This window comes from Patagioenas fasciata, chromosome W (assembly GCF_037038585.1).
Source record: "Patagioenas fasciata isolate bPatFas1 chromosome W, bPatFas1.hap1, whole genome shotgun sequence".
NCBI classification, from domain to species: Eukaryota; Metazoa; Chordata; class Aves; order Columbiformes; family Columbidae; genus Patagioenas; species Patagioenas fasciata.
This window is the reverse complement of record NC_092559.1, coordinates 49,919,623-49,991,711: the sequence shown is the minus strand read 5'-3', so window position 1 is coordinate 49,991,711 and position 72,089 is coordinate 49,919,623. Positions and strand designations below refer to the sequence as shown.

Below are 72,089 nucleotides of genomic sequence, written 5' to 3'. Positions count from 1 at the left end.
AATGCAGCTGCGAAGGCTGCAGCCAGACAACCTCTGAGACAGCGTATGATCACAATTTCATTGGCAAACCAGAGCAAATGCCAAGCTTAATGCACCTCAAAGTCATGTATGAGAAAGACTGTTCAATGGAAGAAAAGAGACAATGGGAAAAGTAGGAAGCAAAACAAGATGACGAAGGAATATGGACAATTGGGGGGAAAATCAATACTACCAAAGAAATATTTAATTTCTGTGACTAGGTGGTTTCATGACAAAGCTCATGAAGGAGCAGAGGAAGTAGCTGACCAGGTACAGAGCATATGGACAGCTACTGGGGGTTTACACTGCCACAAAAAAGAATCACCAGTAGCTGCCCAACCTGCCAAAAGTTCTCAAATCCCAAATCAAATTCAGATTTAGGAGGATGACCATAGGCCTATTTTTCTTTTCAACAACTGCAAATAGATTACACAGATATGATGGCTACAAATGGATACAAACATCTGTTAGTGAAAGTAGATCAGCTATCAGGAGGGGTAGAAGCCTTCCCAACAAGAAAAGCAGATACAGGAGGAGTCATTAAGGTCTTACTGGAATAAATTAATACCCAGGTATGGGGTTCCAGACTCAATTGAGTCAGACAGGGGTACCCATTTTGCAGCAAGCGTAATCAAACAACTATATAAATATTTGGGAACAGAGAAGAACCTGCATACTCCAAATCACCCACAGTCTTCAAGACAGGTGGAAAGAATTAACAGCACTTTAAAAGGAAAAGTAGCTAGATTATGCATACACACTGAATTAAAGTGGCCAGAAGCATTGAATTTAGCTCTATGGGATGTTTGGCAACCCATAGGACTAACCCTGACAGAAATACTCTCTGGGAGACATTTAGCTATACCAGGGACTCGTATCCCACTTAAGACCAGACTATTAGATGGAGATGAATGTGAAGAGAAGCTTCTAAATTAATGCATACTGTGATTAAGTTACAAAAGAAATATCTGTCATTAACCAACTGACATGATAAATGCTTTCCAACCACCTGCAAAATGAGGGGATATTTTTCAAGTTTTAGATCCTTCCGCATGACAAGAGAGAGACAGAAGATTAAGTAATACATTGTTTAGAAGCAGAGTGCTTAGCTTATATTTGACTAGTAATTAACAGATGTATTGTAAGTAAGAAACTAATAAATTATAACTAACTTTATCAATTATTTCTTAGTATAGATATATTTTATGTTAAAAATTTCTAAAAATTCTAATGTATATGCAATAATCAGGTGAATATAAGCAATGCAAGAGCATCCAGTCATTGGAGCACTTATGGAGGATGATCCCCAGTGTTCCCCATCACTGTTAATCAAGAATGCGGCTTAACAGTATAATTGACTCTGCTGTTAAGTTTATTTCTTTGTTTCAGTTGGTGAGCCAGGCAGGAGAACCAATTCTGTCCAACTGCAGGACCCGTTGAGTCAGGGACTCTCTTGGCGTGCCCTGGAGATTTCTCTGGAGAGACTCCTCATCTCAATCGTATCACTGTGGGAGCTGACAAGGACCTCTGGTAAGAAGGTATTCTTTTCTGAAATTTGGGACCAGTCATTTGGTGTTGGGTTATTCATAAGTCATGATACAGAATTCTTGCACAGGATAGTGTATACTGGGTTGCCAGCAGCTTAAAGGTATACTTGGGTTACTTGGATTTATGGAATCTGACGGTTTTGATATTTTGTGGATTTGTTTGTGTGGAAAAACTTCAGGTATTGGTTATTCTATTATTTTGTGGTGTAAAGCCAGCTCTGTATATAGTTGTAATGTATACTGTAGTTTTGTTTAATTTTTGGATACACCTAGGTTTTGGTTATGCACTTCAATGCCTAAAGACACAGTAGAAACTGCTGTGGCTTTAACTTGTGAAAGTGTGGGTGTTGTGAACCAATCTATCTTGTAAAACGTCTTAATTGTGGTGCTGAGTGTTATATAGATTTGAGCTTTGTGCCTGAATTGTTTTGTGTCAATTGTAAGTTCAGGAGAGAGTGGGATGAACTTGGAATACAAATTGTGAGGACTGCATGTCGGGGGTAGCTTTTAGTATTATCTTTGGATTATTGATTTATGCAATAATACTCCTAGTTTGTATTTGTTATGAGATTAGCTGTGTTGTTCTGTATAAAGCATGATGTGAGGACAGCATAGTAGTAGTATTCTGAAAAGAGCCTGTTAAGGTGTATTTTAGCTCACAGGAAAGAGACTGGGGAATCACCTGGCGATAATGTGAATAGAGAAACCTTAATGAAACATTATAATCAGTGGCCACTGTATAAATTAGATGATGAGGAAAAGTGCCCTCTTCATGAAACTTTGAGTTATGGCATTTTGAAGTTATTCTTGAAGAGAGAAGGAAAATGGAGTCAAGATATGTATGCTGATGTATTTTTCACTTTGTGAAAACACTCAGATTTACAGAGTTGGTTATATCATTACCTCCATGAACAGAGTATTAGGGTTATTAGTATTCCAGGCAACAAGATGAAATCATGGTTAAAGAAATCATGCAAAAAACAGCCAAGTATTTCTCAGATATCTTGCATTTTCAGTCTACAGATGTTTTTAAGATCATCCAACTTGGTTGTAATCAAGGCAATTTACAGTAGCTCTTTCTAGGTTATGGAATCAGTAACTTTCTAATTTCTATATAAATATCAGTTTTCATTGGTATTGTATACAAACACCAGACACAAAAATCTCTGAAAATCTGTCCACATATGTAGATATTTGCCAGAGTCTGGACAACTGAGAATTTTTTAAATTAAACATTTTTAAATTCCACAAATGCAAAGAAAATAAGTAAAAGGTTAGCTTCTTTTTAAAAGTAACTCAAAAACAGTTTCTCAATTTAGAATTGATAATTCTTAAAAGTTATTCAAAATTGTTGCAAAATTACAAATAATAGTTTTTGGATTTATTTAGGACTTGTATATATCCTCACTTCTCCTTTCTTTTCATCTGTAGCTGGAATTCAATAATTTTGCTCTATTATCTGAATGCTTCAATGCTGAACAAAAAGGGGAAACATAAGCTTTCCATGTTGTCAGACCAGAAATACAGACATACCAGCAAATTCAGTCATGCTACTGTACCCATAAAGAAAAAAGTAGTAATCTTAGTTTTGCTGTCACTGAGATGCTGTCAGTCTTTTAGACTTCTTTAAGCTCAAAGGCATAATTCGCCTGTTCAGCAATATTCAGGATTTTAGCACAATATTTAAATTTCTCTGTTAATAAATATTTTGGCAATTTCTTCTTAAAATTTCTTTAAAGTCATCTAGAATCTGAGTAATTGAAATAAATATATGTTTTGGGAAAAAGCAATACCAAGGTAATTGTCGCAGTTGAGATGGACAAACAACACAGACAAAGTTCTTCTTACGCACAAACAGCAGTCTCCATTTATTGCCACAAATGCTTTTTTAGGAGTCTTTACCAGTTCAAGTGTCTTTTTGCTATTGGTTACAGGCTGAAATAGTAACATATCATTGGCTAATTTTGCTATCATCAATGTTACTCTTTTACTCCCTTCTTTCTCATGAGTACACCTTAATATCTTCAAGGACAATCTCTGTTCCCATACCCTCTGTCAGGGAATACATGGACTCACCGTAGTCCCTCACAACTCCCCCCTTTTTTTTTTTTTTCAACTAGCCATAGACCTTTCATAGATTTTTCTACAGTACATTGTAAGGTACAAGGGACAAGCATTAATATTACTAATGCAACCATCAATAGAACTAGACCATTTTTTATTGAATACTTAATCCATCCTGTAATACCCCAACCATTCATCCATTCATCTAAACCCCAGTCTTCATAGGTTACTTTCTTGGTCATATCATCTAACCTTCTAATTGCTTTGTGAATTAATTCAGAATGATCAGACAAGTTCATGCAACACATAACATCAAAATCTTTACACCCATGTCCTTGAGCTAATAACGAAAAGTCTATTGTGGCTCTATTCTGCAGTGTAGCATGTCTTACAGAATCTACATCTAACAGAAGTCCACTTAAAGCCTTAGAAGTTCTGTTAGTTTGCTTAGCTAGCCAGCATCCTAATTTTTCTAAAGTATTTAAAGCTTTAGCTGTGCCAACACCAGATACAAGAGATCCTAAAACTCTTAACCCTGATCCCCAAAAATCTACATTATCATCACATTCTGACTCATATATATGCAAAAAAGCATTTTTCCCGTCTTGCTCTTCTGTGATCTATTATCATAGATACATTGGGTGTCAAGAGAGTTAATCATCCCAGACTATACGGTCCTCCAACAGCATTAGAAGGAATTCCTGGCCAGGCTCCATCTCCACAGATCAAGAATACACCATACAGGAGGTTTTGGGGTCACTGTCCCACATTATCAATGGCACCCCTTGGATTCTTCCACGAGGCATTACACCATCAAGTTTCATTCTGATAGTCACTGAGGGCAGCATTAACATTTTGCAGTTTTATCCATTCATGCTCTTGCATATTGTTCTGACACTTTTCACATGTTAGTCTTTGTCTGTGCAGGCATCTAAAATGCAGTAGCTGTAGCAATCATCGTTAGGAAGGCAACACAGGTTTCACATTTTGCATTTTTATCCATTCATGCTCTTGCATATTGTTCTGACACTTTTCACATGTTAGTCTTTGTCTGTGCAGGCATCTAAAATGCAGTAGCTGTAGCAATCATCGTTAGGAAGGCAACACAGGTTTCACATTTTGCATTTTTATCCATTCATGCTCTTGCATATTGTTCTGACACTTTTCACATGTTAGTCTTTGTCTGTGCAGGCATCTAAAATGCAGTAGCTGTAGCAATCATCGTTAGGAAGGCAACACAGGTTTCACATTTTGCATTTTTATCCATTCATGCTCTTGCATATTGTTCTGACACTTTTCACATGTTAGTCTTTGTCTGTGCAGGCATCTAAAATGCAGTAGCTGTAGCAATCATCGTTAGGAAGGCAACACAGGTTTCACATTTTGCATTTTTATCCATTCATGCTCTTGCATATTGTTCTGACACTTTTCACATGTTAGTCTTTGTCTGTGCAGGCATCTAAAATGCAGTAGCTGTAGCAATCATCGTTAGGAAGGCAACACAGGTTTCACATTTTGCACAGGCAACCATTGCGGCCCTTGATCTATAAAGACACAAGCATAGCCTCTCCCCCAGGTTATCAATTGATGTGGCCATTCCCATTGATCATTAACTAGTTATCTGACCATAACTAATGTAGGTTCTTTCTGATTTAGCATGTTTTTGGGTCATATGTGCAAAGTGTTTCATCGCAGGGGGAATTTGGGCTCCACCACTTAGATATAAGTGATTCATCACATAAAATGCTTTTGACAATCGTTTTTGTGGTGTTTCCCCTACTTCTCCTCCTTTTTTTTTTTTTTAAAAAAAAAACCAGTTCGGAATCAAATCCATGCGTTGGACCTTGACATGCTAAAAGCTATACTGTTAAGAAAATCAGCTAGTGCAATTTACAAGGACATAGCTTGCAAATAAAAAAAATCAAAATTAGATTTCACAAATGGTACATATATAACAAAAGGATCATAGCCTATTAAGACTCAAATTCATTCCCTGCATTTCTTGATCACAGTAACAATCGGTATATCAGTCTGTTAGCATTCTCATCGTACTGTCCCACAATAGCCACAGGTTGTTTCTACGTTGTAGCTATAAACAGACAAATCTGCAAGTCCAATCAAATGCAGTCAGCCTGTAAGGCTGTCATAAATTTATTCATCAAAGTCTCCGACTGCATTTTGGCTGTCATATTTATTGGATATTGTTTTCCCTTACCGGATCAAAAAGTCCTATTTCAGTTCTATCAGTGTAGTGTTGGCTTTACTGATACTTCAGCTGCCAATACTAGTGGAAATAGAACATGCAAAATTTCCTTGGAGATTTCCTGCTTGCAGTAAGCAGATCTGCACCTTCCAAGCATCTTTTCGTGGGACATGCAACTAAACAGAATTCTCAGAAAATGTTATTTGAGCTTAAAATTTACTTAACAAATCCTGACCCAAGAGAGGGTATAGGGCTTTCTGGCAAATACAAGTATCCATCCATCATAACCCTGCTCCAAATTTGACATTCCACTGATTTAAAGAAAACGGCCTTTCTTACTTTCTTATGATCTCAAAAACTAGCACGGTGAATTTACTAAGAAGTCTCTTACAAGTTACCAGAGAATAACTCTATTAAATTTCACGCTCAGACTCCTTCATTCAGTATTACAGTTCTCCAGCAGCAACATTGCTGAGGGGGGACCAATAAAGCCCACCTTTTGCCACTTTAGCAGCAGGCAGCCAGATTTTCCCATTATTTTTCTTCTTTCTCGCTGCAGTTTAGACACAGTCAAGGCCACACAGGTGGTGTAATTGCTGGTGGAAGCTGCCAAGCCCTGGCAGACGCCTCGGTTACAATGAGCTGAGTTCATCTTGCAACTTAACACAGGCTCAAAATTTATGTTCAAACTGTACAACATGGACCTGGGATATTTTGCTTTTTTGTTTTTCCATTTCATTCCAACCATAATACACCCCATATGCAATTCCAATTAGCCCAACAATAGTTACATACCTTAGCTCCATTTACCTTTTGCAATTTCTTACAGATGTCAAAAACCAGCATATTAACCATCAATCCATTATTTCCATTTTCCTAGATCCGAATCAGTTCATATTCTAGCAACTTTTAAATACAACCTCTCCCAAGTTCACATCCATCATAGCATTTAGGTTTCTTTGCCATACCTCCAATGCAAATCAGAATTGAACAACTGAAAATCTTTTCTGGTCTCAAAATTCTTAGATAACAATAAGAGCAAATTAATTACAGTACCATACTTCATCCCATTTTTTTCCAAAGTTCTGCGAAACAACATTAATTGCAATACAGCACTATAACTCAGACCACAAAGTTACTCTAATGTGTAAGGATGCATCCCAAGAGGGAGCAAGGGGGTATTTTAGTAGTGGAACCAGTTGTCATTTTGTAATTATCTCCCCAAACAAAATTCTTTTGGTACCAAATATAAATATGCAAACTAAAATACTGAGCTCATATATAAAAACCAAATACCAAGTTCAAATTTGCACATGGATCACAGTTACACTTATTCAAGACAATATCTCAATTTTTGCATTGCACCTTTGAACCGCTTACTGCTCAGCCAGGTAGAGGTACCGCTGGGTCTCCCTGACAAAACAGGTCAGTGTGCACTGAAGCCCAATCGGCACCCGCCCCCCTGCTGCCCTAGCAAGCTGGACTGGGCAAGGCTTTTATTAGTGTCTCATCTGGGGTGCTACAACTATTATCCCAAAACCAGGATTCTTTACTTGGTGTGCATACAAAATGGGGGGGGGGGGGGGGGGGGAAGCACAATGCTGTTTGCAGTGCGAGTTCGAAAAGTGGAGGCAGAAGGTTTACGGCGCACTTACACAATCAATACCACAAAGAAACAACTGTAAGAACAACCAATAAAACAATTAACTCACATTCCTGACAAGTTGCTTGATTTTCAGAGAGGCGATACACAGAAGCACGTAATATGTACTGTAAAACCACAGATAACACGTTGATAGCAAACAATAGTATTCTCTACTGCTAATTTCAACATTAGTGCTTCCTTAGCTTCTAACTTTACAACTTGTTTATTGATGGCCTCTTGAAGATGGTCAATAAACTGCACACAATTCTCATCAGTACCCGGTTTAATAGTCGTTAATGATTTGGCTGCTTTGTCTGTTTCAGGCACCTTTATCACAGCTTGATATGCAAGGTCTGATGACTGCCTCAGGATTTCAGGAGCTAATCACACCTGTAATTGTGGTGTGCCAATTAGTGTCTCTTCCAAGAGTTGGGGGATACTCACCCCTTTCAACGAATCCCCATCATTTCATCCTAAATGATCTATAGCTGTTATATTGCATAGGTCTAATTTTGCTTGAGTCTTCCATGGTTTTTACCTGATCTCAGGGAAACACATACACATACTCCTTTTCCTTTTAACTTTTCAAGAGAATGTTGCGGACCCTCGTCCAAGTCATTAGATAACATGGACTTGAACAGTGCTGGAGAATCATTAGTAACAGGGGGGTTTGGAACAGTGCACATTTTTGGTTTTTTTTCTTCCAAATCTAGCCCAGGGAAGTCATCCCCCTCCGCTTTCTCTGCCTGTTCCCGTTGCTCTTTTAATCCTCTCAAAGTCTCTAGCAACAAGTGCCATGTCATAAACAGTTCAGTTGTTTCTTTGGATCCTTGGGTAGTGGTTTGCCCCATAGTAACATATTTCGTAAAGTCAATTCTGGAAGTGTAATGCACCACTTCTTCAGAAGCAATTTCCATGTAGATAATATAACATCCTCTTCTTCAGAGAGGTTCCCTCCCATGTTCCCAGTGGCTCACCTATCACTCCAGATGTTGGTGTCTTCTCCACAATCCAGATCAACGGCAGCTCTCCCCGCCACTCTTTCAGCTGCACCGAGCTCTGTCCCCATGGCTCAACTCCGGCCATCACGGCTCTTCCGCTGTCTTTTTTTTCATGCGATATCACGTCAGGGTCATCATATTTCACAGTTGAGACAAACAAACAACATAAAGTTCTTTTCACATACAAACAGTAGTCTCCATTTGTTGCCACAAACACTTTTTTATATAGTCTTTACCAGATCATGTCTTTTTGCTATTGGTTACAGGCTGCAATAGTAACATATCATTGGCTAATTTTGCTATCATCAAGTGTTATTCTTTTACTCCCTACTTTCCCATGGGTACACCTTAATATCTTCAAGGTCTATCTCTGTTCCCATACCCTCAATCAGAGAATTCACAGACTCACCATAGTCCCCCACATAGACTGTGTGTGCTTACCTGTGTTTCCCACCCAGCAGATGTCAGGATGATTGAAGTCTTCCATGAGAACCAGGGCATGTGATTGTGAGGCTACTTCCAGCTGTCTGTAGAAGACCTCATCAACTTCCTGCTTCTGATCAGGTAGCCTGTAGTAAACACCCACAACAGTGTCCCCCTTGTTAGTTTGTCCCTTAGTTTTTACCCATAAGGACTCAAGTCCCTCATCTTCCCCCCCCCCCAGGCAAAGTTCAAGACATTAGAGTTGCTCTATCACATAAAATGCAACTCTTCCACCTCACCTTGCTATGCACATTGGTGTATAGACACTTGAGGGAAGTACTCAAGTACACAGTTTTCCCATGAAGGGTGCAGAAAGATCTACCACAGCCACACATACCATTAAAGTGATTAACCGTGCAGTTCTCATCTTGGGAGGCAGCTAAGGAATATTTGTCACTGTTCCGACTGGTCTGGCATGTTCCCCAGTTGGACATGATTGCATGATCATCACCACTTTGGACCACACCCCCAAGCTCATCAGTTTAGAGCCTGCTTCACCTTGCCCCTCTATGCTTACTGTCTCATCCCACAACATGTCACAGGTGTGCCCAATTACATCCCCCTCCCCCATCATATCTAGTTTAAAGCCCTGTCAATGAACCTCACTAGCTTGCATGCAATGACCTTCTTCCCCTTATTTGTAAGGTGAACTCCATCTGATGCCAGCAAACTCAGTGCTGTATAAGCCATCCCATTATCAAAAAAGCCAAAATTGTGGCAGTGACACAGAGCCAGGTATTAATAGAGTGCACCCTTCTGTTTCTTCTAATATCACTGCCCATGACTAGAAGAATAGAGAAGAAAATAACCCATGCACCTGATTCCCTCACCAACCATCCCAAGGTCTTGAAGTCTCTTTTAATTGCCCTTGGGTTATGGGTCACAACCATATTGCAACCTACATGGAAAACCAGTAATCAGTAGTAGTCCAAGGGCAGTACTAGGCTAGGAAGTTTCCTGGCCCTGTCCTTAACCTGGGCCCCAGGAAGGCGGCAGACCTCCCTAAGAGGGGAGTCCTTCCAGCATATTGGACCCTACATACCCCCCAGAAGGGAGTCACCTACAACTATAACCCTCCTTTTCTTTCTTGTTGATGTCATCATAAAACAGAGGGTAGGCCTTTCAGATCATGTGAGCACATGCGGTGTAGATGGTCCTTCATTTTCATCTGCTATTGATTGTCCTTCCACTTCCAGAGCCTTGTACCTGTTGTCTGCCCCGGTCTAGCGCTCAGCCGTGGGAAATAGCCGCTGCCGCTACTGAGTTCCTTGCTGACTGCTGCTGCTTCTGGTATCATCACGTTTAAATCTCCCGCAGAGACCCTATAAGGGTCTCATGTACAGAATGACTTGCTCCATATATCAGCATAGCTAGGAGCATCAGGAAATTATATTTAGACACTCACCTCTATGCAACAGTGTGCACATAATGACTTAGGACTAATAAATATGAAAACATTCAACCAGATGAAAGACAAGCAGAATACTGCCAGAATTCATGAAGAATCTACAGTTTCTGTACCACTCAAAAGGTACAATAGGGTTCACAATCTTCATAATAGAGTGTATTCACCTCTCATGTACCTTCATTAATTCACATTAATTCACATATCTACATGTGGGGGACTACAGTGAGTCCGTGGATTCCCTGACAGAGGGCATGGGGAACAGAAATTAGCCTTGAAGATATGAAGGCCTACCCGTGAGAAAGATGGGAGTAAAGGAGTATCTGGAGATATTAAGGTGTACCCATGAGAGAGAAGGGAGTAAAAGAGTAACATTGAGGATAGCAAAATTAGCCAATGAGATGTTACTACTGCAACATTGTCGAGGATTAAGATTGCGGGGTGACAATAAAACCCTGGCAGATGTATTGTTAATCTCCTCTCCCCCCCACTTCCCCCTTTTGCCCCACCCTCTCCCCACTTCCCGCTCAGGACAGGCAATTGCGAGGGAAAGAAGGACAGAGAGAAGAGAGTTGGAAAAATTAAAGATGTTTTACTAATGCTACTAATAAGAATAGAGAAAATAATACACAGGAGTAATTAATCAGTGGACCATCCTTTGAAAAGTTCATTAAGTTCATTTTGTCACAACAGTCTCCCAGGGCAGGAAAAATGGTACAAGTGCATCTCATGACCACTGTTTGTGGGTTAAAGACATCAACTTCAAAGAAGTTGTCAGGCGCCACTTAAAGAAGCTAGCTCTAGTTTCATCACCATTGTCTTGATCTGAAAGACACTTATTAAACATTGTTAGTGCAGCAATTCACATCATACAGTTCAGCATTGCATATTTTCACCTAAAATCAAATCCCCTTGAGGTACACACCGGATTTCTCCATCCTTAAGCATCACCCACCAGGTGCTGCCAGGTCCCTGGGCAAAAACAATCCCATGAATGGGCTTGCCTTTGCCTGAGGCAGGAGTAACCCAGACTGCCTTTCCTAAGATATTTTTCATGTGTACGACAGGGACTTGATGTCCTTCTACAGTACGAAGAATTTCTGATTGGGCAGGCCCGGCTCGATTGGTTGATCCCCTAGTGTTGACCAACCAAGTGGCTTTTGCTAAATGTGAATCCCAGTTTTTAAAGGTTCCACCACCAAGTGCCTTTAGTGTAGTTTTTAACAAACCATTGTACCTTTCAGTTTTCCCAGAGGCTGGTGCATGATATCGAATATGATATACCCACTCAATACCATGTTCTTTGGCCCAATTATCTATAATACTGTTTTTGAAATGAGTACCATTGTCTGATTCAATTCTTTCTGGTGTACCGTGTCGCCAAAGGACTTGCTTTTCCAGGCCCAAGATAGTATTTCGGGCTGTAGCATGAGGTACGGTATATGTTTCCAACCATCCACTGGTTGCTTCCACCATTGTAAGTACATAATGCTTACCTTGACGTGTTTGTGGAAGTGTAATATAATCAATCTGCCAAGCTTCTCCATACTTATACTTTAACCATCGCCCCCCATACCATACAGGTTTTAACCGTTTGGCTTGTTTGATTTCAGCGCAAGTTTCACATTCATGAATAACCTGTGAAATAGTGTCCATAGTTAAATCCACCCCTCGATCGTGAGCCCATTTATATGTTGCATCTCTACCTTGATGCCCTGAAGCATCATGGGCCCACTGAGCTAGGAAAAGTTCACCTTTATGTTGCCAGTCCAAGTCCACCTCAGCTACTTTAATCTTAGCAGCTTGATCCGCTTGTTGGTTGTTTAGATGTTCCTCAGTGGCTCGACTTTTAGGTACATGAGCATCTACATGACGAACTTTCACAGGCAGGCTCTCTAGCCGAGCAGCAATGTCTTGCCACAGTGTGGCAGCCCAAATGGGTTTACCTCTGCGCTGCCAGTTGCTTTTCTTCCATTGCTGTAGCCACCCCCACAAGGCATTTGCTACCATCCATGAGTCAGTATAGAGATAAAGTATTGGCCACTTCTCTCGTTCAGCAATGTCCAAAGCCAGCTGGATGGCTTTCACTTCTGCAAATTGACTAGATTCACCTTGTCCTTCAGTGGCTTCTGTAACTTGTCGTGTGGGACTCCACACAGCAGCTTTCCACTTTCGATGTTTTCCTACAAGACGACAGGATCCATCTGTGAACAGTGCATACTGCTTATCAGTCTCTGAAAGAGTATTATATGGTGGTGCTTCTTCAGCACGTTTTGCTTCCTCCTCATCTGGAGACATCCCAAAGTCTTTGCTTTCTGGCCAGTCTGTAATCACTTCTAATGTCCCTGGGCGATTGAGACTTCCAATTCAAGCTCGTTGCGTGATCAATGCAATCCATTTACTCCACGTAACCTCTGTTGCATGATGTGGAGAGGGAACTGTTCCCTTGAACATCCAGCTCAGTAACAGCAGTCGAGGTGTCAGGAGAAGCTGTGCTTCAGTGCTGATCACTTCTGAAGCAGCTCAAACTCCTTCATATGCTGCTAGTATCTCTTTTTCAGTTGGGGTATAGTTGGCCTCAGATCCTTTGTATCCGTGACTCCAAAAACCTAAGGGTCGACCTCGGGTTTCTCCTGGTGCTTTCTGCCAGAGGCTCCAGGTAAGTCCATTATCTCCGGCTGCGGTGTAGAACACATTTTTAACATCTAGTCCAGTCTGAACTGGTCCAAGGGCCACCGCATGAGTTATCTCATGCTTAATTTGTTCAAAGGCTTGTCGTTGTTCAGGGCCCCACTCAAATTGGTTCTTTTTACGAGTCACATGATAGAGAGGGCTCACAATCTGGCTGTAGTCAGGAATATGCATTCTCCAAAAACCTACAATGCTCAAGAAAGTCTGTGTCTCCTTTTTATTAGTAGGTGGAGACATTGCTGCAATTTTGTTGATCACATCCATTGGGATCTGACGACGGCCATCTTGCCATTTTATTCCTAAAAACTGTATCTCTCGTGCAGGTCCCTTGACCTTGCTTTGTTTTATGGCAAAACCAGCATCCAAAAGAATATGAATTATTCTCTCACCTTTCTCAAAGACTTCTTTCGCTGTGTCGCCCCATACGATGATGTCATCAATATATTGTAAGTGTTCTGGAGCTTTACCTTGCTCCAGCGTGGTCTGGATCAGTCCATGGCAGATGGTAGGACTGTGTTTCCACCCCTGGGGCAAGCGATTCCACGTGTACTGGATGTCCCTCCAGGTGAAAGCAAACTGCGGCCTGCACTCTGCTGCTAAAGGAATAGAGAAAAATGCATTAGCAATGTCAATTGTAGCATACCACTTGGCTGCTTTTGACTCCAGTTCAAATTGCAGTTCTAGCATGTCAGGCACAGCAGCACTTAGTGGTGGTGTAACTTCATTCAGGCCACGATAGTCTACAGTTAGTCTCCACTCGTCATTAGACTTACGCACTTGCCAAATTGGGCTGTTAAAAGGCGAGCGAGTCTTACTGATCACACCCTGGCTTTCCAATTGATGGATCAGCTTCTGGATAGGAATCAAAGAGTCTCGATTGGTGCGATATTGTCGGCGATGCACCGTCGTGGTAGAAATTGGCACCTGCTGATCATCAACCATCAGCAGTCCTACAACAGAAGGATCATCTGAAAGACCAGGCAAATCAGACAGCTGTTCAATTTTCTCAGTGTCCACAGCTGCTATACCAAATGCCCACCTATACCCTTTTGGGTCCTTAAAATACCCTCTCCTGAGGTAGTCTATGCCAAGGATGCACGGGGCATCTGGACCAGTCACAATGGGATGTTTTTGGCAGTTTTTTCCAGTTAGGCTCATTTCAGCCTCTACAAGAGTCAGTTCCTGGGATCCCCCAGTCACTCCAACAATATTGATGGATTGTGTCCCTTTATAATTAGAAGGAATTATTGTGCACTGAGCACCAGTGTCCACTAAAGCTTTGTACTCCTGGGGGTGTGTTGTACCAGGCCATTGTATTTGTACAGTCCAATAAACTCTGTTATCCCTTTCCTCCACCTGGTTGGAGGCAGGGCCCTTCTAATTCCTGTTTTGCACAGTCTCTGGGTGTGAATTAGAGGTTCCTTCAAGAGCATCAGAATCTCTTCTGCTCCTTTTGTAAACTGGAGCAGCCACCTTCCTAGGAGTTTTTCCTTTTATCTCACGTACCCGTTCTTGAAGTTCTGAGGTAGGCCTTCCATGCCACTTATTCATGTTTTCTCCCTGCTCATGTAGGAAGAACCACAGTGACCCTCTTTTTGTGGGCTGCCTCTGTCCTCTCTCTCGAGACTGGAAACGCCTTCTCCTAATAGCTGAAACACAGGTTTGTGCAGGTCGTGAACGGTACGTGTCTTCTCTGAGCTCTTTGATTTCTTGCAACAGCTTTTCAAACCGGTCATCAGATTTTTCACACAGTTTCTCCACAGCGGAGACACAAGCCCATAGAGAACCAGCAAGGCTGTCCTCAAAGTACCGGAGCTGCTCAATCACTTCATTAATTTCTTGTACACCTCCAGATGACCAGACCATTCCTGCCAATGACTTAGGATATGCAGGTGGTGCACTTTGTACAAATCTGTGCCACACAGATCGTGTACAATTGATTCTATCTGGGTCTGTCCCCTCTTGGTTGTCTGATCCAAAATAGATGATCTCTCGCACAGCTAGTTCTCTCAGGAACTGGATACCTCTCTCCATAGTATTCCATTTCCCTAACTTGGATATACAAATTTCTTTGTAGGGAAATTTTACTTTCATAGCTGCCAGGAGAGCCCAGAGAGTAGTGGCATTAGACTCTCTTGAAATTGCCCTATCAGTGGTGGAATCTTTTGACAGAGATCCCAGCTGCCTGGCTTCACCACCTTCCAATTCAATTGTTTCTGCCCCATTGTCCCAGCATCGGAGCAGCCAGATTAAAATATTCTCACCTTCACGACGACTAAAGTCTTTTCACAGGTCTCTCAGCTCACCTGGAGAAAAGGACCGAGTGGTGGTCACTTCATCTCCACCCTGTCCTGATGATGCCCCTTGGGTTGATGTTGGCCCTGTGCCATCATCTGCTGCACGGGTAGTCTTTCTAGTGACTTTCTTAGAACTGGCAACTGATGCTGATATGGGTTCACCATCATTTGATTCATTTTCAGAGTCTGAATGACTGTCACAGTGATTGCTGTGGTTACAGCAGCAACAGTGAGCAGTATGTGAAGAAGGGGGGGCTGCCTTCTTAGCCTTTGAGGCTGGAGAAGTAACGTTATCTGCAGCGACCTTGGCAGAGGAGCTCTGCGGAGGAGCTGTAGCTTCAGCCTGTGAAGCCGCGGTTGGGGGGTAGTGGCTGCAGCGGCAGCTTTGGCTGTTTTGCCTTTTCTCGAGCGGCTAGGAGTGCTTTTTTGCTAAAGCTTCCGAAGGCGCACCACAAATCTCAGGACTAAAAAGAGACGCAAACCTCCTATTGAACCTCATTTCTCTTAACAGTAACACAAACTGACACACATTCAGCAAACCAGATAACACCATCACAGTTCTATCAAAGCTCCAAGGATATTCAAAGCTCTCTAAAACATTTGCAAACTGTCCTAGCGAAAACACAAAAGTATTGTTAGTCAGCCTTTCTAAAGATTCGCTTGACCAATTAGCAAATACAGAGCCATTCTGCTCTTTAATCTCTCCTGGAGGTTTTTCAAGGTAAAGCAAAATCGAGTAGAAATTCATTAACGGCTGCAGTATAATGAAATAAACCAGTGCCAAACCACACAGTATCATCATGACCGCTGTCCAGTTTCTTGTTGTTATATAATGAATACTTCGATTTAGAAAGAAACACCAACACAGATATGGGATCAGCGAGCACAATGTAGAAAATAACTGATACAACTTTTGCCATAACATCTTTAAATCAATGTAATTCACTTTAACTTAATACCACTAAATAATATCCGAAGCAAACAGACGCGCGAGTATCACAACTCTTTGAGTTGGCACCGTGCCAAGAAAATTGAAAGGTACGTCAGAGCAGTAGAAAAGCCAAAAATCTCCAAATTTACCCCTTTCTCTTTTGCCCCACGTTGGGCGCCAGTTATCTGTCGAGGGTTAAGATTGTGGGATGACAATAAAACCCTGGCAGATGTATTGTTAACCTCCTCTCCCCCCCACTTCCCCCTTTTGCCCCTCCCTCTCCCCTCTTCCCACTCAGGACAGGCAATCAGGAGGGAAAGAAGGACAGAGAGAAGAGAGTTGGAAAAATTAAAGATGTTTTACTAATGCTACTAATAAGAAAAGAGAAAATAATACAAAATATACAAAACCAATCTTGTAAGTCTCAGCAACTGCAGAGCCAGCACCCAAAGTCCTGGATTGGACTCTGCAGCCAACTGGAGCTGGATTCAGTCTCTCACTAGGCCTCAGTTTGCAGGGATGACTAGCAAGGTCCTCTCCTAATGTCGGCCATAAGCAGAAGGGAAGGAAAAGGGATGAGATCCTCGTGATCTCCCACTTTTATATGAAGTATTCACGTGAATGGAATCTTATACACCGTTGGTCAGTCTCTCGGTCACCAGTTTCTCGTTGACCCTCTCGTGAGATGTCCATCCATGCTTATCGATAAGTTTGCATTCCATTGCTAGGTTTAACCAAAACATGTGTCGGGTTCTCCAGGAAAATGCAGTTAATATGAAGGCTTTAGCTGACAGGCAAAAATTCACTAAAAGAGAAACTTGTTTTTTAACAAAACCAGGACAAACATGTAACCAATAGCAAAAAGACACATAAACTGCTAAAGACTATATAAAAAGATGTTTGTGGCAATGAATGGAGACTGCTGTTTGTACATAAAAGTAACTTGGTCTATGTCGTTTGTCCGTCTCAACCGTGACATCTACAGCTGACTAGGCTAGAAAATATTCCTCAGGATTTCTGGAAATAAAAAAAAAAAAAAAAAAGCAAAATCCCACAACAAAACCAAACCCAAACAAACAAACAAACAAACCCTGAAACAAACTTTTAATTAAAAAAGGAGTGTCTGTCTTGGAAAGCATTATGCATACTTTCCTGTTGGAACGATAAAGGACTCAGCACTCCGATTCAATGTGAATCACGCAAAAGCCATTTATTACAGAAACATGTCTCCTTATATACGCAACTATTCTCTAATCACGAATCCATGCTCCAAGCATGGATTCGCTAAATGAGTATCGTGGGCAGTCCACACGCTGGAGCCCCACTGATGATAGGTCCGACGACTCACGCCATGCTGAGGCCCTGTTAATGAAGAAACGCCCCTCTTTCTCACAGCAGATTCTGTTCTCAGCTTCTCAAAGTGGCCTTGAGATTCCTTTGGGCCTGACTAATTCAACAACATATCTCTTTCTAGTGAAACCCCTTCACACTTTCCTGGTTATCCAGATATCCAGACCCTTAGAAATAAAACCATTATTTTTTTAATTGTTACCTTATAATTTTCAGGTACTAATACCAACTTTTATTAATAATAAAGTAGAACACACTTTTAGACACATTTTACATTATAGTTCAGCATTCGTCAGTAACACTTTTTTCATGTTACCATCATGCATTCTTAAATATGAATTCAGATTTCATATATTATCATCTATTTAGCTATCTGAATTAGCTGTAAGAAAACAATTGTATTCTACTTCTTAAATTCAGTAGCTGAGACTAACACTGTCAATGATGTGAGTTAATGCTTCAGGGCTAGAAAGAAAACATTTGTAGCACTTGAAAACATGAGTTACTTTTCTTAATATTGCTGCTTGTAGGCAATTTTTATTTTCACAGTTTTTTGTTGTTGGCCTCATTGTTTATGGAACAACTATGTCAAATACAGAAATTACATCAAAGACTATTTTTGAAAATTTAATTGATTTGCAAGTGCACGGCGGTAATGCAGTGTCCCTTGCACAGGTCTGTATTTCCAAAGGGCATCTAGTATAAGTGGAAATCGCGCTGCCTTGGAATTGTTTAGAGAACAGCTTCAGCCCCAGCATGACTTGGTACAACTTTCTAAAGCTGGATGAATAAGATTTGGGTTTCTGTCAAAGCAAGGGGCCACGTTTTCCCTTACGCCTGCCAGAATGCTGCTCTGTTTCCTCCTCTTCCTGCATGAGTGACGTCAGTTTTGCATATCAAATAAATAATACATCTGTAAACTTGTCTCCAGGTCACAGTCATTCATGGCATTATGCAGGCTGTTGATCTTAAGACCTATGTCTTCCTACAGAGACAACCTGCCAAGTCAAGGATGTATTTGGGCTGGCCCATCTCACAGGTCCCCAGGAAGGTTTGCTGGGGTCATGTTCATTCTCCTCTGCAAAAAAGACACAAGTCCGTGAATTACACCTGGCCGCTCGAGGGACAGTCGCAGCCCCGCCCAGGCTATTGCACGTTCGCGAGGCAGCCCGCACCCGGCCTAGCCCAGCCCGGCCCTCGCTGGTCACTATGGGACGCCTTCACCGGGCGAAGGGGGGGGTGAGTGGAGACCTGCCCCTGCCCAGGTTGGCGGCTTGACGCATGCGCAGGATTGGGCTGCGCAGTATCTTACGGTCCTGCGTCGCTGTATCTCAGATCGCGCTGTTATTTCTCTAGTCTCGTTATGGCTGATCTGCGTTTGAGGCAGATTAAGATCAAGACCGGCGTAGTGAGGCGGTGAGTGCGTGTGCGAGGCGGGGAAGAGCTGTTGGGAGAGGCTGAAGGTAGTTACGCCGCTCCCGAGGGGGCGAGCGGGCTTGGTTCAGCTGCGAGCTCTGAGGGCGGTACCCGTCGCTCTGAGCGGGGATGGAGCCCTGCCGCGGCCTCCTGGGGCTCCGCTGAGCCGAGCGGAGGAGCTACCTGCGATCAGGGTTTTGTACGCGGCCGGCCGTGTCTGTTGCAGGGTTTGGGAGTTGCGATGGGCCCTTTTGAGGTGGGGTGGGGCTGCTGTGATGTGCTGGAGGGTGGCCGTGGCACAAGTTCTGCCATGACTGCCGATTTCTTCACCTTGTGTACGGTCGTCGGGAAAAGGCCTTTCTTCCCCGAGAACGCAATTAAACGGGAGGTTTTGTCGTGCTGCTCCGTCATTGTTTAGAGCAGTCTCGCCCTATACCTTGCAGAGGCAGGAAGTCTTGCCTGTTTTACTGAAACAAATGATGAATGGGATATTTGTGATTTGATAGTTCACTCCACAAAAATGATGGAAAGTTCAGCATTTAAGTCTTGGTTTTATCTAGATATAACACAGTCTTCATTTTTAAGAAAAGTCCCTCTTATTATGAGTGTAAGCACAAGGCTTTGACATTAAATATTTGATCACATTGGAGTTTACTAAGGCTGCATCCTACTAAGACTGCACTGGCTTAAGGAGAGAAAGCAGTTAGTGTGTGTGCTGGATCAGGATGTTAAGTAGTCCAGCTTCATACAATCAACTTTGCATTATTACTTATTTTAATTCAGCTAGTAAAAGACTAACAGTAAAATGAGTACACTTTGTAACATCTCATTAGCTTTTAAGGGTTGGACTTAAAGACTAAAGAAGTAAAATGGTGTATGGGAATTGTGGAAGATTGGGCGAGGAGGAGAAAGGTAAACATGCTAAAGTGACCCGCAGCTGGGGTATAAAGAAGGCACATACATCGCACTAATTGTTTTACTGACCTTGTGTGCTTGACAAGTAGAACCTCTGTGTCAGATAGGCCTGAGAGAAACCCTACGGTACCTTATCATGTCTGAGATTCCTGCTTTGTTTTGAGAAAGAGCAGAGCACAGCAAGAGGCTGTGTCTGCTCTAAGCCTTGAAATATAGGCCAGCACAGCCGGCCTAGAGATCTTCCAGCAAGGCGAAACTTACCAGCACCTGCGTCCCCACTTAGATCGCCTCTGCCTCGGAGCTTAGGTGCGGCTTTAGAGGTCCTCCAGTAGAGAGGTAACTAAAATAAAACTTGCTCTTTGCAATTGCATTTGTGGCCTCTGGCTCTTCTTGTGATGTGCTTGTGCACACAAATGTGTACAGGATAATTATGTTTATGCCAGATAAAGACACTTTGAGTTGGCAAAAAAAACCAAACAAACCCCACCCCCCAAAAACAAAACAAAACACAACACAACCCAAAAACCCCCAAACAACAACAAAAAAAACCACACAAAAAACCCCCTGTCAGAATGGGGAGCAATTCTCAAGTACTGCTATAAGCAAGAAATTTGTTATGTGATTGTAATGTCCCATATCCTGTCACTGTGCAGCTTGTGTGTTACTTTTAAGCTGGAAAGTTTTAGTGTGGTCTGATTGAGTGGCTTGGTGACTGCTTCTTGCTTTGGGTCCCTTTCATGACCTGTATTATGGTTGCTGGTCTTGCTGAACAGGGTTGTTGTAAATGTTCTCTTTGCATTTTTAAGTGGATGGTGGTTTGTGTCAGTTTTTGTAGATAAAGTATTCTGAGGTGTGGGAAAACTAGATTTACTTAGGTTAACTTTTTTTCCGGTCTCTGTATTCTTTCTGTCAGTCAGAAGTATAATTTATTGGTGTTTAAGTACTTTTGAGAAAACTGTTGTATCTATGTATTGAGTTTATGTTGCAAGGTTTTGGTAGTGAAGAAGACTCTGTGTTGGTCCATGGTATCTTAAGGTAATCTAAATCTGAGCTACTGTGTTGTGTCTTGTCCAGCAAAAGGACTTCTGTGAGCGTACATCTATATATTTCAGGGAGCTGATCCACTGAAAAATAACACAGACTTAAAAAACCAAAATTGTTATTTTGAAGGATGAGGCCTGCCTGGACCAGCTCGCCATGCTGCTGTATATGTTTCAGGGCTAGTACAAAGAAAGTGATGAAAACATCTAGGAAAATCATATGAGTGGAATCAGCGGGATTTAGATTTGCTTTTGGAGAATGGCTGTGTGAATAAGTAAATAGCTTATGCTTGTTCTGTGATAACTATATGTAAATCCACAGTTACTCTATAGCAGCTGGCATACTGTAAGTGAAGATAACATTATTATTATTTTTTTTAAAGTTATCTTACACTCCCTGTGGGGGAGATGATGCAGCAGCAGCTCCCACTTCTGTAGCAGTTGCACACAGATGCAAGAAGAGGTGTGGCTCTGCCTCACTCCACCCTTCTCCAACTAGAAGCCTAGTTCTGTACTACAGTGGATGTGCATGTGACTTGAGTCAATTTAGGAACATTAATATTGTCTTCTCATTTGGGACTAGAGCAACTATATAGGTATTTATTAGTAGTGTGTGAGAGGACTCAAGTAGAGGCTTGTTAAACATGCCATAAAGTGACTGACTTAACACTTCGATTAATTTTCCTTATTTTTTTTTCTGAATTTGCAGTTTAGAAAAGTGCATTGAATTTACTGTTTTCAAGCATGTTCAATGCTCAGGCTGTAAGAGCATGTGGCAGGATGCAAACCCCCCTCTCTCCCCCCACCTCCTTCAGTATGGAAGGAGTAGGCACATCTCCCTCTCTCTCTGCTACTTGAGGCTAACAGCTTCTTTTGTTTGGCCCCAGAGCACCCTGGCCAGGGCCATTAGGAGAAGGGAGTGCCAGTGAGCCCCTGGGTGCCTGCAGCCAGTGTGGGGGATGTTTGGAGGCTTCAGGGGCACCCCACAGCCAGTGTGGGAGTGCAGAGAAGCTTCTAGAATGCCTACAGTTAGGTCTGATCAGCCAGTATAAAAACGGGATTCTCGTCGAGACTCCGCCCATTGTTGCGGGTCTCTCGGAGCACGAGCGAGATGCTGCTGCTGAGAGCCCCTCTCCCCAGGATGGAGACTACGCTTGCCTTGCTGCCACGTGTGTGAGTAAAACTTCTCGCAGGACTGCAAGTATATTTATACTTCCGTGCACATATGCACGTGTAACTTTCTGTGCTCAATATGAACACATGTAAAATTAATCCTCGCATAATTGCGGGTGTATTTTTCTCCCGTGCTTCCACATAAGCACGTGTAACTTTCTGTGCTTAATACAAGCATGAGTAACTTTCCGTGCACGTTTGCACGCGTGCTTTCCGTGCTTAATACAAGCACGTGTACTTTCCGTGCACATTTGCACGTGTAACTTTCCATGCTCAATACGAGCACGTGTATAAATTATTTCCTCGCACAATCGCGAGTGTATTTTCCTCCCGTGCTTCCACATAAGCACGTGTAATATTCCATGCACATTTGCACGTGTAAGTAAATTAACCCTCGCAGGATTGCGAGTGTATTATAAATTTACTCTCATGGAATCGCGAGTATACTTTCCGCACTCACTACGAGTACGTGTATCTCTTTAAGAATAATCCTGCACCGTGTTCATACAAGTGTGTACTCTTCCTGGACTCAGAGACTGCTCCGGCATTGTTTTGGTGAAGCCACGTGCATGCACTCTGTGGACCGCCTGTTATATTAGTTGCTGCCCCTTAATAATTTTCCTCAACCGATATCTGAACCTGTATTTAAGTCACTTTTGGAGTGCTAAAACCCTGTTTCTCACTGGTTTAATAAAAGTTGTTTTGTCAAGAACTATTAGGATGTATTGAACTTTTTGGCACTTTGTCTTTTTTTAATCATTTGCTGTAGCCCATTCTTTTCTCTCATCAGTTACCTAACACATCACTTTTTTTCAAATTAAGATCAAAGCAGCTGTTTAATGTGGGATTTTTTAATGTATGTGGGGTTTTTTTGGTTGTTGTTGTTTGGTTGTGTGTTTTTTTTTTTTTTTTTTAAGCTATATATCATATATTCTTTGTGTACCCCTCTCAAGAGGCTATATTGTAGATTGTGGATACTTACTTTCATACTTCTTACATTGTCATGTATCAACGAAATAAATAAATTTGAACTAGGAACGGGGAGAACCTTTTGCTTTTTCTGACAAATTGGACAGCCAGGCTCTTGGTGATTGCATACTTTGGTTAGCCAGTTTTTCAACAAAGTAGATTTGATGAGCATGAATAATAATGTTTGCTCTACTTGTGGCTTATGTCCTAACATGCAATGCTTCTGTTTAATCACTTCAAAGTGAGGATCAGATATAACATTGGTGCATTACTTGATGAGGTCGGTCACCTCACAAACAGGCATGTAGAAAAGTAAAAATGTTTAATGCCTTATTTGCCTCTGTCTTTAACACTGATGATGGGCTCTGGGACTCCTCGAGCCCTGTGTTGGAAGACCATAACTGAGGGGATGATAAACTCCCAACCGATCCTGAACTTGTTCAAGACTTGTTGCTCCAGCTGGATGCACATAAATCTATGGGACCTGATGGGATTCATCCCAAGGTACTGAAAGAGCTGGCCGATGTTATCGCAGGACCTCTCTCCATTATTTTTCAATGGTCTTGGGAGTTTGGAGAGATCCTGGTCAACTGGAAGCTGGCAAATGTCCCAGTTTTCAAGAGGGGTAAGAAGGAAGACCCTTGTAAGTACAGGCCTGTCAGTCCAACTTGAGTGCCTCGTAAAATTATGGAGAAGGTTATTCTTGGAGTTTTTGAAAAACACTTGAAAGACAATGCAGTCATTGGTCATAGCCAGCACAGGTTCACAAGGGGAAAGTCCTGCTTAACCAACTTAATTTCCTTTTATGACAAGGTCACACATCTAGTTGACCAAGGGAAGCAAGTAGATGTGTGTTTTGGATTTTAGTAAAGCTTTTGATACAGTCTCTCGCAGTATCCTTCTGGACAAAATGTCTTAGCATATAGCTCGACAAGTCCATAATATGATGGGTGACCAGTTGGCTGACAGGTCATGCTGAAAGAGTTATAGTAAATGGGGTTACATTAGGCTGGCATCCAGTCACCAGTGGGGTTCCCCAGGGCTCAGTTTTAAGACTAGTGCAGTTTAATGTTTTTATAAATGATCTGGATGCAGGAATCAAATGTAATGAAGTTTGCCAAAGATATTAAGCTAGGAGGAGCTGTGGACTCTCTTGAAGGGTAGAGAAGCATCACAGAGAGATCTTGATAGACTAGAGAGCTGGGCAATCACCAACCATATGAAGTTTAACAGGACCAGGTACTGGATTCTGCACCTGGAACAGGGTAATCCTGGTTATATGTACAATTTAGGAGACAAGGCTGGACACAAGCCCTGCAGAAAGGGATCTGAGAGTTTGGGTTGATGGCAATTTGGATGAGTCAACAGTGTGTCCTGGCAGCCAAAAGGGCCAACCAGGTCCTGGGGTGCAACAAGCACAGCATAGCTAGCCGGTCAAGGGATGCAGTTGTCCCCCTCTATGCTGCACTGGTGTGGCCCCACCTCAAATACTGTGTGTGGTTATGGGCACCTCAGTATAAGAAGGACATCCAACTATTAAAGTGCATCCAGAGGAGAGTGACCAAGATAGTGAAAGGTCTTATAGAGCAGTGTAGGGGAAAGGGACCTGGGGGTCCTGGTGGACAGCAGGATGACCATGAGCCTGAACTGTGCCCTTGTGGCCAGGAAGGCCAATGGCATCCTGGGGTGTATTAGAAGGGGGGTGATTAGTAGGTCAAGAGAGGTTCTCCTGCCCCTCTAGTTTGCTCTGGTGAGACCACATCTGGAATGTTGTGTCCAGTTCTGGGCCCCTCAGTTCAAGAAGGACAGGGAACTGCTGGAGAGAGTCCAGCAGAGGGCAACAAAGATGATTAAGGGAAGGGAGCACCTCTCTTATGAGGAAAGGCTGAGGGAACCGGGTCTCTTTAGCTTGGAGGAGACTGAGGGGTGACCTCGTTAATGTTTACAAATATATAAAGGGTGTCACGAGGATGGAGCCAGGCTCTTCTTGGTGACAACCAATGATAGGACAAGGGGTAATGAGTTCAAACTGGAACACAAGAGGTTCCACTTAAATTTGAGAAGAAACTTCTTCTCAGTGAGGGTGACAGAACACTGGAACAGGCTGCCCAGGGAGGTTGTGGAGTCTCCTGCTCTGGAGCCATTCAAGACCTGCCTGGATGCTTTCCTGTATAACCTCATCTAGGTGTTCCTGCTCCGGCAGGGGGATTGGACTTGATGATCTTTTGAGGTCCCTTCCAATCCCTAACATTCTATGATTTCTGTGATTCTTGAGGACAAGACTTATGAGTAATGGATGAGGTCACTTGGCTTGTTCAGCTTGGAGAAGAGAAGGCTGAGGGGTGACCTCATTGCAGTGTACAACTTGCTGAAGGGGGGCAATGCAGGGAGAGGTGCTGATCTCATCTCTCTGGTGGCCAGGAGTAGGACATGAGGAAATGGAATGAAGCTGCATCAGGGGAAAGTTCAGATTGGATATTAGGAAAAGGTTCTTCATTGAGAAGGTGGTTGGTCACTGGAACAGGTTTTGCAGGGAAGTGGTCATGGCACCAAGCCTGTCAAGAGTTCAAGGAGTGTCTGGATGATGCTCTTAGTCATATGGTTTAGTTTTAGGTACTCCTGCAAGGAGCAGGGAATTTGATCCTTATGGGTTGCTTTGAACTCAAGATATTCTGTGATGTTGCGACTCAAAATAGTCTTACTCTTAATAAATCTAAACTCGGCCTGCTGGATAGTGAGGGAATTAATTGAAGTGGGTTTGTGTGTGGTTTTTTGTGTGTTTTTTTTTTTTTTCCCCCCTAAAAATATCTTGTACTCATTTCAGTTTGGCAATGGTTTAAATAACTACTTCAAACAAAGTTGCGATGTGAAAATAGCACTGGCATTTGCCTGTAGTTTCCATCTGATTAAATGGAAGTGACACCAGTAGATTAGGATGAGATTAAGACAGTTCGCATTGCAATTGTGTTAGTTTAACTTGAACAATCTTTTAACACACTTGTTTAAATGTGGCTGACATACCATAATTACAAATCTGCAAGCCTTGATTATAGAATTCTAAGTCATGAATCTATGGGGAAAGTGTATTGTGGTTTTTTTTGTCAGGCAACCCTTTTTTAAAACCTTTTTAAAACTATAGAATCTTCCTAAGATGTTATTTTACCTGTAGGACTGGTATTGATGCTGGGTTTTTTTTCTCTCTGTAAAATATCCTCACATTGCTAAGCAACTTCCATTGTGATTTCTCCCCCAGTACAGAAAGTTCTGTAAGTTACACAAAACTGTTGGTTTCTTTTAAAATATAAATGTAAACAATTATTTTAATTTTAATTATTTTACTGGTGGGTTCAGGATACATTTTGTGCAGGTGAAGTATTGCAGGGAATGCAGATATTTATTTTGCTCCATAGTGACTATTGCTAATTCAAACACAGAACTGTTTAATTTTATTGGTTACTCAAGAAAGTTTCTATTTTTGGTGTAAATCACAAATTTTCTCGATCTTCTTTCCACCATATGAATCATGGTCACTTTGTTGCTTGTTTCTGATTGGCCACAGGCACCAGTCCTGATTCTTACCCTTAATATATTGATAAGAAACTCATGTCTCCTTTCTTTATTCCCATAATAATTAGAAGATTGTATGCAACAACTGCTTTTTAGCTCAATTAATGGGAAGGACTAGGATATCCTATATTATATGAGTATTGAGGAATGATCTGCAGAGCTGCTCAGCTATACTGAGTCAGCATGATAAAGCTATTTAATGTTTACACTGCATGTCCAAGAGCACAGGGATTCAGGTGGGGTGAATATATTGCGTGCACTGTCAGATACAAGCTGTGACTCTATCCAAATTAAATAACCCATCTCAGAGTGCAGGACCATTGTGCAGCTGTTGTCTAGGGTTGTCACCAGCTCAGTCCTGGAGTCTTAACAGCTCAGCCCGTAAACTTGGGTTCAGTGCTAGCCAAAAGTGGTGGTTGTGGTCCAGAGCTACTTAGATGATACATTTTAAGTACCTTCTGTAGTGCTTCTGGCATGAGGATTAGATATAAGAAGTCCCATGTTGGCCCTGTGGTTGAAGGCTGCTTCAGTTTTTTTGACTTAATAATTTAGTCTCCATCCCATGTAAAAACTGCTTTATGTGAACTCTTTGAGAGAAGAGCGGACCTGTGTTTACACAGTGCTGTCTGAGTTAACATCTCAGGCATACATAGTTGCCAACCCAGATAATTAGTTTAAGGGTAATTGCAAGTTGACTCTAGTTTCCAGAAACAAAGCTACTTGTTTGAAGGGATTCCTACTTCCCTGTGTTCTTCAATGCATTCTTTCTTTTAAACCTCAGGAATACCACAGTACCCACACAGATTTTTTTTTTTTTAATTATTTAATTATTTTTTTAAAGCTGCGAGAAGAGCACAGTGGTTGATGTGAAAACTGCATAGTATTTTTTGTGCTTAAAAAAAAAAAAAAAAATTTCATTTGTTTTACCTTTTGAGCAGACCTGAACACTGGTTCCTTTATAGAAGCATCTCACAAATTTAAGTTAATAATGGTCAGACCTTTAAAAGATTGCCTTCTTCACATCCCTTCCTCCATCCTATTACCTCTTCTAAAAAAAAATAAAAGCCTCTAGTGAAACGCGTGATGCTGCATCTGATTGGTTTTGTGTTTACAATTATCTTCTGCCTCCTGAGGCAAAACTGTATTGTGATTGACCATAGTAATCTATTGATGTCATAATCTTAATTGATAGAACTATGTCACACATCAACTAGGTTTATCACCATAGGTGTCAGTAGTGATTCTGTGTTGAGGAAGGATTTTTTTTTTTTTTTGAGCAAGTACATATGTGAAACTGGCTTTGCCACATTACATTCTTTCAGCAACCTTTCAAAAGTTTGGAAATACTGTAGTTGCAGTTGCTTGGCAACCCTAGTTTGGTGCCATTATGCCAATGTGTAGTACTATTGTTTTGTTTTTCATTGTACATATTTTTTTTCATGGCATTCTCAGCCATGGCATGGAGCCACATATTCAAATATGTGGATAAAACAGTTGCTAATTCATGCAAAATTATTATTTACATGTGGCTCTATGGGAAAAACTAAATTATTATATTAAACTTATGGTAGCGCTTTGTATACAGAAGATACTGCACTAACAACCCTGTCTTGACATCCTGTCTTGAATTTGAATTAAGTATTATTAAATTATATGTACCATATAGGTGAAAATCTCATTCAGGATCAGGAGGCCCATTGTATTTTCTTTAAATTGTATTCAGTCTCTTTCCTGATGCATTGTGAATTGACTACACACATATTATGACTTCAGTTCTATCTAACTATGATCACTACTTTGATACTTCCAGTTGGTTAACCCCAGATTTTAGGGGAGGCGGGAGAAGTAGGTTCTATGCCTTTTCTCCAAAACAAAGGTCTTGACTGAAGATGATGACTCTCTGGGGTTATAGAAGGGAAAATGAAGCTGTCTGTGGTAACCCCAATTGCCACAACAGTGACCCTGTTTTTTGTTTTTTCTTCTCTAGAAGTGAAGTTCTCAGGTTCCTTAGCATTTATAACTTTCAACTTCTGTCCTGTTCCATTCCATATCCTCCTCTCCCAGAATTTTTGCCAGTCCAGAGCCTCTTCAGGATGGGCTGGTAGACTTTTTACTTCTCTCTAACTCTTGTCTTCAGTCTATCAGAGATGCTCTTTCAGTTTTCTTGGTTCAGTACCCAACCTCTTTTCCCCATGCCATCCAAGTTGCTTCTTTCAGTACATCAGCAAATATTTCATTTCCGGCTAGCGTCTTTCTGCTTTTCGAGTAGTCCATAAATTAAGAGCTTTCACTCTGGTTGCATCTGTTGAATCCTTCCATTCCTCGCTCCCTCTCTCCCCCTCCATGCTCCCACTGGCTGCTGACATTGAATGGTGCCCTAACCCAGCAGACTTTCTCAGCGGGGCAAAAGGGGAACTTCAGCTATTGCTATGGCAAGAATGTAAAAAAAACCTGCAAGAATATATTGCAAGAGCAGGAAAATGAGAAGTGAAGACAATGTGAAGCCCTGGAGATTCAGAGAAATCTCAAATTAAAAAATGGTATAGTTTTCCTTTTTTACTAATAAAAGAGATGCTGTAAAAATGTTAAAACCAAGTCATTTTAAAATTAAAATAATTTTCTTACTTAAAAAAGCACAACTAACTGATTTTCATAGTCTTCACGGTAGTAGTCCCTGATAAATGCCAAGCCTGCAAATTTAACCTGAAAATGTCATGGTAACTCAGTTCTGTAAGCTGTAGATGCAGGGAGGGGTATGTGTGGTAAAAGTAATGCGTATACTTGTGTGTGGTTACATCTTGACTCTTTTAGAGAAAGTTAATATTTTATGTTGATTTTGTCACTGTCAAGAAAATGAATGCATAAATTTGAGATCCTGTCCCAATCAGAAAGTAGTCAGTTACTCATGGCTAAGAAAATATGGCAGTTGGTGATAACTCTGTCAAGTATTGTATTTCTTTCTTTCTTCCTTCCTTGACTTTTCTTCTTAGGCCTTGGCCTGTAATGTGTGTGCGCTTATGTATCTTCAGTGAGACCAAGAATGTGCATAAGTTGCAAGATTTAGGACCTGATATTTTAAGCTCCGCAGGTAGTGATTTACATAGCACCAATGTTATTGCAGTTTTTGAATTACTTCTGCTATAATTGTGCATAATATTAATACAAGGTATTTATTATACTGTAACAAAAAATACCATGTACAGTTACACTAGTATGGATTTTTAGGTTTTAACTAAGTCAGAATAGCTATTTCACTATCTGCTCAATACATCCTGTCAGCTTTGGGTTTTCTGTGTGCTTAGGTTGAATCCATGGTATTGTCACGGAACAGTGATTTAGTGTCCTGTTTGCCACAGAGCACTGTTTAGATCACTTAAAGAAAAGTGTGACTTAACAGTTTGATGGCAAGGTTCACTCTATTACTTACTGCATGGAGGAAATATGCCAAACAGAATCGGGTGAGAGTTGTTTTAGAGAGATTTATATGGGGACAGGAGACGCAAAAGGGTAGAGGAAGGCCCTCCTATTGAGTCACGAGGTTCAGAATGGACCCTCTTGCTTTCTGAACTCCTTAGAGAGGAGTCTAGGTGTGGCTAGATCCAAACTTAGTCCCAGGTTTGGTCAGTGGTTCATGCCTAAGAGACATGGAGGGTAAGGGAACACAGGTAAGGGATTATATGTGTTTATGGCCAAAGGATTCTATGTGTGTACCTGATTCCTTATACTGCTTGGGTAGGATTTCAAAGTTTGATCATTTGGCATCCCAACCTGCTTAGAGGTCTGGTGCCAGGTTGCTCTAGAGTCTGGATCCTTGGTCTCTTGAAGCAAATTCTCAGGCATCAAAGTACATGGAAATAAAAAATTTAATGGAGTAGTACAGCAACAGGGCTGACTCAAGCTGGATGTCTTCACAGAGGTGCCAAACTGAGAAGTCCCTGGGTAATAATACCCTTACAGACTACCTGCTCTTCACACAACAATTCAGTCCGATAGTAATATTTGAGTCTGGGGTCGTCTTGCTTCTCACTGGATTCTTTCACTGACCTCAGGATCTTGTTTTGTTTAGCTGCAGACATTGTCCATAGCTGCTTTGCGCTGGCCTTGAAAGTGTTATTCTGTTCAAACGTATCCTGTTTTGCTCAGCAAAGTGCAAAACAGGCCTTATCTTGCAGGTGTCCATGATGGTCTGTAGCTGCTTCATTTTCATTAAGTAGATAAAAGTTTGGTGAATATGAGCAGAACTTTACAAGGTACAGCTTAAGATCTCAGCAAATTTAGCTTACTAAGTAACACGAAGCAGACAGTATATTAAAAATCATATGACCTTATAATTTGAAGAGATTCTTTCTATTTGAAATGCACTTAAGCTAAATGATTAATGTTAAATTGGGCTCATCCAGTGATCTGCGATTAGTAAATTCACAGAATCACAGAATGTTAGGGATTGGAAGGGACCTCAAAAGATCATCTAGTCCAATCCCCCTGCTGAAGCAGGAACACCTAGATGAGGTTACACAGGAAGGTGTCCAGGTGGGTTTTGAATGTCTCCAGAGTAGGAGACTCCACAACCCCCCTGGGCAGCCTGTTCCAGTGTTCTGTTACCCTCACTGAGAAGAATTTTCTTCTCAAATTTAAGTGGAACCTCTTGTGTTCCAGTTTGAACCCATTACCCCTTGTCCTATCATTGGTTGTCACCAAAAAGAGCCTGGCTCCATCCTCGTGACACTCACCCTTTACATATTTATAAACATTAATGGGGTCACCCCTCAGTCTCCTCTTCTCCAAGCTAAAGAGACGCAGCTCCCTCAGCCTTTCCTCATAAGGGAGATGCTCCACTCCCTTAATCATCTTTGTTGCCCTGCGCTGGACTCTCTCCAGCAGTTCCCTGTCCTTCTTGAACTGAGGGGCCCAGAACTGGACACAGTATTCCAGATGTGGTCTCATCAGGGCAGAGTAGAGGGGAAGGAGAACCTCTCTTGACCTACCAACCACCCCCCTTCTAATACACCCCAGGATGCCATTGGCCTTCTTGGCCAACTTGATCATTTCATGATTGCTGTGCCCAAGACAGCCTCCAACCATCACATCACCCACAAGTCCTTCTCTGTTTGCAAACAACAGGTCCAGTGGGGCACCTTCCCTTGTTGTCTCACTGACCAGCTGTGTCAGGAAGTTGTCTTCTGCACACTCCAGGAACCTCCTAGATTTTTTCTTTTCTGCTGTCTTGTATTTCCAGCAGACATCTGGTAAGTTAAATTCCCTTTTGAGAATAGGGGCTAGAGATTGTAAGACTTCTCCCAACTCACTGCAGAGTATTTCATTGGCCTCTTCATCCTGGTTGGGTGGTCTTTAACAGACTCCCACCAGGATATCTGCCTTGTTGGCCTTCCTCCTGATTCTTACCCATAAGCACTCAAGCTTATTATTAGTGTCATTAAGCTCTAGACAGTTAAAGCACCCCCAATATACAGAGCTACCCCACCACCTCTCTTTCCTTGCCTATCCTCTCTGAAAAATTTATAGCCATCAATTGCAGCACTCCAGTTATGGGAGTCATCCCACTGTGTTTCTGTGATGGCAACTATATCACAGTTTTCCTGCTGCACAATGGCTTCCAGCTCCTCCTGTTTCTTGCCCATGCTGCATGCATTGGTATAGATTTGCTTCATTTGGGTTACTGCTCCACCACCTTTTTGTGGGGAGAAGCACTAATTCCTATGAGACTGTGCTTCTGTGGTTTCTAACATCAATAACTCTTGTGTCTTTGCTACTATGTTGATCTCCATCCCCTACCTCCACTGAGATGACTGACTGAAGGACCTTGCTAGCACCCCATCCCCCAAACACTGGTGTGCTGCCACCAGATTTAACTCTAGTGAGTGTGGTTTTATCCGTTTCCCCCTTTACATGTAGTTTAAAGCTTTTTCAGTGAGCCCTGCTAACTCCTGTCCAAGGATCTTTTTCCCCCCTTTGAGACAGGTGCACTCCATTTGTTCTCCCGATTACACCAGTCTCGCAGCCAGGTATTGATCTGATGGGTCTTCCTGTATCTTCCCTCATCGTACCGTGCAACTGAGGGGACAGAGGAGAACGCTACTTGTGCTCCTGATCCCTTAACCAGTTATCCCGAGGCCCAAAGTCCCTCTTGATTGCCTTTGGATTTCCTATTGCAACCTCATTGCTGCCCACCTGAAAAATCAATAACAGATAATAATCTGAGTGCCTTACCAGGGCAGGAAGTTTTCTCTTCACATCTTTAACCCTGGCCCCAGGGAGGCAGCAGACTTCCCTAAGAAGTGGGTCCAGTCTGCATATTGGGCCTTCTGTTCCCTTCAGAAGGGAGTCTCCTATGATAACAACCTGCCTTTTTTTCTTTATAGAAGCAGTTTTGATGGAGGGTGTAGACCAACTTGACCTCTGTGACATCTTCAACTTAGTTGAGCCATCTTCCTCAGTATCGTTGTTTCCACTTGCAGAGCCTCATACTTGTTATACAAGGAAACCTGGGAAGGTGGGATAGTTACAGCGGAGATCCTCCTTCTGTGCCAGGCAGGGAGATGTTGCCATTGTCCCATATCCCTTGAGTCACTATGTTCTGCCATGTAGAGAGAGGATAAGGAGTCATGTATCATGCACCCTGTCTGCCTGCTGGGCCTGCCTTAGACTACTGAAGTTACACCCTACCTTCCCTATATGGCTCTTGCTGATACTTCTCAACCTTCCTCTATCTGGACATACCTCCCACAGGTGTGCTTACTGCTGCCACCTGGTATTGGTGTAAAGGCAGGGCACACCCTGCAGCCCGACACCTGGGTGGCAGTGTCTTCCCACTGGATCTGGGTCTGGGCAGCTGTATCACTTGAGCTGGATGCTGACCTTACAGAAGCCATGGCTTTCTGCTGTATGGATACCATTGCTCCATAATCAAGCTGGCAAAGCTTCTCCACCCTCCCTGTGTGCCCTTCTGCACAAACTGCTACACCATGCTCTGTTTGCCTGCTCTGGTCCCAGTGGTCCTGGTCACTACCACTTCTTAGGCTGCTTTTTATAGGCATGGGGGGTGGTCACTGTTTCTCTGGCAATGCCCAGTTCTTGTCAGTGTCTCCCACAAGAGAGCTGCCAGTTCCTGGTGGGTCTCTCTGCTGCCCTGGCATTTCCCTGACTCAGAAAAACTTTCACTATGCCAAGATCTGTTGCTCTGATGCAGACCAGGTCAGCTTCAGAGCAGCTCCCTTCAGCAACACGTTGTAATGTATGCCAAAATGTTTTATCTTGAGTGCATGAAGGACTAGAATTTCTGTTCTGTGAGCAGAGTTAAGATTTTTCTTTTAAAAAGGTTGAGTACTCTTCTGTCCTATTTGTGTACACCTAAGTTCTGTTTATAGAGTACTACTGAAAAACAGGCTCATTTTTACCAAAGAGAAGAAAAAGAACAGCATTTAGAATTGCGTTTAGATTCTGAACTTTGGCAATCAGATTTGAGAGAACTGGTCGCAGAACTGACAATATTTCTTAACCCAGTGTGCCTTTCAATGTACGGAGCTTTTTGGTCATTAATGTTTATTTTCAGAGCTATTACAGGATGTAGGATATTGTGTAGCTGAAATAAGGTTAACTGTAGGGTTTCAGATGGATACTAGGTGACATAATTGTTTAAAAACAAGAGAATATTTTAACTTGTGGGCTGAGAAAAAAACAGTTTAATACTTGAAATAAAATAATAAATTATAATTAAAAGGAAAATAACAGAGATATAAATAAAACCGAAGACAGACAAGTGATGTAAATGAAAGTAATTGCTTGCCACCAACTGACCAATGCTCAGCCAGTCCCTGAGCAGTGACCCCCCCCATCAACCTCCCCCTAGTTTTATTGCTGAGCAGATTGGACACTAGGAAAAAGTTCTTCACCCAGAGGGTGATGGAGTACTGGAACAGGCTCCCCAGGGAGGTAGTCATAGCCTCAGGCCTGTCAATATTCAAGAAGAGACTAGACGATGTCCTCAGACACATGGTGTGAATTTTGGTGTTGTCATATGCAGGGACAGAAGTTGGACTCGATGATCCTTATGGGTCCCTTCCAACTCAGGACATTCTGTGATATCATATGGAATGTCCCTTTGGTCAGTTGGGGTCAGCTGTCCCAGCTGTGTCCCCTGCCAACTTCTTGTGCACCCCCAGCCTACTTACTGGTTGGACGGTATGAGGAGCCAAAAAGGCCTTGACTCTGTGTAAGCACTGCTCAGCAATAATGAAAACCTCCCTGTAATATTAATACTGTTTCCAGTACAAATCCAAAACACAGTCCCATACTAGCTACCTTGAAGAAAATTAACTGTATCCCAGCCAAAACCAGCACAGGTAAGTATAACTACGATAGGTAATCTACATAGTTTCCTTTTTTAATTTTCAAGTTCTTGCAGTTAAAAGTTAGTTACTGAAGATTATATTTTATATGATACTGTAGAATGTCTGCTAAAGTTATGCCTGTAGTAGTTTTTATGGTTGTAGGTTTTTCCATCTAGAAATGAGTGATGTACTTAAGTAAAACGAGTTATGATCTGTCTTTTTCTGGTACCTACTGAGCTATTCTTAGTCTGTTCATTGTGTATGATTACACCATAGATGAAGATTTTGGTTTAGTAATCATTTTAACCTGGGAGGGGTCACACCCCCCCTCCAAAAAAAACCCACCCAAACAAACAATCCAAAACAAACAAAAAATCCACCACACAACACAAAAAAAACGCCAACAGAGAATCTTACTTCTAGATTGACAAAGGGTGAAGGCAGAAGAGAGGAACAGAAGTATCATGTGGGTATCTACTGAAAATTTTAAGGAAGAGATGGTTAAGGGATAGTATTACTCCATTATAAAATTTCACTTTCCTTTTGAAATCAACACCTTGCTTTAATTTAGCATCTCTCAAGCTATGTATTCAATAGAAGTAGTTTCATGGCATCTAGAGGAAGGACCTACTACAGAAAATGTTTTCAAATCAAAACTTCTTAATAGCTTTAATATCAGCATCCTAATCTTATGAATGATAAATGGAACATTAAATTGGACAATTCTGATTACTGAACAAAGTGCAATGGAAAAAGTGTCATAGAAAGCAGTCTCATACTTTGGGTTTCATGTAATGTTTTCAGTTTTGAAAGCAGAATATTTCAAGTTCTGCTTCTGAAATGTACAATTAATACAGAAGTAGAAGTATGTAGATAAATATGTGTGTAATTATTAAGCATCTAGATCTGAGAAAGGTGGGCAAAAAATCAAGTTAAAATTTAGTTCTAAACTAGGCTAGAACATGCAGTCCTTTACCTCTTTACAAAAGTAAGCCAACTTGAATAGTGGTCAATTTGAAAACTTAGTGTGCATAGAGGGAGATCTGAGAGTGAAAATGTAATGTGAAAACATAAGTAGTAACAAACATTGTGCCTTTTGTTCTAGCTAAAAATTAAAATAATTTAAAATACTGGGTTTAGTGATGCAAGTTGCATTTAGTTTTGATGGCATACACTGTTTAGTAAGTGAATCGACATTAAAATTGCTTTTAATTGTATTTTCCTCTCTCTTTTCTTCAAGGGAATTTTATATTTTCATTTAAGAAAAAAATCAGCTGTCTCACAGGTTGATTAAAATCAACTTTTTTGGAACCTAAAAATAGCAAAGCAAATAAGTGTCTGGAATTAAATCAAGTAACATTGTTCAGTCAACGCATCCTGTATTAAATCAATATTTGCTGATGCTAATACTGGAGCTGGTTTCCAGTAGCTGGATTTACAGCCCTGATTTAGTATCTTTATTAGTAGTAATTGGGCTATCTTTTCCCACTACTACTTTTCAAAGCCAATATTTGGCTGACTTGTAGAAACTGACCTAGATGATACCTACACTATGTGCTCTACACACTGCTTCTTTATAAGACTGAATCACACTAATGGTGTGATTCCACAGGGGTTGAAACCAGTTCAGGTGAGTGTTGCCACAGCCCAATTTAGATCAGCTGTTGTGGAACCACAGCTTAAGGCTATTTTGGCAAAACAATTTTTCATGATGTAAACTCTGTCAAAAGCAGGGAGAGGTTCTGCTGTTGCAGTATCAGCATATTCTCTTGTCCTGGTTTTGTTAAAAACAATACCAGTTCTCTTTTAGTGACTTTTGTTTCAGCTAAGTTCTTCTAGGTGGCTGTACTTTTCTGAGTTTTAGCCTGCATATTTTTCCTCGAATGCTGTACTTGGTGCTGATATGAGACCAATGGAATGCTGAAGAAGCTCATGTTTAGATTTATTACTATGGTAGCCAAGAAAGACTGAAAAGTTTTCCCACATTGCCTTGTGAGAGGAGTGTGTTTGAGGAGGGGTGGATGGAACAGGTGACTAGAACTGACCAATGGAAGTATTCCATCCCATAATCATCATACCCCCTATATAAGAGGGTGATCGCGAGGGTCAAGCTCTCTTCGACTATGGCCGGCATCTAGAGAGGACCCTGTCTGTCTGCCTGTGATTCACAGGTCTCAGGCCCTGCATCCCTGCAACCAGTTTCTGGTTTACTGTGAAGTCCCGCCCATGACTTCTGGGGGCCTGAGCTGCACCTGCTGGAGCCACAGCAGCTCTGCACACCCAGCTCTGCCGCTGCTGGAGTGATACCAACTCCACATCGAGCACTTGAGATTGGTTTTGTATATTTTGTATATATATTCTCTGTTTATTAGTACCATTAGTAAAACCCTTTAAAACTCTCCAACTTGAAGTCTAAGTCTCTCTTCCGTTCCCCTTATCTTTCCGAACTAAAAGAAAGGGGTGGTGGGAAAATGAGGGGATAACAGGGGGTGTCTGCCACGGTTTATTGCCACCTTGCCTTAAACCTTGACATATCTCTGGATTTTTTTTTCTCAAGATATTATTGCAGTGGTGCTTTTGTGGCAGCTTCAGTTCATAAAAGGTTCTTATCAACACGGTACTGTCCATCCTCAGCAGCACTTCTATTAGAGCACTTAACTGTGACAAATTAGGAATTAATTTGCTCTGATATACTAACATGGCCAAAGAAGCTCTCTACAAGACCTTTATTCTCTTTTTATTTGTATAATATTCTTTGCTTCTTGGATCTGGTTATGTTCTTTTGGCTGTTGAGTTCTCCTTAAACAATCTTATCTGATACAGGCTGATCTGATATAGGCTTGTTCTTGTTAGGGGAAGGCTTTTCTTTGGCGTGCTCTCAGGTTTGCACTAGCATCTCAATGTTTGTTTTGATCTTGAATTAGCTAATCAAGAATTACTTCATAATTCTCCAGATCCTGAAGGATGTTTTGATTTGAATCTAGCATTATGAAATTCAGCATACACATAATAAACATATGTAACTAAGTAGAAGATGTAATAGCAAAATTGCAATAACAACAAATAATTAGGCCTGATAATGGAATTGCAATGAAAAAAAAAATACTGCAGGACATCAGACTAGACTACCTTAATATTTCCTTCTGACCTTCAAAATTTCTTGCATTATTCTTGAATCTATGCTTGCTAGCAAAAAAACATCCTGCTTCCAAATATGGGTCCATTATTAGGATTTAAAGATGGATTCTTTTCGCTTTGTAAAATAAGGACATAAAGAAAATTGCAGTAATGTAAATTCTGGAACTGTTACTTTTGTCTATAACTCCTAAACCAGCATCAAAGTAAGTGGAAAAAATACTCTAAGGAACACAAGAATATGAGGCTACTATGTTATTTGGGAATTTTACTTTTTATTATTTTGTATGAAAATTAGTATGGGGAAATATTGTGTTTAATGGCATGACATGGAGTTGCAATCAGGAAAAAAAATTTGGGGACCAGAGTTTGTGAGCCTGAAAGAGCTTTTTTCTTATCCTTTACGCATGATAACTTTTTCAGAGTTGCTACTAAGAAGAATGTCGGTTTTTAAGGTAGGTGCAATGGTGTTATTTAGTAGTGAATAGTAAAGGGGAAAGGCCACATAATGATAAATGCCAGTATAGGTCATGCACAAAACTATCAGAGTCTGGATGGTAATGAGAAAGTCTGAAAAATGCTGATCTAAAAGTTGATGATTAGAGTGTTGCCATTGCAGATATCTTAATGTTAAGTTTGTTTTGGCTACCTATGATGTGAGGAATTTTTTTCAGAGAGAGAGAGAGAGCTTTTGCCTCTGTATTACTGTCATTATTAGCAGTCATCTTGATCTACAAGGCAGCTGGAACAGACTGCCCAGAGAGCTTGTGGAGTCTCCTTCTCTGGAGACATTAATAACCTGCCTGGACGCATTCCTGAGCAATCTGCTCTAGGTGAACCTGCTTTGGCAGGTGGGTTGGACTAGATGATCTCCAGAGGTCCCTTCCAACCCTAACCATTCTGTGATTCTGTGAAATGACATTACACACTACTTGAAGGTATTTTCAGAGACCAGTGACAAAAACCTTCAAAGAGAATAGTCTTGATTCATTCAGAAATTGCCTGATCCACTTTGAAATCAATCAGTTCCTCCAATGACATCTTCATTTATTTTTCTTTTAGAGCACTTTGGAAGTTGTTAATATTTTAGCTTATAAAGAACTCAGAGGCTCAGAACTAATGTGCACACTTTTCACAGGATCAAATTTCTTACGCTAAAGAAAATTATATAATACCAGGAGAGCTTGCTCAAAAAACTAAGTTCTTCAGGAAAAATATCTGTAGTTACACACTTTAAGAATTGCTTTTAATTAATAGTAGGTTGATGCAAAAGTAATTGTAGTTTTTGCATTGTTGAAATTTGCTGTTTGATATTGGAATACATTATTAAATAAATGTGGTTATGTTATACATAATTTTAATGCACTTTTCTTGCTTTGTTTTTTTGCTACTGACTTATTACTTGCCGTTTATTTTATATTTATTTTAGACTATGGAAATTATGTTAGACAAAAAGCAAACTTGAGTGATTTTCTTATTCAAGTTCAAAATGGGTCGTAAATCAGTGGAGACAACTTGCAACATCAGCAATGCATTTGGCCCGGGAACTGCTAACACACGTACAGTGCAGTGGTGGTTCAAGAAGTTTTGCAAAGGAGATGAGAGTCTTGAAGATGAGGAGGGTAGTGGTCGTCCATCAGAAGTTGACAAAGAACAATTGAGAGCAATCATTGAAGCTGATCCTCTTACAATTACACCAGAAGTTGCTGAAGAACTCCACGTTGACCATTCTACGGTCATTCGACATTTGAAGCAACTTGGAAAGGTGAAAAAGCTTGAGAAGTGGGTCCCTCAGGAACTGACCAAAAATGTTTAAAAAATCGTCATTTTCAAGTGTCATGTTCTCTTATTCTATGCAACAACAATGAAACATATTTTGATTGGATTGTGATGTGTGATGAAAAGTGGATTTTACATGACAACTGGTGATGCCCAGCTCAGCGGTTGGACTGAGAACAACCTCCAAAGCACTTCCCAAAGCCAAACTTACACCCAAAAAAAAGTCACGGTCGCTGTTTGGTGGTCTGTTGCCGGTCTGATCCATCTGAGAAGTATGCTCAGCAAATTTATGAGATGCACCGAAAACTGCAGTGCCTGCAGCTGGCATTGGTCAACAGAAAGGGCCCAGTTCTTCTCCACGACAGTGCCCGATCGCAGGTCACACAACCAGTGCTTCAGACGTGGAACAAATTGGACTATGAAGTTTTGTCTTATCCGCCACATTCACCTGACCTCTCACCAACCGACTACCATTTCTTCAATCATCTCAACGGCTTTATGCAGGGAGAATGCTTCCAGAACCAGTAGGATGCAGAAAATGCTTTCCAAGAGTTTGTTGAATCCCAAAGCATGGATTTTTATGCTACGGGAATAAACATATTTCTTGTTGGCAAAACTGTGTTGATTGCAGTGGTTCCTATTTTGATTAATAAAGATGTGTTTGAGCCTAGTTATAATGATTTAAAATTCACAGTCCGAAAACATCCATAATTACTTTTGCACCAACCTAAAATTATCTTAGAGGGCCACAGTTTTCAGAGGGTTTTTTGTTTTCAGTGGTGTAACTTTTTCATATAATAGAACCAGATTAACACAATTACTTGGTTTAATTGCAGATTGGCAAAAGAAAAAGTTATGTATGAAAAAGAAGCAAAACAGCAAGAAGAAAAGATTGAAAAAATGAAAGCTGAAGCATATGATGATTATGGAATTAAGAAGCAGGTAAACTATCCTAGAAATTGTTTTATAAAATTCTTCCTTGCTTTGATTTAATTATAATCATCCTTAAATAAAATAATCTCTTGTATGTTATTCCAGACTGTTATATAAGTACTAGGCTAAGATCCTGTCAGTTTTAAAAATCATAATATCCATTGGTAGAAACTTCCTTTTCTTCAGAACTGCTACAGTATAAGGACACTGGGTATGGATTGTTTAGCACTTGATATCAGGATGGTTATCACTCACTAACAGTGGGTATGGTTGTCACTATTACAAAAAGATTAAATTTTTTATGGAAGGTTCTCCATAAAGGATAGTCATTGCAGACAGTTGGCACATGCCCTTTTGGAAGGAGTGTCAAGTTTTCTTTTCACTGAGAGAAGGCTTGGGTTTGGGAGATTCAATTATATTCTTTACAGAAGTGTGTCATATTTGTGTTTAACTGTGGCCTTTATATTCTTTCAGCTAAATATGTTATGTTTTAACTGTGTCTTCCCAAGCATTTCTCAGATGTTTTAAGTCTTCACAGAAACTGAAACTGTAAATTAAAATGATTTTCACTTGTTTCAATAGTCTGGTGACTTTGTTATAAAACCTACTGTTCTCCCATCTTCATTTTCAAACAATGGAAGAATAGGTTAAACAAAGCCCAATATAAAAATAAATAAAAACAATCTAGGAGAAAGCCTTTTAAGTTTTGTAGTTTGTTCTAAAAATAAGTTCAGATTGCAGTTCATGTGTACATGTCCTGGCATACTTTCATTATGCCATGAGAAAGAAATACAAATCAAGAATTTGTATAAAAATAAATAATTGTATTTATAGAGCTGAGCTGTCTTCTCCCTCACCATAGACTGAGACAGAAAATATTTTTGAAGATCTGCTGTGCTAACAAAAACATATGAATGCAATTGCTGTTTTTAGTGTCCCCTGTTCATCTGATTATTTGACTGCACTGTGGTATTTCCACAGTGACCTGGCAAGATCTCAGCAAAGGCAAAAACTGCAGAGGCTGAGAACTTCTGCTGTGAAATGTTGCCAGGAGCAACCACAGGAGACTTAAATGGCCCCTAGGGAGCGTGAGTGACCAGGAGCAGGGTGAACAGGGTGTGGCGGTTTGCACAGGCAGGGTGTGCAGGAAGGGCACTGCAGGCTTGCTTGTAGGTCCACAGCCCAAGGAAGTGCTCTAGCTCTCTGCCATAATGGTGAGCACTCACCTCAGAGTTAAAACCAGTGCTCCTGCAGAGAAAGCTCTTGAGGTGTCTCGTGCTTTCACCCAAATAGAACCAGTAAAGGAGACTTCAGTACAGGCAGTAGGTTGCAATGAGTGCCCAGACCCTTCTCCTGAAGAAAAGGTAAGTGCCTGCATAAGTTGTGCACAGGTTGATGATCTGATATGTCTGGTGGATGAGTTGCAAGAAAAAGTTAAAAGGCTGCGCAGTATTAGAGGAGCGAAGATGGAAATAGGTCGGTGATTTCAGAACCATGCTTCTGTGGCAGACACCACAGTGAATGAGTCACCTTGGACCCTCATGACCCACAAAAGCAGGACTCTACTTCAGTTCCCACCCACTAGCATTGCAAACAAAAGCAGGTATGAAGTTTTAATAGATATAGCCACCCATGAGCAAGGTCTGTAATGAGAAATGGTACCAGCAACAAACAGTGGATACTGCAAAAATAAATGATGAGTGCTTGTAGTGGGTGACTCTCTGCTAAGGGGCACTGAGGTAGCCCATCTGCTGGCCTGACAGGGAGTCACGAGAGGTATGTTACCTCCTGGGAGCTCAGGTTCGAGATGTTGGCAGGAGAGTGCCACAAATTGTCAAGAGCACAGACTACTTATCCACTGCTGCTTTTCCATGTAGGCACAAATGATGTGGCAAGCCAGAACCTGGGCAGAATCAAGGAAGACTACAAGGCCCTTGGGGCACAAGCAAAAAGTATTGGTGTCCAAGTTATCTTTTTTTTCATTTTACCTGTTAGATGAAGGGGTGCAGCTAGAAATAGATGTATAATGCAAATCAACTTCTGGCTTTGTGACTGGTGTGGTCATGAGGGCTTTGGCTTTTATGACAATGGGACATTCTATGATGACTGTAGCCTGTTAGGGAGGGATAGGATTCACCTGTCTAGAAAAGGCAAGGGAATCTTTGGCAGCAGGCTGGCCAGCTTGGTAAGGTGGGCTTTAAACTGAAGGAGGTGGGGTCTGAAGTGGCAATGCTCATGGAATTGCATCCAACTGGGGAATAAGTCAAGCCAACTGGAGCAGCAACAAATATTCTTTAGCTGCCCCCCAAGATGAGAACCAGAAGGCAAACCACCTCAAAGGTATGTATGGCTCTGGTGGATACTTCTGCACCTCTCATGGGAAATCCCCATATGCTCAGTTACTTTCCTGAAGTTCCTATACACCAACACACACAGCCTGGGGAACAAAAAGGAAAAATTAGAGATCTATGTGCTGTCACAGGGCCATAACCTCATTGAAATTACAGAGACATGTAAGAAAGATAGGCCAACAAGGTGAGGTGGAGGAGTTGCATTTTATGTGACAGAGCAATGGGAATATATCAAACTCTGCCTAGGGGGAGATGAACAAGTCAAGAGCTTATGAGTAAAAATTAAGGGGCAGGCTAACAAGGGTGACACTCTTGTGGGTGTTTACTACAGGCCACCTGATGAGGAAGTTGATGGGGCTTTCTACAGACAGCTGAAAGTACTCTCACAAGCAGAAGCCCTGGTTTCCATGAGTGACTTTAATCACCCTGGCATCTGCTGGGAAGACAACACAGCTAAGCACACACAATCCGGCAGGCTCCTGCAGATCACTGATGATAGCTTCTTGATACAGGTGGTGGAGCCACCGATGAGGAGTGGTGTGCTGCTGGACCTTGTCCTAATAAACCAAGAAGGACTGGTTGGAGATGTAAAGGTTGGGGGCAGCCTCAGCTGCAGTGAGCATGAGATGGTGGAGATAAGGATCCTGTGTGGAAGAAGCAGGGCAATAAGTAGGACTACAACCATGGACTTCAGGATGGCAAACTTTGGCCTCTTCAGGGTCCTGCTTGGAAGAATCCCATGGATTACACCTCTGGAAGGTAGAAGGGTCCAAGAGAGCTGGCTAATATTCAAACATCATCTCCAAACTCAAGATCAATGCATCCCTATGAGCAAGAAATCAAGTAAAGGGAGTAGGAGGCCAGCATGGATGAGTAACGAGCTCCTGTCAAAACTCAGATGGAAGAAGGATGCTTATGCAATGTAGAAAAAAGGGACAGGCTACTTGGGAGGAACATAAGATTGCTGTTGGAGTATGCAGGGATGTGGTGATGAAGGCCAAGCTCCACTTGGAGTTAAATCTGGCCAAGGATGTCATGGACAACAAGAAGGGCTTCTTAAAGTACATCAACAGCAAAAGGAAGTTTAGAAAAAATGTAGGTCTGCTATTGAATGAGGAGTGTGTTCTGGTGGTAGAGGATATGGAGAAGACTGAGTTACTGAATGCTTGCTTTGTTTCTGTCTTTACTGCTATGACAGGCCCTCAAGAATTCCGGACCCTGGAGGTAAGAGGGAAAGTCTGGAAAAAGGAAGACTTTCCCTTTGGTTGAGGAGGATCAGGTTAGAGATCATTTAGGCAAACTGGACACCCAAAAATCCATAGGCCCTAATGGGATGGACCCACAAGTACTCAGAGAGAAGGCAGATGTTACTGATAAGCTGCTCTCCATCATCTTTGAAAGGTCATGTAGAACAGGAGAGGTACCTGATGACTGCAAGAAAGCCAATGTCACTCCAGTCTTCAAAAAGTGCAAGAAGGATGACCCAGAAAACTACAGGCCACTCAGCCTCACACCCATCTCTTGAAAGGTGATGGAACAGCTCATTCTGGATATCTTCACCAAGCATGTGGAGGAAAAGAAGGTTATCAGTAGTCATCAATATGGATTCACCATATTGGTGAATCCAATTTCCATTGATGGAAATTGAATTGAATGAAATTCAATGATGAAATTGAATTGAATGAAATAAGGGAAATCATGTTTGACCAATCTGATAGCCTTCTATGATGGTATGACTGGCTGGGTAGATGAGGGAAGAGCAGTGGGTGTTAATCTACTGTGACTTCAGCAAGGCTTTTGACAGTGTCACCCACAACATCCTCATAGGTAAGCTCAGGAAGCGTGGGTTGAATGAGTGCACAGTGAGATGGAATGAGAACTGGCTGGATGGCAGAGCTCAGAGGGTTGTCATCATCAGTGCAGTCTAGTTGGAGGCCTCTAGCTAGTGGTGTTTCCCAGGGGTCACTACTGGGTCCAGTATTGTTTAACCTGTTCATCAACGACCTGGGTGAAGAGACTGAGTGTACCCTCAGGAAGTTTGCTGGTGAGACAAAACTGGGAGGAGGGGTTGATACACCAGAAGGCTGTACTGCCATTTGGTGACATATGGACAGGCTGGAGGGATGGGCAGATAAGAACCTAATGAAATTCAGTAAAGGCAAGTGTAGTGTCCTGCACCTAGGGAGTAATAACTCCATGTACCCATACAGGTTAGAGGTTGACCTGCTGGAAAGCAGCTTTGCAGAGAATGACCTGGGCGTCCTGTTGGACAACAGCTTGATCATGAGCCAGCAATATGCTCTTGTGGCCAAGAAGGCCAATGGTATTCTGGGGTGCATTAGGGTGAGTGTGGCTAGCAGGTCAAGGGAGGTTATCCTCTCCATCTACTCTGCTCTGATGGGGCCACATCTGGTGTACTGTGTCCAGTTCTGGGTGCCTCAGTTTAAAAAGTACAAGTAATTATTTGAGAGAGTCCAGTAGAGAGCTACAAAGATGATTAGGGGTCTGGAGCATCTTTCTTAAGAGAAAAGGCTGAGAGAGCTGGGTCTTTTCATCCTGGAGAAGGCTGAGAGAGGATCTTATTTATGCTTATAAATATCTCAAGGATGGGTGTCAAGAGGATGGGACCAGAGTCTTTTCAGTGGTGCCTAACAACAGGATGAGAGGCAGTGGGCACATCACAATCCAATTGAGAAATGGTTCATTGTTGCATAGAATAAGACGACACTTTCAAAACGACAATTTTTTGGTTAGCTCATGTGGAACCCACTTCTCAAGCTTTTTCACCTTTCCAAGTTGCTTCAAATGTCGAATGACTGTAGAATGGTCAACATGGAGTTCTTTGGCAACTTCTGGTATAATTGTAAGAGGATCAGCTTTGATGATTGCTCTCAATTGTTCTTTGTCAACTTCTGATGAACGACCACTACCCTTCTCATCTTCAAGACTCTCATCTCCTTTGCAAAACTTCTTGAACCACTACTGCACTATATGTGTGTTAGCAGTTCCCAGGCCAAATGCATTGCTGATGTTGTGAGTTGTCTCCACTGATTTACGACCCATTTTGAACTTGAATAAGAAAATCACTCGAGTTTGCTTTTTGTCTAGCATCATTTCCATAGTCTAAAATAAATATAAAGTAAACGGCAAGTAATAAATCAGTAGCAAAAATAACATAAAGCGAGAAAAGTACATTAAAATTATGTATAACATAACCACATTTATTTAATAATGTATTCCAATATCAAACAGCAAATTTCAACAATGCAAAAACTACAATTACTTTTGCACCAATCTAATAATTAAACTTGTTTTCCTACAGTTTCTGTGTGTGCGGGTTTTTTTTCCCCCTCTATATTCCCCTTAATGCTGTATCTCCTGTGAACTCCTGTCTTCCCTACACCCAGCTTTTTCCTACATCACCTGTGCTGTCCTATTCCCTGTGTCTCCTTGTCACCATCCTGACCAAGCACCTTATGCATTTATAGTCCCTGATTATCAGTGAGGTGAGAAGTAATACCATGCTGTGGATTTAAGTTAGTTACAAGTATGTTGATTAGACAACCAGTAACCTTGGCATCACTATTTACTTTGTGCTACCGTCTTTTCCTTAGTAGGATTATTAATTTTGGAACCATTGGTGTTCACAATACTTAGAGACGTCCTTTTTTTCTTTTTGATCTCTGTCCTTCCATCCAATATGACTGTAACTGATCAATGGATTCCAAGTGTGTTTTACAAACTTTCTCATGAAAAGTTGTTCCAACAAGTAGCACTTCTCTTAGCAAACTGAATTATTTGCATGATTTTTGTTTTCTTCCCTACTGTCTTTGAGTAGATCATACTGTTATGATTATCCATTCTCAGTTGTGCATCAAAGGGCAAGTTCTTATGAGGCTGTGTGAGCTGACGCAGGCAGGTCACAGGAACAACCAGAAGCCACAGATGCAATGCAAAGAGCAAATTTATTCTTGTTACCTCACTACCGGGGCATCTCCAACACACCACTTAAGTTTGTGGGCAGAGGTCACACAAGCAGAGACACAGGCATTGCAGAATTCAGCCCTTGGCTGTTGTTTTTTCCATGCGAGAGACGGAACCTGATACACCAATGTGATGTTCATAGAGTTCACTTTATTGTCAGACAGAGCTAGCTTTATAGCAAAGCTGCCCTGTCCACATGCCTTGCAACAATGTGATTAGTTGTAACTCATGCTATACAATAACGTGATAGGCTGCATGTACTGTCCACACGCTCTGCATGTGAGTGTCCAGCGATTGCTCATTCATTGTTACCTTCTAATGGAGCTCCTTTGGTTTCTTTTGTCTCTGGCTTCACCTCTCAACCAGGCTGGCGACAACCCCATCCCCCCGGGGTGGGGGGGGCTCTGCCACTACATCTCCCTCTCTTTAATGTAATATTAACAATACGCTGTATCATGCTTTAAAGACTGTGCGAAATACAGGGTAAGAACATTAAGGCTAATACAATTACAATTAACAAGAACAGACCTGTTTTCAATATTCCTTTTAACCAAACAAGGCATCCAACCCAAAAAACCCAACATCTTCTGTTATTTTCTTGTTCTGCAAATATTTTACCTTTTTATCTTTTAAGTTCAAACAACACATACAATCAAACTCTTCATAAATGTGACCATGGCCAATAACAAAAAATTAATTGCTGCTCTGTTTTACAAAGTGGTATTCTCAGCATTGGCTATATCCGTTGCTAAAAGCGATAACACCTCTGAGGTTAAGGGTTGTCATCATTGTAATCGGTTTCTTCTTTGTTAGCTAGCCAAGGTCTCACCCACTTTGCTGGGATCCACGTATTTTTATGGTTACCTGTGGAAACACAAGCATATCCCCTTCCCCAGGTTATTAATGACATAGGACCTTCCCATTGTTGTGTTGTCGGATTAAACACACTAACCTTAGGTACATTTTTGGAAAAACCTTTGCCATTTTTGATATGGTGCATAACAACAGGTTCCATTTCAGTCTCACTTTTAGGATTAAGCCAGTTTAGCACGTACAATGCCTTCATCAAAACCTCTTCTGGCACTGGCATCTGGCACTGCCACAAGTTTGTCTATAATGTTGTTTCCCTCAACTAGACCACCTGGCAGGTTAGAATGGCTTTTTATATGCATTATAAATACTGGTGCTGTCCTATAATCTAACACGTTCCACAAATCTAACAATGCTTCCAACAACAAGGAATTGGAAACTCGCTGCAGAAGCGCTCTATGTATTCTTTGTACAACTCCCACAACATAAAGAGAATCTGCTACCAAATTAATTGGGAAGTTATGCCATTTTTGTAATGCTGCTATCACCGCTTGCAACTCTAAAATTTGAACTGATCCTTCAGCTACAACAATCTGTGAATGCCACTGACCATTCTCAAACCATACAAAACCTCCTTTGCGTGAGCGACTACTCGCATCCGTGAAAATGGTTATCGCATCTAACGGATACTCACTAACAATTGACATAGGCTCCAAGGGGAGGTTGGTTTTAAATATGGGATGCGGTGGATAATGATTGTCCACCTGCACTGGAATCCAGGCAAGAGCTAAGGCAAGATCATCGTGTTTGAGAAGGATCTGTTCAAACAGATTGAGAGAAATGGGGATCACAATTTTAGCAACATACAATCCAGACAAGGTCAGAAATCAGCTTAGTCCTTTCACTATCACTTGGGCAATGGCTTCCCACCTTTGAATGATGTTTTTTTGTTTTTGGCTGTTTAGAAATATCCATTCTAATACTAACAACGGATCCTTTTCTTCCATGCTCCACTGGGCCAAAAGTCCTGCCACCTCCTTATTGGTATTATAGACATAAAGAATAACAGACAATTCTGATCTTATCCGCTGAGCAGTATTCTGTGAAATTTTTCTTGAAATTTGCTCAAGCGCTTTTTCTGCTTCTGGTGTAAGGTACCGTGGTTCTTGGGGGTCTCGTCCCCTGTGGAGGAGACTAAGCAACGGTTGCAAATCTGTATTTGTAATTCCCACAACATTTCTTATCCACTGCAAGTCCCCTACCAACTTCATTGCATCGTGAAGGGTTGCTACCTTTGCTTTCACAGTAAGCTTCTGAGGTCTAATCATGGCCTGAGTTAGTTCATATCCTAAATATTTCCATGGTGCGGTTCGCTGTACCTTTTCTGGTGCCACAACCAGACCCCACTGACCTAATTGGTTTGTCAACTGAATTATTGTATCCTGACTAATTTCCTTTTCATTGCACAAAAGGATATCATCCACATAATAATAGATGATCATCTGAGGGTGTTGTTGCCTAAATGACTTTAAAGCCAAATCTACATACCATTGGCAAATAGTAGGAGAATTTTTCATTCCTTGAGGTAGTACTACCCAATGATATCTTTTTGTGGGAGCTTGATGATTAAGCACTGGAACAGTAAAGGCAAACTTTTCACAATCCTCTGGGTGTAATGGGATCGTGAAAAAGCAATCCTTCAAATCAATGACAACTATATCCCAATCTTTTGGAAGCATGGTTGGGGTAGGAAGACCTGTTTGCAGTGCCCCCATATCTTTCATTACTGCATTAATTGCCTTGAGGTCCTGTAACAAATGCCACTTCTCTGATTTCTTCTGGATAGTAAAAACAGGTGTATTCCATGGGTTGGTGGAAGGGACCAAATGTCTGAGATGGAGTTGCTCTTCAACCAGCTCCTCTAAATGCGCGAGCTTTTCTTTTGGTAATGGCCATTGATCCACCCAGACAGGATCATTTGTTTCCCAACTCAGCTTCATACACGGTCGGGTGTCGCTCACCTCAGTGACCATTATCAAAAAGGTGACTGCATGACTATTCCCCACTGAGACATCACATCCCTTCCTAATAATGCAATTGTCGTGTTCAGAACATAAGGTCGTACCTATGCCTCTAAGCCCTCGACCTCTTCTCTTATCTTAACCGTGTGTGCTGATGTGGGTAGGAGTGGCCCCCCCAATCCCCACTACCATGGTGTTTACTGCTTCTAAAGGCCAACATGGAGGCCAATCAGCATGAGGGATAATCGTCACATCTGCGCCTGAATCTAAAAGCATTCTTTTTCTCCTAATCTCACTTCCAGGCCCATATATGGAAACTAACCGAGATGGTTTGTCCAAAGTCAGTTTCTCCGTGAAAGCAACCACAGGGGCTCCGGTAGAGCCAAAACCTTTCTGACCCCTTTCCGCATCTAAAGCCTTTGGGACACATGCTCTAAAGGGTACCAATTGCGCTATAGGAGTTCCCTGTTTAATAGTCACAGGGGGTGTTAAGACTTGCAACATAATGCCTATGGGTCCAACATAATCAGAGTGTATTAATCCAAGCAAAACAAACAATCCTTGTCTTGAAGCAGAAGAGCGACCTATTAAAAGCGCACTCAATCCATACCCTAGGGGCCCCGTTGCTGTAGATGGAACTACATGTACAGACCGGTCCGTTATTGTGACATCTGTTCCCACGGCCAGATCGACACCTGCGCTTCCTGTGGTTGCTGCCCTGAGCTCGGACAAGCAACCATGGCTGTTCCCCCTCTCAGCTGGTATCGTGTTGTCATCGTGCCCCAGCCCCTGGTGCTGGCCCTCCTGTTTCCCGGCAGTGGTGTCCCATCTGTTTTAAATTTTGATCGACACTCCACTTCTCGGTGTCCATATTTGTCAAACCGACTGCACGTGCCATCGAAGCGCGAATAATCGAGGGGAGCTGGCGACTGACTAGTGCCATTACTAAGTCCCCCTCTCCAAGTGTACTGAGGGCAATTTCTTTTAAGATGTCCTGTCTGTCCGCGAGTCAAACATGCTAGGCCGTGAGAAGAAGGGCTTCGGCCTTTCATTGCAGGCTTAAGTGCTGCAGCCAAGGCCGCAGGGTGGGCTTGAGCATGTATTTTTGCCTTTTCTACCTCCTGTTGCATAATTGGTACCCGTGTACAAGCTTCCACCATCTCTGCCAGAGAAGCAGTTTTTCCCAAGCCGGCTAATATCTGTTGGCATTGGGTGTTTGCATTCATCATGGCCAAATCTTTCCCCACAGCAGCTTTTGCCTCTGGAGTCAGGTTAGGAGAAGCATCTATAGCTTCTTTTAAACGGTCCACAAACTTCATATATGGTTCCCCAGGATCCTGCTTTATTGTAGAATAGGGTGGCACAGGGTTACCTATATTTGACAATTCTTTCACTGCCGCCAGGGCAAGCCCTTTCTTTTGCTGCAATATCCTTGGATGAAGCGCTGCCTGAGTAGCACCATCCGCATATTGCCCACGACCCAGTAATTGGTCCATGCTAGCTAACCGCAATGGATCATCAGCTGGTAAATGAACATTTTCTGATACTGCCAATTCCACCTTCTCCTGCCATTTGTCCAAGAACAGCAAATACCCTGTTGGGGGAAGCAATAACTCCATCAATGCCTTAATATCTGTTGGAGTTAGTACTTGCCCCTTGAAAAATGAATTGATTAGCTGCATCACATGCTTATTATCCAGACCATACTGCATAACTGCACTTTGCAATTGCTTAACTGTTTTCCAATCAAAGGGCGCCCACTACCTTTGTCCTCTGTTATCTATGTGCACTGGCATTGCTGTAATACTACCAGGTAACGTAATCCCTTCAATGGTTGCATCCCTGATTACCCCTTGCCAGTGTTGCATTATAAGAATGATCTCGAGGAATATCTCTACCCTGAGACAGGGTAGCACCCAAATTATCATTACTATCACTGCTATACAATTCCCTTGTATTTCCCTGTGGATCAGTAAGTCGAGGCATATTTGTAAATCGATCTGTTGACCCAGTCTCCAGACCTTTTCCATATCGCGCTCTCAAATATTCATCTGCTTCTCTTACAGACCACATCCCGTCTTCAACACATTGCTTTGCCCATGTTTGTATTCGCTCCTTTTTAATCCAGAGCTCCTCGGGAGTGAGGTCCAATTCCGCCCCCTCCCGTTCCTGTTTTCCCTGTTTTTCACATTTCCTGCCAATTGTCTCCAACCCATCCTTAATTGCATCTGACACCTTTTTATATGCTATTAACTGCGAAGTTTTACCAGTACCGCCATCTAGTTGCTTCATAGCTTTTAGAACTTCTTGCATCTGGCTCTCCTGCCGTCTCAGTAAGTCCTTCAGGCTCTGCATGTGGCTCTCCTCCTGGAAGTCAGGGCGATTCTGCGGTGTTCCATCCTGGTGCTCCATCGGGTCCTCCGGCAAAGGCACGTCAGCTGGATTAACTTGTCCTGGCTTGTTGAAACTTGCTGTTACAAGGGGGGTGGTTAGTAGATCGAGAGACGTCCTTCTTCCCCTCTACTCCGCCCTGGTGAGACCCCATCTGGAATATTGTGTCCAGTTCTGGGCCCCTCAGTTCAAGGACAAGGAACTGCTGGAGAGAGCCCAGCGTAGAGCAACAAAGATGATTAAGGGAGTGGAGCTGGTTACATCTGGCTGTGGTCATTACAACATAGTCCAGAAGCTTTTCAGCTACTCTGAGCACCTCCTTTGTTAATGACCCTGTCAACTGACCGAGGGTCCCACCTCTCCTGCCACACCAGCTGATGGAGGTGAAGTCCCTTGGTACCACCCTAGGTGTGTACATGGGGACAGGCACAGTGGGGCACAAAAAGTGCTAAAGAGCCATCAACTGCCCCATTGAAGGCTCCAGATCTCAGGGGGACGTGCAACTGCCACACTGATCATCCGTTATTCCCACACGGAGGCAGTATTTAAAAACGTAAATAAATATTCGTGTGTGTATATAATTTTTATACATATATAATTCATTTGCATTTCTATTTTTTCTTAGCCTGTCTTTTGTGCTTAGAACACCATTCTTGTCATATAAAACAATACTGTCACCATATGCTGTGACCCTGTAATTTATTAGGTTGTCCTTCTTAAGATCAAGGAATGAGAGAGCATGCTATGGAGGTTTTCTTCTTGTTATTTTCAAAGTATTTTTGGGTCTGTACATCTCTAAATCTCTTGTTCAGTTGTGGGTCATCTGAAAAAAACAAAAACAACAACCAAAAAAACCCACCAAAAAAACCCCAAACAAACAAACAAAAAAACCCCATGGAAAACTAAACAATCCCCCAAAAAACACCGAACTCTGCTTCCATCTTTTTGAAGCTGATAAAACTGTTGTCACTATTATATAATACATGTCAGTTAGGCTGAGCAGGATTGTTTCCTGTTGGAGAATACTTTGTATCAAAACTCATAAACGGTAATATTTATGTGTATTCTTAAATTATCAAAAAATTTGTTTAATATAAGTGCTTGGGTGAGACAAAAAATAGAGAATCTGCATCATCTGAGCAACTCTGATCTGCCTTTGGCATTTTCAAACAATTGCTAGGGGAAATCCCATGGGCAAGACTGCTTGAAGGAAAAGGGGCCCAAGACAGCTGTATTGCATTCAGAGATTGCTTCTTCCACGCTCAGGATCAGAGCATCCCCACATGTAGTAAGTCAAGGAAGGGAGCCAGGAGGCCTGCGTGGTTGAATAGGCATCTGTTGGGTATGATCAAGCAGAAGAGGAGAGTTTACAGGTCATGGAAGAAGAAGCTGGCCACTTGGGAGGAATATAAGGCTGCTGTTAGAGGATGTAGGAAGGCAGCTAGCATAGCCAAGGCCTCCTTAGAATTATAGCTGGCAAGAGGGGTCAAGGACAGCAAAAAGAACTTTTTCAAATACATAGCAGATAAAACTAATACCAGAGGCAATGTAGGCCCACTGATGAATGGAGTGGGTGCCCTGGTGGCAGAAGATACAGAGAAGGCAGAATTACTGAATGCCTTCTTTGTCTCTGTCTACTCTGCTGGAGGCTGTCCTGGGGAGCCCTGTACCCCTGAGACCCCAGATGAAGCCAGGTCAATGGAGGAGTTTGCTTTAGTCGATGAGGACTGGGTTAGGGAGCAATTAAATAGTCTGGACATCCATAAATCCATGGGTCCAGATGGGATGCATCCGCGGGTGCTGAGGGAGCTGGCTGAAGTCATTGCTAGACCGCTCTCCATCATCTTTGCCAAGTCTTGGGAAATGGGAGAGGTGCCCGAGGATTGGAGGAAAGCAAATGTCACTCCAGTCTTCAAAAAGGGCAAGAAGGAGGACCCGGGTAATTATAGACCGGTCAACCTCACCTCTGTCCCTGGGAAAGTAATGGAACAGCTTCTCCTTGGTGCCATCTCAAGGCATATCAAGGATAAGAGCGTTATTAGGGACAGTCAGCATGGCTTTACCAAGGGTAAGTCATGCTTGACCAACCTCATAGCCTTTTATGAGAATGTAACAAGGTGGATGGATGATGGCTGAGCGGTGGATGTGGTCTACCTTGACTTCAGTAGAGCCTTTGACACAGTCTCCCACAGCATCCTCACAGCTAAGTTGAGGAGGTATGGTCTAGACAACAGAGTAGTGAGGTGGGTTGCAAACTGTCTTAAGGAGAGAAGCCAGTGGTAGTCAATGGTGCGGAGTCTAGTTGGAGGCCAGTATCTAGTGGAGTGCCTCAGGGCTCAGTACTGGGGCCAATATTATTCAATATATTCATTAACGATTTGGACAAGGGAATTGAGTGTACTATCAGCAAGTTTGCTGATGACACTAAGCTGGGTGGAGTGGCTGGCACGCCAGAAGGCTGTGCTGCCTTCCAGCGGGATCTGGACGGGCTGGAGAGTTGGGTGGGAAATAACCTGATGAAATTTAACAAGGGAAAGTGTAGAGCCCTGCATCTGGGCAGGAACAACCCCAGGTTCCAGTATAGGTTGGGAAATTACATATTAGAGAGCAGTGTAGGGGAAAGGGACCTGGGGGTCCTGATGGACAACAGGATGACCATGAACCAGCACTGTGCCCTTGTGACCAGGAAGGCCAATGGCATCCTCGGGTGTATTACAAAGGGGGTGGTTAGTAGATTGAGAGAGGTCCTCCTTCCCCTCTACTCCGCCCTGGTGAGACCCCATCTAGAATATTGTGTCCAGTTCTGGGCCCCTCAGTTCAAGAAGGACAGGGAACTGCTGGAGAGAGTCCAGCGTAGGGCAACAAAGATGATTAAGGGAGTGGAGCACCTCCCTTATGAGGAAAGGCTGAGGGAGCTGGGTCTCTTTAGTTTGGAACAGAGGAGACTGAGGGGTGACCTTATTAATGTTTATAAATATATAAAGGGTGAGTGCCATGAGGATGGAGCCAGGCTCTTTTTGGTGGCAAACAATGAGAGGACAAGGGGTAATGGGATCAAGCTGGAACACAAGAGGTTCCACTTAAATTTGAGAAAAAACTTCTTCTCAGTGAGGGTGACAGAGCACTGGAACAGGCTGCCCAGGGAGGTTGTGGAGTCTCCTTCCCTGGAGACATTGAAAACCTGCCTCGACATGTTCCTGTGCGACCTCACCTAGGCGTTCCTGCTCTGGCAGGGGAATTGGACTTGATGATCTTTTGAGGTCCCTTCCAATCCCAAACATACTGTGATACTGTGATACTGTGATACTGTGATAAGTTGAAATACTGACTTTGAATGTTTATTGTGGGACCTCCTAAAATCAAAGTTGCTTTTGTTTAAAGCCTCAGGCATTTCCTCCTCAGCTCAGCTGTTTCTCATAGAGTTGTGTTTGGCCTTTGTGCTTATTTGGAATGTGTATAATAATTGTCTGATTTTTGTTATGGTACTCTTGGACTTAAGAAGCTGGTAGGTGGATAAGTGTGTTTGCATCTATTTGGCCTGTTTCCAGTTTTGCTTTATCTGTCACCGCAATCTGGAATTTATGGAAAACAGATTGAAGGCTACTGATAGTGCATTATGCACGCTAGTTCTTTGACATCTGTACCAATTTGAAAAAAATCCACATCATGTTTAGCAAATAGGCTATCTACAACCCCAACAGTTAGAGAGCTCCATCACATATGAGCAGACTGCTTTCTCTTGAGAGATGCCAGATATCTCCTCCCTTAGTAGAAATACCTTCAGTCCTTAAGACAACTGACAAGAAATGTGGTTCTTTGAAGAGATTTGTTTAACTGGATTTTTCAGTACTCTTAAAGGAATAAGGGCATAATCCTCACTAGCCACAGTAGCTCTTCTGGTCCAACATCCACTTACTGACAACAAATTCAGTTTGTTTCTCTTTGTACGTACTTTTGTGCTTTATTGCTTTTTTCTTAACTCTTTATTTAGATGTACTTTAGTTACTCCAGTGTTTTAATACTTGTATTTGGCATTGTAATTCATAGAAACCTTGTAGATATTTATGATTCTTTACAAAGTTAGATCAGTTTCATGTACTAACTTCCTCTGTGACCTGCTTATAATTTAAACTCCTTAGAATTTAGTCACAAAGTTTCTAGAATGTGTGGGGGGAGAGGAGAGGGCTGCTGTTTAAATTTTGATAGAATTTGGAAAGCAAACACTTCTTAAAAATTCCAGTCCTAAAACTTAACTAATTATTTGAACTTTTGACTTTGCTTTATTATATACATTTGTAACAGTAAATGGTCCATCTGTGATTATTTTGGAAAAAAGTGTTTTATGTAGAAGCTATCAAAGTTCGTATAGGTAGTTCAGTAATCAATTAATAATCTTGGTTCCACAAAATTCCTGTTCTAATCTCCAACTGTTTGCAGCTACTGAATGTAGTTAAAAGAGTTATCTTCCTTCTGTTTATTATTTATTATTGCATAACTGCAGGCAAATGTAAATAAAACTCAGGTACCCCTTTGGATCTCAGTCAAATTCTGTTTTGAACAGAGTGATTAGAGTAGTTTTGTTCTTTCCTTACAGCAGCCAGGACTACAGCTTATATGCCTTCCCAGATCACTTATGGAGTGGCATATCTCAAATAAGTTACTAATTTTCATACTACTTTTAGAGCCATGAAGATGATTAAGGGAGTGGAGCATTTCCCTTATGAGGAAAGGCTGAGGGAGCTGGAACTCTTTAGCCTGAAGGAGACTAAGGGGTGACCTCATTAATGTTTATGAATATGTAACAAGTGTCACGAGGATGGAGCCAGTCTCTTCTTGGTGACAACCAATGATAGGATGAGGGGCAATGGATACAAACTGGAGCACAGGATGTTCCACTTAAATTTGAGAAGAAACTTCTTCACAGTGAGGCTGACAGAACACTGGAACAGGCTGCCCAGGGGGGTTGTGGAGTCTCCTTCTCTGCAGACATCCAAAACCCGCCTGGACACATTCCTGTGTGGTCTCATCTGGGTGTTCTTGCTCTGGCAGGGGGATTGGACTAGATGATCTTTTGAGGTCCCTTCCAATCCCTAACATTCTATGATTCTGTGATATCATTCACCAGCTTTACAACATACAGATGTTTAGCGATACTAACCCATGGAAGTCGTTACTGGATATTCTCACTCTTGTAGGTATTCTTTGTAGAACAAAGCTGTAGTACATAAAGCAGAATTCATAACCTCATGGTGTACCTTATGTCATAGAAGTTACAAACCTTTATTCATTCACTGCTGAAAGTGTAACATGCAGACCGACTAATCTTATTTTTGACACAGTCCAATGCTGAATGCTTAAAAGCAAGTGATAATACTGATGAGAACTAGAACTTTGGGGTGCTTAACTTTTTTAAACATTTGTCACCCATCTTTGTTTCATCAAAGCAGACAGGTTTTGCACTAGACTCTCTGAAAGGAAATGAAAACAAAGTTTTTAAACCCTTTCTCTCAGAAATGACTTGAACTAAGAACTTAAGCATATAACACCTAGGAATGATGATCATGTTCTACTACAAAAGGCCTTCCTGTATGCATAAATGCATTCTTAGCCATAGCTTATCTTCCCTTTTGTGATTACAGTGTTCCCTTCAGTATAGCAGCAATGATACTGAAAGAATATAACATAGGAATGACAGAATGAAGTAAGCCATTTAAAGTGAAAGCTTTCTGTTGCAGGTTATCCTAAATGCAGAAGAGGTTTCATACTTAGATATCATTTCTAAATAGATTTAACGTAATTGAACAACTCTGCACACCATTTCTTCTCAGTGGTTGGAGTTCGGATCCAGAAATGTTCCATGAAATAAATGTTCCCTTGTATAAATCTGATTTTTTCTGTAGGAGGAGGCAGGATGTTCAGATTTGGTGGGGTGCCAGTTTAGTAATTTTGCTCAAAGTGCTTGGTGAGAATAATCTTTCTCCTAAAATGAAGCACAAGGAAAACTAATGATAAGCATAAAAAATATGAGCCTGCTGGTCTTTGCTTTTCATTTTTCTTTGCCTTTCTCTTTCAGTCAGATCTTCCTGCAGTGTGCATACAATGTGATCAATAACTTTTTCCATGCAGTAATTATCTCTATGTTGTATTATCTGAACACTGTTTTTCTTTATTACTCAAAAGATGCAGGAGATATTTATATAACCAGCTGATCCCATTTTGGATGAAGCTGCTTCACAACAACACGAGAAAGCTTGTTTTAAATAGCCTTTTTAACAAATGCTGTATGGAAAGCTTACCAGGCAGTACCTTTTTCTAATGAAAAAAATATTGTAAATACTCTTTTACGCTTTATATTTAATTAAGCACAAAGTAAATGGAAGTGTCCTTTAAATTAACAGAGTTTTAAGTAATTATGCTAAGCGTGTCTTTTAATTAAAAAGCCTGTTCAGAAAATAGGTGCCACTGTTCTGAAGTTCCTAGATGATGACTGGACTACTGATTTTTCAGAGTAAAGACTTATCTTAAAAAATAACGTTCCTATCTGGAATACATTCTCATTTCATTGGCTTCTAATTTTCATAGATTGAGATCTTACAAGAGTCACGAATGATGATTCCAGACTGCCAGCGCAGATTAGAAGTTGCACATGCAGATCTTACTCAACTACTAGTAAGTATAGCACCAAAATCCACTGATCAAGAAATGCTGCTGTTCCTTGATAACTTGGATAAACGTACTCACCTGTAGTGCAATTGAAGCATAACAGAACTGAAAAATTACTTTTCATAGGTCCCAAGACTAGCATCCTATAACATACCAATATTTCATTTTAGATAACTGTCTTTGCAGATTTGATCTTTAGGCTATGAAAATTGTGTGTGTTAGAATATAAGAAGCTGTCTTTAAGGGAGTGTACAGTCAACATATACTTTGTCACCATTTACTGCAGGGCAACAATAAACCGTGGTAGAAGCTCTCTGTTACCCCCCACACACACTAAGGAAAGGTAATAGGAGGAAAAGGGAGAGAGACTTGCAAGTTGGGAAAAGTTTAAAATGCTTTACTAATGCTAATAATGAATAGAGAAAATAATACAAAATATACAAAACCAATCTTGAATTCCTGGGGCAGCACAGCCGTGGCTGCTGTGGAGCTGGAGCTGCTTCAGCAGCTGCAGGGCAGGCACCCGGAAGTCCTGGGCTGGACTCCACAGCAAACCGGAACTGGGTTCAGGGTTGCAGGGTCTGGAACCAGGCCTCGGATCGCAGGGACAGCAGGTAGGGTCCTCTCCAGATGCCGGCCATGGTTGAAGAAGAGCGAGACCCTCATGATCTCCCACTTTTACAGGGTGTATGACGTGGATGGGATGGAATACTTAGTTGGTCAATTTTAGTTACCTGTTCAGTTTGCCCCTCCTTGCAAATACATCCCTCTCACTTATGGGACGTGCACAATTTATCAGTATCCTTGACTGTCATAGCATTACATCTAAACCTGGGGCTCTTTTGCATTCCATTGCTTCCGTTATCAGCTCCTGTCTACGAAAACATGCAGCCAAATTTAGAAAAATGCAGTTACTTAGAAGAACTTAGCTGAAAGGAAAATTCACTAAAAGAGAAACTGGGCTCTTTTTTAACAAAACCAGGACACACTTAAATACTGAACTGTTAGAATGGACTCTGAATTCCTGTAATAGTTATATGATCAGAAAGGACAGCTGATCAGAACCAGCTAAGCCGGACCCGTTTCAGCAGATCCCAAGGTACAGCAGGGTTTTTCGGTTCCTTGGGTTTTAATTTCGCAACCCGGAAGCACCCAGCAGCCCTTGCGAGAGCGGCTGATGTTGCGTGGGCATTACCATGGTGATGGCAAGAGATTTAAAAAAGGTTGAAACGCAAAACTAGCACTCAGTCCCCAAGGTCAGCTGATTGGAGCCAGCTAAGCCAGAGCTGTTTCAGCAGATCCCAAGGTACAGGAGGGTTTTTTGGTTCCTTGGGTTTCAATTTCACGACCCAGAAGCACCTGGCAGCCCTTGTGAGAGCAGCTGACGTGGTGTGGGCGTTACCACAGTGACAGCGATCACAACCCCGCCCCTCACCTTGAAAAAACCTCCGAGAGGGCAGCGATGAGTTGATGCCCACCAGGCGCTGGGAGGGGCAACCAGCTTGTGAAGTGAGTGAGTACCACCCACGCTGTGCTATAGCAGTGGGTGTGGTAACTCGTGCAGCAAGGTGCAGAGGTTGTCACTCCTTGCTTGTTAGACCCTCTCACCTATTGCCAGTGTCCCAGACTGCTGCTAACCATGGTCTCCTCCAGAAAGAGAGCCAGTCATAAAACAACTGTGGTGACACAGATGGAACACCTGCCCTGAACCATGGCTGTTCAGGTCTCTGGCTGCAGGGAGTGCCAGAGCCTGCTGCTGCCAGGGAAGAGAGGCCAGCATTCCACCTGTGTGAGGTGTGAGCAGGTGCAAGATCTGCTCAGCATGGTCATGAAACTTAAGGCGGAAGTCGAGGGACTGAGGTCCATCAGGGAGTGTGAAAAGGAGATAGACTGGTGGAGTAACTCCCTAGCATGCCAGTCAAAAAGGTCCCAGGGAGATACCCCCCAAAAGGTGATGGACCCCCTGCATTTTTGGGCAGAGAGGGGAGACCCAAGACAGCCCCTGCCCTGTCGCTGTTGGGCAGAGATAGGGGACCAAAAAGATGACGAGGGTTGGAAGTGAGTTCCAGTTCGGCGCCACAGGCAACCGCCCTCCCTACCTGCTTTGCTTCCTCAGGTGCCCTTCCATAATAAGTCTGAGGCCCTGGATCTTGAAGAAGAGGTAGGCGATGATGTGGTGAAAGTCCCACCAAGGTCACATAGGAGAGGCGGTTAACTCCACATCTCAAGTCTGCCTCCGATAAGAAAGAAAGAAGGGAAATTGTAGTAGGCGATTCCCTTCTGAGGGGGTGTCAAGGGTTTTGATTGCAGGGTGACAATAAAACCATGGCAGATGTATTGTTAACCTCCTCTCCCCCCACTTCCCCCTTCAGCCCCTCCCTCTCCCCCCTTCCCACTAAGGACAGGCGATTGGGAGGGAAAGAAGGACAGAGAGAAGAGAGGTGGAAAAATTAAAAATGTTTTACTAATGCTACTAATAAGAATAGAGAAAATAATACAAAATATACAAAACTAATCTTGAAAGTCCCAGCAACTGCAGAGGCAGCACCCGAAGTCCTGGATTGGACTCTGCAGCCACCCAGAGCTGGATTCAGTCTGTCACTAGGCCTCAGTTTGCAGGGACAACTAGCAAGGTCCTCTCCTAATGTCGGCCATAAGAAAAAGGGGCGAGATCCTTGTGATCTCCCACTTTTATATGAAGTATTCACGTGAATTGGATGTTATACACAGTTGGTCAGTCTCTCGGCCACCAGTTTCTCGTTGCCCCTCTCGCGAGAGGTGCATCCATGCTTATCAATAACTTTGCATTCCATTGCTATGTTTACCAAAACATGTATCTGTTTCTCCAGGAAAATGCAGCTAATATGAAGGCTTTAGCTAACAGGCAAATTCACTAAAAGAGAAACTTGTTTTTAACAAAACCAGGACAGGGGGACAGAGGGCCCAATATGCAGAGTGGACCCTCATCATAGGGAAGTATGTAGTCTACCCAGAGCCCAGATCAGGGATATCACCAGGGCACTCCCCAACCTGGTGCACCCAACAGACTACTACCCACTGCTGATCTTCCAGACAGGTGGGGAGGAAGCTGCATCCCGCAGTATGAGGGGAATAAAGAAAGATTTCAAGGCCTTGGGACAGATGGTAAAAGAGTCTGGGGCTCAAGTGATTTTCTCTTCCCTCCTTCCATTTTTGGGTGATGATGTGGGATGGAATAGAAAAATTCAGTCCATAAATGATTGGTTACAAGACTGGTGCTACAGGAAGGGCTTTGGATTCTTTGATAATGGCTGGTTTTATAAGACACCAGTCCAGACAGTGATACGTGGGAAAGGTTTATCTCGCAGCGGCCAAAGGATGCTGGGACAGGAATTAGCAGGGCTCATTTGGAGAGGTTTAAACAGGATTTGAAGGGGGATGGGGTTGTAGCTGGGCTTGCACCAGTGGGGCAGCTCTCTAGAATTGATGAAGACCGGGAAACCTCCCATCCCCCTAGGGTGAAATCGGTGTACTCAGCTTGCTCCCAGAAATGCCTGTGCACCAATGCGTGCAGCATGGGGAATAAGCAGGAGGAGTTAGAAACCTATGTTCAGGCAGGAGATTATGACCTGGTGGCAATTACAGAGACATGGTGGGACAGCTCACATGACTGGAATGTGGTCATAGATGGCTATGTCCTTTTCAGGAAAGACAGGCCAGCCAGGCGTGGTGGTGGAGTTGCTCTTTACATGAGAGAGCAACTAGAATGTATTGAGTACTGTCCAGGGGTGGATAAGGAGTGAGTTGAGAGTCTGTGGGTGAGAATTAAGGGGCAGGCTGGCAGGGGTGATACAGTTGTGGGTGTCTATTACAGGCCACCAGATCAGTGTGAGGAAGTTGATGAGGCCTTCTAGAGGCAGCTGAGAGCAGCCTCACAGTCACAGGCCCTGGTTGTTGTGGGGGATTTTAACTTCCCTGATGTTTGCTGGAAGGATTACACAGCCAGCCAGCGACAGTTTAGGAGGTTCCTCCAGTGCATTGATGATAACTTTCTGATGCAAATGGTGGAGGAGCCATCTAGGAGAGGTGCACTGCTGGATCTCATCCTCACTAACAAGGAGGGTCTGGTTGAAGCAGTAAAGGTTGAGGTCTGCCTTGATTACAGTGACCATGAAATGGTGGAGTTCAGGATCTTGTGTGGCAGGAACAGAACAGCAAGCAGAATTGCAACCCTGGACTTCAGCAGGGTGAACTTTGGCCTTTTGAAACAATTTCTAGGGGAAATCCCATGGGCAAGGCTGCTTGTAGGTAAAGGGACCCAAGATAGTTGGTTAGCGTTCAGGGACTGCTTCTACCAAGCTCAAGATCAGAGCATCCCAACATGTAGGAAGTCAAGGAAGGGAGCCAGGAGACCTGAGTGATTAAACAGGGAACTGCTGAGTAAACTCAAGTGGAAGAGGAGAGTTTACAGATCATGGAAGGAGGGGCTGGCCACTTGAGAAGAATATAAGGCTGTTGTCAGAGGGTGTAGGGAGGCAACTAAGAAAGCTAAGGCCTCCTTAGAATTAAACCTGGCAAGAGGGATCAAGGACAACAGAAAGAGTTTTTTCAAATACATGGCAGATAAAACTAACACCAGAGGCAATGTAGGCCCACTAATGAACGAGGTGGGTGCCCTGGTGACAGAAGATACAGAGAAGGCAAAGTTACTGAATGCCTTCTTTGTCTATACTGCCGGAGGCTGTCCTTAGGAGCCCCATACCCCTGAGGGCCCAGAGGAAGGCAAGACTATGGAGGAGTGGAGTGTGCCTTGGTTGATGAGGACTGGGTTAAGGACCAGTTAAGCAATCTGGACGTCCATAAATCCATGGGTCCTGACGGGATGCACCCATGGGTGTTGAGGGAGCTGGCTGAAGTTATTATATCCATCATCTTTGGTAAGTTGTGGGGAAACAGGAGAGGTGCCTGGGGACTGGAGGAAGGCAAATGTCATGCCAGTCTTCAAAAGGGCAAGAAGGAGGACCCGGGTAACTATAGACCGGTCAGCCTCACCTCCATCCCTGGAAAGGTGATGGAACCACTTATCCTTGACGCCATCTCAAGGCATATCAAAGAAAAGAGGGCCATTAGGTGTAGTCAACATGGCTTCACCAAGGGGAAGTCGTGCTTGACCAACCTCATAGCCTTTTATGAAGACATAACGAGGTGGATAGATGATGGTAAAGCAGTGGATGTGGTCTGCCGTGACTTCAGTAAAGCATTTGACACCGTCTCCCACAGCATCCTTGCAGCTAAACTGAGGAAGTGTGGTCTGGACAATCAGGTAGTGAAGTGGACTGTGAACTGGCTGAAGGAAAGAAGCCAGTCATGGTCAATGGGACGGAGTCTAGTTGGAGGCCTGTATCTTGTGGGAGATTTAAGGGATTTTCTTAAGGTTGTTGTGTGGATGGGTTTCTGTTAGATAGAGATTTATTTCTGAACTAGACAAAGCAACTCCAAGGCCGGCGCGAAGGCTGAAAAACAACACCTCTTATGAGAGTGAGATAATTCTATAATAACAAGACCTGAACATGGACAATATCCGATCAGCCAATGTGTGTTTGGAACGTGGACGCGTGATCAAGAAATAACTGCATATATAAGGAGGCTTGTCTCTGTAATACATGGCTTCACTTGAATTCATATTGGACTGTGTGGAGTCCGTGAGTTTTCGCCCTCACAGTATCTAGTGGAGTGCTTCAAGGGTTGGTACTGGGACCAGTACTATTCAGTATGTTCATCAATGACTTGGATGAGGGAATAGAGTGCAAGTTTGCTGATGACACAAAACTGGGAGGAGTGGCTGACATGCCAGAAGGCTGTGCTGCCATCCAGAGAGACCTGGACAGGCTGGAGAGTTGGGCAAGGAGAAATTTAATGAAATATAACAAGGGCAAGCATAGAGTCTTGCATCTGGGCAAGAAAAAATCCAGGTACCAGTATAAGTTGGGGAACGACCTATTAGAGAGCAGTGTTGGGGAAAGGGACCTGGGGGTCCTAGTGGACAGCAGGATGACCATGAGCCAGCACTGTGCCCTTGTGGCCAGGAAGGCCAATGGCATCCTGGGGTGTATCAGAAGGGGGGTGGTTAGTAGGTTGAGAGAGGTTCTCCTTCCCCTCTACTCTGCCCTGGTAAGACCACATCTGGAATATTGTGTCCAGTTCTGGGCCCCTCAGTTCAAGAAGGACAGGGAACTGCTGGAGAGAGTCCAGCGTAGGGCAACAAAGATGATTAAGGGAGTGGAGCACCTCCCTTATGAGGAAAGGCTGAGGGAGCTGGGTCTCTTTAGTTTGGAGAAGAGGAGACTGAGGGGTGACCTTATTAATGTTTATAAGTATATAAAGGGTGAGTGCCATGAGGATGGAGCCAGGCTCTTTTTGGTGGCAAACAATGAGAGGACAAGGGGTAATGGGATCAAGCTGGAACACAAGAGGTTCCACTTAAATTTGAGAAGAAACTTCTCAATGAGGGTAACAGAACACTGGAACAGGCTGCCCAGGGGGCTTGTGGAGTCTCCTTCTCTGGAGACATTCAAAACCCGCCTGGACGCCTTTCTGCGTAACGTCATTTAGGTGTTCCTGCTCCAGCAGGGGGATTGGACTAGATGATCTTTAGAGGTGTCTTCCAATCCCTAACATTCTATGATTCTATGAAAACAGTTCATTTTAGGTAGCTTCTTCTAGATCATGTAGGTGTATACAATATGCTTGTAGTGAACTGAAATAGTCAAAATACTTTGCTTACTCCTTTTATTAAGCTACGGATAAGAAACAAGACAGCTGAGTACTGCTTATATGATTTATTAGTGAGATGAGATATGAGAACTAGTGCTGCATTTTTAAGATGAATACCTGCAGGAATAAATACTATCTTGTACAAATAGCTTCACTGAAACTATACTAAGTTTGGAGATAGTCATGCTTATTTTAAAAGCTTATTTTTCACCAAGAATTCTGCTACACATTTAAATGCTACTATGATCCTAAAAATACATACCGTAAATTAAGCCTCAGACACATATGACAGCTAAAATGCAAATCCATTTTCAATGGAAAACTCAAGGTGTGTTGTCCTCGGGTGGTATGCATCTACTGTGTTAGTGAAGTTCCTTTTCCCTAGGTTTCCCACAGCAGAGACTCAGGCATGGATTCCAGAAATCCTTCTAAAGTAAATAATTTATTCACAAGGTACAGCATAGAGCAGCTCGAGCTGGATGCCTCCTGAAGAGGGACCCTCAGCAGAAAAACACAATTATACCCTCACAATCCAAGCACCCAACCCCTGTGCATAACTCTGGGCCAATTGCAAAATCGGAGTCTGAGGTCTCCATGTTCTTCATTGGATCTCTTAATTTTTGTTAGGCAGGCTGTCAGTCAAAGTTCTGACCTTCAGTTGCTATTTTTCACCTGCAACTGGAGTAAGTAAGTCCTTGGTAACAACCAAAACATTCTTCTGTTTCTCACCTTCTCTTAGGCACTGTTCTGTTCCTTTACTGATCTCCAGGGTTGCAACTCTCCTTATCTTCTAGCTTGAAGACTCAGGCCCTTTTTACTTAATGAAGCAGAAAGTTCAAAGGTTCACAGCTTGCAGAAGTTATGCTAAGCAAGTTTACTTACGCTAAACAAATTCTATATAAGCAGTTTCTAACCAAGTTCTATAAGAAGCAGTATACCAAACAATTGAATAAGCTAAGACAGTCTATTCCCATAATAACTGTTTTCCAAAATAAATGCAGGATTTAGGGTCCTTTTTTCATTCAAGTAGGTACTTGACAGGTAGCTGGTCTAGATTTCAGCACCATGCAGAAGAGATTGATCCATATTCTGTGCTGTACAAAGTTAAAATGAGGAATTTGGGAAGTTACTATTCTTATTAAGAATTTGGAAATCTTTAAAGGTTGCTTTCTGTTCTTAGCTCACCTTCAATGCTTAAAATCAACTTAGTATGTTTTTTCATTTGGCAGTCTCTACTTAAGGTTTTTCCTAATGGTACTCTTGTTCTAAGTTCTGTTGTTATTAGTTCCAGTTATACTGTCCTTGGTTTTAAATATTTATTTAACAAAATAAAGGTATGCATAGATTAAATCTGTTCACACATAACAGCCATTATCCTGAACCTTAAGCAGGACAAAAGAAATTACCTGTGCTTTGAATTACATAAAACTAGTGTTTTCAATAATGATATATCCATTTTTTCATAGTTTCCTTCTTAAATTTAATCCCATGTCCATTATTTTCAAAGTACTCAAAAGTTTTGTTTTTAATTCCAGGAAAATGAAAAAGAATTGGAAGAAGCTGAAGACTATAAAGAAGCACGTTCCATACTAGAGTCAGTGAAGCTGGAAACCTAGAAGTTTTCCAGGACTCTATATGCATTAGCACTGGGTCCATTCCATACTTTGATTTGACTATGGCTCTATTACTATTGTTGGCTTGCTAATTAAGGTTCCCTTTATGCAAACTGGCCTTTCTCTAACTGCAAGATGCATCAAATAAAAGATGTTCTGAAACATCTCTGTGTTCCATATTCAGGCAAAACAGAAACATTTTCAGTTCACCTCATTTTCAGAAAGGAAAAAATTAAGCCTATTTAGTGTAAGCATAATAGTGTAATAGCTAATACACAGAACTTAATCTGAACAATTCAGACTAAGAAAGTTTAGCTATGTAAGGAATGTGAGGGACCAATAAATACTTTAGAGGCACCTTATATTTGAAATAATTTCAAGCCATTATAGCATAACAGTCTGTATTGAAAGAAGAAATGACCCTTCGACATCACCCATCTTTTTTTCTGTGATGCAATTTCTTTGTAATTTTATCAAGTATTACCCCTTGTTTATCTTTGAACCCAAGACAGAATTAAGAGCTGATTCAAGATCTTTCTCAGTTTACCTAGGGCTGATTCATAGAGCCCAATTCACATAATTACCATTGATCAAAATTCTATTACTTTTTCAAGAAACAGAATTTAGCAGATTACTAGTATGTTGTCAGTTGTATCTGCTGGTAGAAGTTCTGGACTGAATGCTTTTTCTGAAATCACCTTGGCTTAAGTGAGTTTCTTTGAACAAGGCTTAAATCCCAGAAGCTTAAAGAGAACTAATGGGTAAGGGAACAATGCTTAATCTGCCTGGAAGACCAAACATACAAAAGCTGCTGTTCTTTCAGAATGGCTTCTCTAAACAGCAAAGAGTAAACTCTGATGAACAAGAAAGCTTTTTACATTAGTTTTTCTAATTTGAAAGTTTTTTTGGCATGTTCCTTAAAGGCAACACAAAGCACAGTATACTTTTTCTGTGATGCTATATTGAATACTCGTATTAAAATTTGCTGTTAATTTGCCTGAGTTTGGGTAAACTGCAGTTTCAGTACCTATATTTGTGTACCTTACTCTCAATGTACTTTATAAGTCTATTTCTCCATCCCTTTTAAGCACTGCTCTGACAGATTATCAACACTGCAAGATTTCTGATTGACTGCAGAATGACCTACTTTTCAAGTGACCCCAGACCAGTATTAGACAGCACTAAGAGATAAAAGAGTTTGTGACAACACTATGTTTTCATAATAGTATATGCACATCTCCTTACCAGCATTGTGTCCTGGGCATGTAACTGCCAACAGACACTGCCCTTTTCACAGGGCAAAATAACTTCTACTGAGAACATCTGCATATTCAGTTTCTTCTATGAACCTTCACTACGAACAGTGGCTGGAGCAGACAAAGCCTGCCTTAGCTGACTGACTGCAGTCAGCATAATAGTAATTATGCTTGCAGGCCCTTGAGTAGAGTGTGGTGAATAAATGCTGAACTAAAAAGGTGTGTTGGGGGGTATTGCATCTGCTGGGTAAAGCAGAATTTCAAATAAAAATTATTCTTCAGAAGAAATAATACACGTTTCTCAAAAACAAACCCACAGAAAAATGATGTGCAGTTGCTGAGAACCACATGCAGGTCAACATGAAATATAAACATAGGTGGGACCTGTAGTGGCTGAAGGGAAGTAGCATTCTGGTATGGCTTAAGTTGGCATTTAGAGATGAGGACACATGGGACTGAGTAGTTAACATATAAACTCCAGGGAAAAGTTTATTGGTGCAATAGTTTCTAGTGTAGAGTGGTTTCTTATATTTGCCTATGCATCTCTGTCCAAACCGTTTTCTAGCTCCCTATGATTACATCATGAACTAAGATGATACTCTCCCCTATCCATTTCTTCTTCCCTCTTACTAAGTTCTCCAAAAGACTGAGCATATTCTGTTGTACAGAAAAGAGCCAACCTCACTGATGACGATCAAGGTATGTTCCTACCTGAAAGGACTTGCTCTCTTCCTGTCTCTAGGTTCCCCTGAAAGTGTCTAACTTCTGAAAGGACAGCAGCATGATATCCATAAAAACTATACCAAAAAATTGTGACACAGCAGCAGTAACATAGGGCTGACTCTTTTAGGGTGATTGGCAAATCCATGCAGGCATTGCTCATGCTAGTAGAACAGTTGATCCAGCAATATATTATGGCAAACTAAATTTTTCCAGCAGTGCTCTGAGTGACCAGATGCAGATTATTCATATATAAGATGATTTTTGCCAAAAAAAATTATCATTTAGACTGGGGCCAATTTCCATAGTGAAGTAAAATATAGAAAATTAAGCCTAAATACTAGTATTGTTATTGTCCTCTCAGATCCAAAACTCAGAAGATAGTAGCACATCAAGCAACACCATGTTATTTCTAATTTTAAAGTTACCTACTCTTCTTGGAGATACATAGTCTACATTAGCGGATACAATAGACCATTCGATTGCAGGAAACACTTAATAGGCTGAGCAGTACTAAGGGGGCTGAGATCACAGTATCACAGTATGTTTGGGATTGGAAGGGACCTCAAAAGATCATCTAGTCCAATCCCCCTGCTGGAGCAGGAACGCCTAGGTGAGGTCGCACAGGAATATGTCCAGGCGAGTTTTGAATGTCTCCAGGGAAGGAGACTCCACAACCTCCCTGAGCAGCCTGTTCCAGTGCTCTGTCACCCTCACTGAGAAGAAGTTTCTTCTCAAATTTAAGTGGAACCTCTTGTGTTCCAGCTTGATCCCATTACCCCTTGTCCTCTCATTGTTTGCCACCAAAAAGAGCCTGGCTCCATCCTCATGGCACTCACCCTTTATATATTTATAAACATTAATAAGGTCACCCCTCAGTCTCCTCCAAACTAGAGAGACCCAGCTCCCTCAGCCTTTCCTCATAAGGGAGGTGCTCCACTCCCTTAATCATCTTTGTTGCCCTACACTGGACTCTCTCCAGCAGTTCCCTGTCCTTCTTGAACTGAGGGGCCCAGAACTGGACACAATATTCTAGATGGGGTCTCACCAGGGCGGAGTAGAGGGGAAGGAGGACCTCTCTCAATCTACTAACCACCCCCTTTGTAATACACCCGAGGATGCCATTGGCCTTCCTGGCCACAAGGGCACAGTGCTGGCTCATGGTCATCCTGTTGTCCACCAGGACCCCCAGGTCCCTTTCCCCTACACTGCTCTCTAATATGTAATTTCCCAACCTATACTGGAACCTGGGGTTGTTCCTGCCCAGATGCAGGGCTCTACACTTTCCCTTGTTAAATTTCATCAGGTTATTCCCCGCCCAACTCTCCAGCCTGTCCAGATCCCGCTGGATGGCAACACAGCCTTCTGGTGTGTCAGCCACTCCTCCCAGCTTGGTGCCATCAGCAAACTTGCTGATAGTACACTCAATTCCCTTGTCCAAATCGTTAATGAATATATTGAATAATACTGGCCCCAGTACTGACCCCTGAGGCACTCCACTAGATACTGGCCTCCAACTAGATTCCGCACCATTGACTACCACTCTCTGGCTTCTCTCTTTAAGCCAGTTTGCAACCCACCTCACTACTCTATCGTCTAGACCACACGTCCTCAACTTAGCTGTGAGGATGCTGTGGGAGACTGTGTCAAAGGCTCTACTGAAGTCAAGGTAGACCACATCCACCACTCTACCATCATCCATTCATCTTGTTACATTCTCATAAAAGGCTATGAGGTTGGTCAAGCATGACTTACCCTTGGTAAAGCCATGCTGACTGTCCCTAATAGCCCTCTTATCCTTGATATGCCTTGAGATGGCACCAAGGAGAAGCTGTTCCATTACTTTCCCAGGGACAGAGGTGAGGCTGACCGGTCTATAATTACCCGGGTCCTCCTTCTTGCCCTTTTTGAAGACTGGAGTGACATTTGCTTTCCTCCAATCCTCGGGCACCTCTCCCATTTCCCAAGACTTGGCAAAGATGATGGAGAGCGGTCTAGCAATGACTTCAGCCAGCTCCCTCAGCACCCGCGGATGCATCCCATCTGGACCCATGGATTTATGGATGTCCAGACTATTTAATTGCTCCCTAACCCAGTCCTCATCGACTAAAGCAAACTCCTCCATTGACCTGGCTTCATCTGGGGTCTCAGGGGTACAGGGCTCCCCAGGACAGCCTCCAGCAGAGTAGAGAGAGACAAAGAAGGCATTCAGTAATTCTGCCTTCTCTGTATCTTCTGCCACCAGGGCACCCACTCCATTCATCAGTGGACCTTGGCTATGCTAGCTGCCTTCCTACATCCTCTAACAGCAGCCTTATATTCCTCCCAAGTGGCCAGCTTCTGCTTCCATGACCTGTAAACTCTCCTCTTCTGCTTGATCATACCCAACAGATCCCTATTCAACCACACAGGCCTCCTGGCTCCCTTCCTTGACTTCCTACGTGTGGGGATGCTCTGATCCTGAGCGTGGAAGAAGCAATCTCTGAATGCAATACAGCTGTCTTGAGCCTCTTTTCTTTCAAGCAGTCTTGCCCATGGGATTTCCCCTAGCAATTGCTTGAAAAGGCCGAAGTTAGCCCTGCTAAAGTCCAGGGTTCCAATTCTACTTGCTATTCTG

General features: G+C 42.3%; 1 protein-coding gene across 1 annotated transcript; it reads left to right on the top strand.

Annotated features, from left to right (window-relative positions):
• Positions 1–18,876: 18,876 nt before the first annotated feature.
• LOC136114631 (tubulin-specific chaperone A-like) lies at positions 18,877–68,644 on the top strand. Its single transcript, XM_065860046.2, has 4 exons — positions 18,877–19,051; positions 40,814–40,919; positions 59,050–59,136; positions 67,419–68,644. The coding sequence occupies exons 1-4, from the start codon at positions 18,999–19,001 to the stop codon at positions 67,497–67,499; spliced, it is 327 nt and encodes a 108-aa protein (XP_065716118.1). The 5' UTR covers positions 18,877–18,998; the 3' UTR covers positions 67,500–68,644.
• The last annotated feature ends 3,445 nt before the right edge of the window (positions 68,645–72,089 follow it).

Excerpts from the sequence above, each read along its gene's own strand:
- LOC136114631 (XM_065860046.2), top strand. The coding sequence starts at position 18,999 with ATGGCTGATCTGCGTTTGAGGCAGATTAAGATCAAGACCGGCGTAGTG. Across the intron at positions 19,052-40,813 it reads AAGACCGGCGTAGTGAGGCG|ATTGGCAAAAGAAAAAGTTA; the intron begins GTGAGTGCGTGT and ends GTTTAATTGCAG. Across the intron at positions 40,920-59,049 it reads ATTATGGAATTAAGAAGCAG|ATTGAGATCTTACAAGAGTC; the intron begins GTAAACTATCCT and ends TAATTTTCATAG.